The 70242-nt window shown below is 54.0% G+C and overlaps 1 protein-coding gene across 1 annotated transcript; it reads left to right on the forward strand.

The window, feature by feature from the left end:
* Window positions 1-575: 575 nt before the first annotated feature.
* On the forward strand, window positions 576-38542 carry LOC139386310 (collagen alpha-1(III) chain-like). The gene is made up of 24 exons (XM_071131830.1): window positions 576-616; window positions 760-800; window positions 2786-2854; window positions 3033-3153; window positions 4342-4497; window positions 5260-5381; window positions 5869-5989; window positions 6474-6751; window positions 18789-18924; window positions 19047-19197; window positions 19839-19972; window positions 20189-20341; window positions 23872-23991; window positions 24251-24501; window positions 26299-26510; window positions 26741-26935; window positions 27309-27532; window positions 28071-28192; window positions 29045-29166; window positions 30113-30234; window positions 30829-31416; window positions 32205-32358; window positions 32418-32568; window positions 38535-38542. Exons 1-24 carry the CDS (start codon window positions 576-578, stop codon window positions 38540-38542), a joined length of 3792 nt encoding a protein of 1263 aa, XP_070987931.1.
* Window positions 38543-70242: the final 31700 nt, after the last annotated feature.

Genomic DNA, 70242 nt, shown 5'->3' on the forward strand with positions numbered 1-70242 from the left:
ATTTTGCCTTTTGACAAAAATGTATTAACCCTTTTAAAGAGACAAAAACAAATGTTGTGATGTTTAGCTGTTAAACTCGTGAAGGTGGTGGGTCGTAATGTATACAGTGGGACACCAGGAGACTATATAGCAGTCTCATAATGTTGTGACACGGACATACCGGCTTCCTGTTTAATAAACAGGAAGCTGTCGGCTGTCGGCACATTATTTCAGGAAAATTAAATAGCCTGCTTACGGTAAATGACTCTGGTTGGGAGGGGCGGGCAGAAAGGTGTGTGTGTACGTGTGTGTGTGTGTGTGTGTGTGTGTGTGTGTGTGCGCGTGCGTGTGTGTGTGTGCGTGTGTGTACGTGTGTGTGTTTGTGTGTGTGCAGATGGTGATACAGAAGCCCAGATCCCTTCTTCCCCCTCCTCTCTCCCCTCCCTTCTCCTCCCTTCCCCCTCCTCCCTTCTCCTCCCTTCCCCCTCCTCTCTCCCCTCTCCTCCCTTCCCTCTCTTCCCTCCCCCTCCTCTCTCTCTCCTCCCTCCTCCCCTCTCTCCCTGTTTGCCCATTGACATGATAATGGGTACAAATTGATGAAGACATTTCTCTCAGTCTCTGACAAGAGTGTGACACGGTACACAAACACTACACCACCCACTTGCAGACATTAATCTCTCTCCTCCCTCCCTTCTCCATCTCTCCCTGCTGACAACCAGCCAGCACACGGCCTGCTTTAATCAGCTAATTCCCCCTGTCCCTCTGACACTCTCTCCCCAGGCAGGAGAGGCCGGGAGGAGGTGGAAACTCATTGAATACAGGTGACACATTCGTAAATGGCAAAACAGGACCGTCAAAAAATAAATCATAAGAAACAAGGTTTTGATGTGTCTGTCCTATATGTCTAGGAGATCATGTATAATATATTGAATCCTTTTTTGGGGGGCACTATACTACTTCCATACTACATCCATATGGTTTCTACCTGGGTCTCTGGTTATCTTCAGAGCCTCCAGTGACACTTGTTGGGATTTTAGAACATTAGTTTGTATTAGTTCCTATTAGTTTGTATTAGTTCCTGTTAGTTTGTATTAATTCCTATTAGTTTGTATTAGTTCCCATTAGTTTGTATAAGTTCCTATTAGTTTGTATTAGTTCCTATTAGTTTGTATTAGTTCCTATTAGTTTGTATTAGTTCCTGTTAGTTTGTATTAATTCCTATTAGTTTGTATTAGTTCCTATTAGTTTGTATTAGTTCCTATTAGTTTGTATTAGTTCCTATTAGTTTGTATTAATTCCTATTAGTTTGTATTAGTTCCTATTAGTTTGTATTAGTTCCTATTAGTTTGTATTAGTTCCTATTAGTTTGTATTAGTTCCTATTAGTTTGTAGCTCAAACAGTTTGGAAGACTACAGACAGGAGCACATTAGTGGTACCGACTTCAGACGAGTCCTGTGGAGCATGTCAAGGGGATAGAGCAAAACGGAGAACACTGTCGCGTTCGTGAGAGTCTCATTTCCATAGAGTGGATAAAGACCAGATATCTCTACCTCCTTAAAGAACAGATATCTCTACCTCCTTGAAGAACAGATATCGCTACCTCCTTAAAGAACAGCTATCTCTACCTCCTTAAAGAACAGATATCTCTACCGTAAAGAACAGATATCTCAACCATAAAGAACAGATATCTCTACCTCCTTAAAGAACAGATATCTCTACTTCCTTAAAGAACAGATATCTCTACCTCCTTAAAGAACAGCTATCTCTACCCTAAAGAACAGCTATCTCTATCTTAAAGAACATATATCTCTACTGTAAAGAATAGATATCTCTACTTAAACAAATAGATTTAGATGGGGATTTTTGTATTATGTTAATTTGATTGGTGCACTGGTGCGTCAATTGACTCTAATGGCTATTGTGAAGTCCTGATTCACCAATTCGCTCCAATCACAGACCCACAGTTAAATGGGGCGGCAGGTAGCCTAGTGGTTAGAGCGTAGGGCCAGTAATCGAAAGGTAGCTGACAAGGTAAAAAATCTGTCGCCCTGTCCTTGAACAAGGCAGTTATCCCACTGTTCCCCGGTAGGCCGTCATTGTAAATAAGACTTTTTTTCTTACTTGTCTTGCCTAGTTAAATAAACGTTTTAAATAAAACAAAAGCTCATTAGTTATTTCGATGTATAATTAAAAACGAATAACACTTATAAGAACGAAGATAAATAACCACAACCTCTGATACCAGTTAGCGGTAAAATAATTTCCCGACACACAGACTCTCCCAGTCTTCTTCTTACTGGAAGGCCACAATATTTACAATCCGCACGGCATTTATTAGCCATGTTCTTCAAAATCATCAAACAACCGTATTGACGTGAACATTCAAGCAGCGACGCAATGCAGACACTACACACGGTCTCAAAAACATGATCTTTGCGAATAACAAAAAAATGAAATATCTCCTTCCCTTTTATCAATCCTGAAAGGAAGTGAAGTATTGATTGCCAAAGGATGGATCGTTGTTGAGCAGTTCACCTCCTGAGGTGTGCTTTCATTTAAATCACAGGGCTGTAAGATTTATACCTGATTTATAACCTTTAACAAATCGCCTGGGTGTTCATCCCAAATGGCACTCTATTCCCTACATAGTGCACTACTTTAGATCAGGGCCCTATGTCCCCTCACCCTAGATGATGAAAGAAACCCCCAAAAAGCTGTTACAAATCAATATGATCAATTCAATCAGCTGTAAATGTTTCATTATTTTTGTCCTGACGCAGGGGTCTTCAACGTTTTCTTGCACAGGGACCCCAGGCAAACTGGGGACCCAGGAACCCCCTCCAGGCAAACTGGGGACCCAGGGACCCCTCCCAGGCAAACTGGGGACCTAGGGACCCCTCCAAGAAAACTGGGGACCCAGGGACCCCTCCAGGCAAACTGGGGACCCAGGGACCCCTCCCAGGCAAACTGGGGAACCAGGGACCCCTCCCAGGCAAACTGGGGACCCAGGGACCCCTCCAGGCAAACTGGGGACCCAGGGACCCCCTCCCAGGCAAACTGGGGACCCAGGGACTCCCAACAGGCAAACTGGGGACCCAGGGATACCCTCCCAGGAAAACTGGGGACCCAGGGGCCCCCTCCAGGCAAACTGGGGACCCAGGGACCCCCTCCAGGCAAACTGGGGACCCAGGGACCCCCTCCCAGGCAAACTGGCGACCCAGGGATCCCCTCCAGGCAAACTGGGGACCCAGGGACCACCTCCCAGGCAAACTGGGGACACAGGGACCCCCTCCCAGGCAAACTGGGGACACAGGGACCCCCTCCCAGACAAACTGGGGACACAGGGACCCCCTCTAGGCAAACTGGGGACCCAGGGACCCCTCCAGGCAAACTGGGGACCCAGGGACCCCTCCAGGCAAACTGGGGACCCAGGGACCCCTCCTGGCAAACTGGGGACCCAGGGACCCCCTCCCAGGCAAACTGGCGACCCAGGGACCCCTCCCAGGCAAACTGGGGACACAGGGACCCCTCCCAGGCAAACTGGCGACCCAGGGACCCCTCCCAGGCAAACTGGGGACACAGGGACCCCTCCCAGGCAAACTGGGGACACAGGGATCCCCTCCCAGGCAAACTGGGGACACAGGGATCCCCTCCCAGGCAAACTGGGGACACAGGGACCCTCCCCAGGCAAACTGGGGACCCAGGGACCCCTCCAGGCAAACTGGGGACCAAGGGACCCCTCCCAGGCAAACTGGGGACCCAGGGACCCCCTCCAGGCAAACTGGGGACCCGGGGACCCCCTCCCAGGCAAACTGGGGACCCGGGGACCCCCTCCAGGCAAACTGGGGACCCAGGGACCCCCTCCCAGGCAAACTGGGGACCCAGGGATCCCCACCCAGCCAAACTGGGGACCCAGGGACCCCCTCCAGGCAAACTGGCAAACTGGGGACCCAGGGATCCCCTCCCAGGCAAACTGGGGACCCAGGGACCCCCTCCAGGCAAACTGGGGACACAGGGACCCCTCCAGGCAAACTGGGGACTCAGGGACCCCTCCAGGCAAACTGGGGACCCGGGGACCCCCTCCCAGGCAAACTGGCGACCCAGGGACCCCTCCCAGGCAAACTGGGGACACAGGGACCCCCTCCCAGGCAAACTGGGGACACAGGGACCCCTCCCAGGCAAACTGGGGACCCAGGGATCCCCTCCCAGGCAAACTGGGGACCCAGGGACCCCCTCCAGGCAAACTGGGGACCCAGGGACCCCCTCCCAGGCAAACTGGGGACACAGGGACCCCCTCCCAGGCAAACTGGGGACACAGGGACCCCCTCTAGGCAAACTGGGGACTCAGGGACCCCTCCCAGGCAAACTGGGGACCAAGGGACCCCTCCCAGGGGCAAACTGGGGACACAGGGACCCCCTCCCTGGCAAACTGTGGACCCAGGGACACCTCCCAGGCAAACTGGGGACCAAGGGACCCCTCCCAGGGGCAAACTGGGGACACAGGGACCCCCTCCCAGGCAAACTGGGGACACAGGGACCCCCTCCCAGGCAAACTGGGGACACAGGGACCCCCTCCCAGGCAAACTGGGGACCCAGGGACCCCCTCCCAGGCAAACTGGGGACTCAGGGATCCCCTCCCAGGCAATCTGGGGACACAGGGACCCTCCCCAGGCAAACTGGGGACCCAGGGACCCCTCCAGGCAAACTGGGGACCAAGGGACCCCTCCCAGGGGCAAACTGGGGACACAGGGACCCCCTCCCAGGCAAACTGGGGACACAGGGACCCCTCCCAGGCAAACTGGGGACCCAGGGACCCCCTCCAGGCAAACTGGGGTCACAGGGACCCCCTCCCAGACAAACTGGGGACACAGGGACCCCCTCTAGGCAAACTGGGGACCCAGGGACCCCTCCAGGCAAACTGGGGACCCGGGGACCCCCTCCCAGGCAAACTGGGGACCCAGGGACCCCACCCAGGCAAACTGGGGACACAGGGACCCCTTCCAGGGGCAAACTGGGGACACAGGGACCCCTCCCAGGCAAACTGGGGACACAGGGACCCCTCCCAGGCAAACTGGGGACCCAGGGATCCCCTCCCAGGCAAACTGGGGACCCAGGGACCCCCTCCAGGCAAACTGGGGACCCAGGGACCCCCTCCCAGGTAAACTGGGGACACAGGGACCCCCTCCCAGGCAAACTGGGGACACAGGGACCCCCTCTAGGCAAACTGGGGACTCAGGGACCCCTCCAGGCAAACTGGGGACCCGGGGACCCCCTCCCAGGCAAACTGGAGACCCAGGGACCCCTCCCAGGCAAACTGGGGACACAGGGACCCCCTCCATGCAAATTGGGGACCCAGGGATCCCCTCCCAGGCAAACTGGGGACCCAGGGACCCCCTCCCAGGCAAACTGGGGACACAGGGACCCCCTCCAGGCAAACTGGGGACCCAGGGACCCCTCCTTGCAAACTGGGGACCCAGGGACCCCCTCCCAGGCAAACTGGCGACCCAGGGACCCCTCCCAGGCAAACTGGGGACACAGGGACCCCTCCCAGGCAAACTGGCGACCCAGGGATCCCCTCCCAGGCAAACTGGGGACACAGGGTTCCCCTCCCAGGCAAATTGGGGACACAGGGACCCTCCCCAGGCAAACTGGGGACCCAGGGACCCCCTCCCAGGCAAACTGGGGACCCAGGGACCCCCTCTAGGCAAACTGGGGACCCAGGGACCCACCTCCCAGGCAAACTGGGGACACAGGGTTCCCCTCCCAGGCAAACTGGGGACACAGGGACCCTCCCCAGGCAAACTGGGGAACCAGGGACCCCTCCCAGGCAAACTGGGGACCCAGGGACCCCCTCCAGGCAAACTGGGGACCCAGGGACCCCCTCCCAGGCAAACTGGGGACCCAGGGACTCCCAACAGGCAAACTGGGGACCCAGGGATACCCTCCCAGGAAAACTGGGGACCCAGGGGCCCCCTCCAGGCAAACTGGGGACCCAGGGACCCCCTCCAGGCAAACTGGGGACCCAGGGACCCCCTCCCAGGCAAACTGGCGACCCAGGGATCCCCTCCCAGGCAAACTGGGGACCCAGGGACCCCTCCAGGCAAACTGGGGACCCAGGGACCCCCTCCCAGGCAAACTGGGGACACAGGGACCCCCTCCCAGACAAACTGGGGACACAGGGACCCCCTCTAGGCAAACTGGGGACCCAGGGACCCCTCTAGGCAAACTGGGGACCCAGGGACCCTCCCCAGGCAAACTGGGGACCCAGGGACCCCTCCAGGCAAACTGGGGACCAAGGGACCCCTCCCAGGCAAACTGGGGACCCAGGGACCCCCTCCAGGCAAACTGGGGACCCGGGGACCCCCTCCCAGGCAAACTGGGGACCCAGGGACCCCCTCCAGGCAAACTGGGGACCCAGGGACCCCCTCCCAGGCAAACTGGGGACCCAGGGATCCCCTCCCAGGCAAACTGGGGACCCAGGGACCCCCTCCAGGCAAACTGGCAAACTGGGGACCCAGGGATCCCCTCCCAGGCAAACTGGGGACCCTGGGACCCCCTCCAAGCAAACTGGGGACACAGGGACCCCTCCAGGCAAACTGGGGACTCAGGGACCCCTCCAGGCAAACTGGGGACCCGGGGACCCCCTCCCAGGCAAACTGGGGACACAGGGACCCTCCCCAGGCAAACTGGGGAACCAGGGACTCCCAACAGGCAAACTGGGGACCCAGGGGCCCCCTCCAGGCAAACTGGGGACCCAGGGACCCCCTCCAGGCAAACTGGGGACCCAGGGACCCCCTCCCAGGCAAACTGGGGACCCAGGGATCCCCTCCCAGGCAAACTGGGGACCCAGGGACCCCCTCCAGGCAAACTGGGGACACAGGGACCCCCTCTAGGCAAACTGGGGACTCAGGGACCCCTCCCAGGCAAACTGGGGACCAAGGGACCCCTCCCAGGCAAACTGGGGACCCAGGGACACCTCCCAGGCTTTTAGATTAACTAACTTCTTAGTAATGACTCGGGACGTCGGGTTTGATACGAAAGCTTATTTTAGTAAGAATACTTGTTTACGTTACATTTAACAACAATTGTTTTGGTACAGAGCAATGCAGGTAAGATGCTGTTGGAAAGTCAGCCACAATCACTCGCACCTGCACATAATTGGCGCGTTATCACTCATTCCTCTCGCAAGGCATTCTGGGACTTGCAGTCAAAAAGCGTAATTCAACACAACCCAATACAATTACATATGCAAATAAATCTAAAGAAATATCTTTAGATACAGCTCAAAGAATAAACTTAAACATTAACTCTGTAACACATTAAAGTTACAACATCCTCCCCCCCCGATGAACAATTGTGTTCATCTAGATCTCTAGGCAGTATATCAACTGAATAGGTCTCCTCAACAAAGTCCCTGAAGCAGTACGAACTGAACATGATCTAACTAAGCCATCTCGGCCTGGAAACAGTTCCTCAATATTTCCTAGTTTCCAGGTTTGTCTGGGTGTGTTATCTTCTCCAATGAGTACAACGTCACCCGCTTTCAGTGGGGTGGGCTGTGGTGTGTCACAGCGGTGTGCAGACTTTAGATCCAGCAAGTAGTCTCTTCGCCAACTGTTCCAGAAACTGGTCACAAGTCTCTGCCTGTACTTCCATCTGCGTGTCATTTCCCGCTTGTTTAACGTTGGGTGCTGAGTGTCACTTGCTCCAGAATGCATCACCTTCTCATGGTGGTACTGTATCAGCATTTCTGAGTATCTGGACTTATTGGGCAGAACCCATGGGTGCTGCTCTCTGAATGTGAAGTTGGACTGTTGCAGTCTTCCTCCTACACTGAGCAGTTCGTGTTCGTCCAGGAAAGGTTTCAGTTCTCTGATTTTACAGTCATTGTTTAGGCTTTTTCCTGCCTTCAGTAGTTTGATCTCCTGTCCGAAACTCTGTTGTTGTGTTACCTTAATCCAGTACTTTTCTGCATCGAACAGTTCGTCAGCAGTCAGTTCACCTTGCATCTTTATGGTTGTACGAGCATTGGCTATAAATCTCTTTATCCAGGCGGTGACTCTGAACACTCTTTTCAGTTTGCTGTACCTTTCAAGCTCCAACACAGGTTCAGTGCTGTCTGTGCTGTTTGCTGCGAGTTGTACAGTAGCCTGGCAACTGGACTTGAGTTCTATATTCACCTCATCCGGAACCTTGTTATCATCAGTCTCTTCGGACTGATTGGGTGATGTCAGAATTCTGGGTCCATTCCACCATAGCTCGCTCTGTGTCAAGTTTCTAACAGTTTGTCCTCTTGTAGGGAGGTCAGCTGGATTCGTTTTCCCTTCAATATGTGACCATGACTCTGGATTGGTCAAGGACTGGATCTCCGTCACTCTGTTCGCAACAAACTGTTTCCATTTCTGAGCTGAGCTGCAAATCCAATGCAGCACGATCATCGAGTCTGTCCACATGTTAATCTGTTTTTCTTCCATTTTCAGTGTGGTCATCAAGTTGTTTGCTAGTCTCGCTCCAATCACAGCTCCCATGAGCTCCAGGCGTGGCAGCGTCATTTTCTTAAGTGGGGCTACCCTGGACTTGGATGCGACTAGACTTGTTGTTTCCCTGTCTTGTGACTCACCTTGCAAGTAAGCTACTGCACTGTAAGCCCTTTCACTTGCATCACAGAACACGTGTAGTTTCAGGGTGTGGTTATTCTGTGGCCGCATGTCTGTTCTGTACCACCTTGGTATGGTGAGCTGGTGTAACTGGGGTAGTTCTGAACACCACTGTTGCCATTCTCGTGTCAGATCAGGTGGTAATTCTTCGTCCCAGCTGAGTCCCCTCTCCCACATTTCCTGGAACATGCACTTGATCCTGATGGTGAAGGGAGTTAAGAAACCAAGAGGGTCGAAGATACGTGCAGACGACTGCAGAACACTTCTCTTTGTGTTTTCCTTTTGCCTTAGAATGCTCAGTAACGGCCTGAGGTCAAACACAAAGTCATCCGTTTCCGGCCTCCATACTAAACCTAAAACCTTCAGCGCTAATCCTTGTGTTTCTAGCGTCAATGGGTGGTCAGTTGTCGTACTCTCCTCCCATTTTGTTTTCAATTCAGGAGAATTTGTCATCCACTTGCAGAGGTCCATGCCTGCATTCGACAGCATTCGCTTTGCAGTTGTTGTCACAAGGTAAGCCTCTTCAACATTGCGTGAACTTGCAATGAAGTCATCTACGTAGAGTGACTCTCTCAGTATCTCTACAACTTCTGGTTGTTCTGTTTCATATTGTTTCAGGTGCTTCCTGATTGTAGCTGCTAGCAAAAATGGACTTGGGGAAGCTCCAAATACCACTCTTTTCATCCTCAGCACACGCAGCTCCTCTTCATTTTCTCCTCTTGGTGGGCCAGTGAGCCATAGAAATCTCACGGCGTCTCTGTCTCTCTCTGCTAGGGATATCTGCAGGAAAGCTTTCTTGATGTCTGCCATGAATGCGATCTCATGTAGTCTGAACTTTATCAGAACGCTGAGCAGATCCGGATTCAGGTTCGGTCCTGTGAGTAGACAGTCATTGAGAGATGGACAGCCATCTTCATGGGACGAGGCATCAAACACCACTCTCAGTTTTGTTGTCACCTTATCTTCTCGGAGTACTGCATGGTGAGGTAAGTAGTATTTTACGTTGTCTGCACTTGATGCGTTGTCCTTGGGCACGTCCTCTGCCATATCTTGTTGTAAGTAGTCTTCTACTACTTCATTGTATCTGCTGTACAACGTCACATCCTTCTTCAGCCTTTTCTTCAGACATTCAAACCGTTTCTTGGCGATTCTATAGTTGTCTTGGAGTTCTGGCATTTCTCGTTTCCATGGCAACTCCACATGGTATCGCCCATCTTTGAAGGTGGTTGTTTCCTCAAACCTTTGTAGAGCCTCGGTTTCCTCTGGGTTCTGTGTTTTCTCTCTTAGAATACCCAGAGACTCAAGCTCCCAGAATGCATGCAATTGCTTGGAGACTAGTGTGTCTTCATCAAGTGGGATGAACATGCAAGTTGCCTCGGCGACACTTGACATGGACTCGGGTCCCTGCACCGACCATCCAAAGGTGCTCTCTAAAGCAACTAGCGTCTCCGTCAGTCGCTCCACTCTGCCTGATACTATCTGCCAGTAGTAGTCTGCTCCTATCAGGACAGAGAGTTCAGGATCATTGTCATCTCCTGGAAAGTCTGCGAGCTGCAGTCCCCTTTTACTGAGCTCATACTGAATCCGTTCACCAGGAACCTTCATCACAGCTGTGCACACTTGTGGGGTTTCAATTGCCTCTATCTCTATTCTCTGCTGTTTGTCCCAGACATTCTCCAAGATGACTTTCACTGTGTTGCGTTGGGACGTTGCTGGGGCAGAGGAGCCAAACGTGTGAAGAGTGAGTGCCTCTTGTCTGGTTACTGGTAGCTTCAAGCCCTTCACAAGGTTTTCATGTATGAAGCTTCTCTGACTGCCTCCATCTAGTAAGCAACGAGCTATCTTCCTGCCCGATGGGCCTTCTACCCATGCCTTTGCCGTTTGTAGCAACACAGTGTTCTGTCCATCTGGTTTCATCTTCACTGAATGGGGAATAACTGAGGAAACAACAGCATCTACAGAAACAGTAGGGGGTTGCACCTCCCTCCTCTTACTGGTACAAACCGCAATGTGATGTCTGCTTCCACATGTTGCACATGACACATCTTTGACTTTACAGAATTTTGCTATGTGTCTCTGTCCTAAACATACAAAGCATCTTCCCATGTTCTTTAGTTGCACCTCCCTCCTCTTACTGGTACAAACCGCAATGTGATGTCTGCTTCCACATGTTGCACATGACACATCTTTGACTTTACAGAATTTTGCTATGTGTCTCTGTCCTAAACATACAAAGCATCTTCCCATGTTCTTTAGTTTCTCTTTGCGTGTAGCAATATTGTAGTCAGTGCAGTTTTCTGATTTGTGGTCTGCACTGTCACAAAATAGACACGTTTGTTGTTCCTTCTGGCTGGTTGTATGCAGTGCTGCAGCAGAGGGCATGTTGGGTCTTTTTGTTTTCATTTCATTGGAGAAGCATGACTTGTTCCATGGTTTGCTCTCTTTCTGTTGGTTGTATGATCTTGTCATTTGTAGCGCTCTCTCCCTGCTCTGAACCTCTTTCTGTAGGAAACTGATAATCTCAGACACTTTCCATTCATCATCTACTCCCCTCTGACGACTATAGTCAAGAGCTATGTCCTCTGGAATCATCTGCAGTAAGATTGGGAATAGTAGGCTTCCATAGGTTTCTGACATTACACCCAGTGATTCCAGGCTCCTAATCTGAATTTCACATTCATCATATAGCTGCTTCAATGCATTTAGATCAGAGGATTTCTTCACAGGTGTGAGATTCAGCAGCTTTGACATATGAGCACTAATCACAAGATCTTTCCTTCCAAATCTGCTCTTGAGTAGAGTGATTGCATTATCATAGTTACTGTCTGTTAACATCAGTCCTGCTACTGCCTTTGCAGCTGGTCCAGTGAGATATGTTTTCAGATAGGTAAACTTCTCTTTTTTACACAGGGAATCATTGTTGTGAATAGCAGTCTCATATTGGCTCCAAAACTCCTGCCACATACTGACATCTCCATAGAATTTCTCAATAATCAACTTCGGTAGCCTTACTGATTGTCTCTGTGATATGTTTGAGTTAGCGTCACTCACCCAGGCTGGTAGTGGATTGACGTCCTGTTTCTTCGTTATCACTCTTTGTGCACGGCTCTTCAGCATGATAATGCGTTCTTTGTAATCCTCCGTGCATGCAATCTCTGCCTCCAATCCGTCCAATGGCGTTAACTGTTCAATTCCACGATCGAGCTCAAACAAACTGTCCTCCTTAGCGGATAGCAATTCCAACAATGTACTCAAGTGATCGGTATCCGGATTTGACTGGGATATTTCCACGTCAATCTGATTCAAAATCCGCGTTGTTGCGCCTCGAATGGTACCCCGCTTTCGTCTCATTCTTTCTGCTTCATGCCGACGTTCCTCCTCAGCCATTTCAGCCACTTCTTCGTCGCAGCTCATATCCTGGGTTTCGGCACCAAATTTTAGATTAACTAACTTCTTAGTAATGACTCGGGACGTCGGGTTTGATACGAAAGCTTATTTTAGTAAGAATACTTGTTTACGTTACATTTAACAACAATTGTTTTGGTACAGAGCAATGCAGGTAAGATGCTGTTGGAAAGTCAGCCACAATCACTCGCACCTGCACATAATTGGCGCGTTATCACTCATTCCTCTCGCAAGGCATTCTGGGACTTGCAGTCAAAAAGCGTAATTCAACACAACCCAATACAATTACATATGCAAATAAATCTAAATAAATATCTTTAGATACAGCTCAAAGAATAAACTTAAACATTAACTCTGTAACACATTAAAGTTACAACACAGGCAAACTGGGGACCAAGGGACCCCTCCCAGGGGCAAACTGGGGACACAGGGACCCCCTCCCAGGCAAACTGGGGACACAGGGACCCCCTCCCAGGCAAACTGGGAACACAGGGACCCCCTCCCAGGCAAACTGGGGACCCAGGGACCCCCTCCCAGGCAAACTGGGGACTCAGGGATCCCCTCCCAGGCAATCTGGGGACACAGGGACCCTCCCCAGGCAAACTGGGGACCCAGGGACCCCTCCAGGCAAACTGGGGACCAAGGGACCCCTCCCAGGGGCAAACTGGGGACACAGGGACCCCCTCCCAGGCAAACTGGGGACACAGGGACCCCTCCCAGGCAAACTGGGGACCCAGGGACCCCCTCCAGGCAAACTGGGGTCACAGGGACCCCCTCCCAGACAAACTGGGGACACAGGGACCCCCTCTAGGCAAACTGGGGACCCAGGGACCCCTCCAGGCAAACTGGGGACCCGGGGACCCCCTCCCAGGCAAACTGGGGACCCAGGGACCCCTCCCAGGCAAACTGGGGACACAGGGACCCCTTCCAGGGGCAAACTGGGGACACAGGGACCCCTCCCAGGCAAACTGGGGACACAGGGACCCCTCCCAGGCAAACTGGGGACCCAGGGATCCCCTCCCAGGCAAACTGGGGACCCAGGGACCCCCTCCAGGCAAACTGGGGACCCAGGGACCCCCTCCCAGGTAAACTGGGGACACAGGGACCCCCTCCCAGGCAAACTGGGGACACAGGGACCCCCTCTAGGCAAACTGGGGACTCAGGGACCCCTCCAGGCAAACTGGGGACCCGGGGACCCCCTCCCAGGCAAACTGGCGACCCAGGGACCCCTCCCAGGCAAACTGGGGACACAGGGACCCCCTCCATGCAAATTGGGGACCCAGGGATCCCCTCCCAGGCAAACTGGGGACCCAGGGACCCCCTCCCAGGCAAACTGGGGACACAGGGACCCCCTCAAGGCAAACTGGGGACCCAGGGACCCCTCCTTGCAAACTGGGGACCCAGGGACCCCCTCCCAGGCAAACTGGCGACCCAGGGACCCCTCCCAGGCAAACTGGGGACACAGGGACCCCTCCCAGGCAAACTGGCGACCCAGGGATCCCCTCCCAGGCAAACTGGGGACACAGGGTTCCCCTCCCAGGCAAACTGGGGACACAGGGACCCTCCCCAGGCAAACTGGGGACCCAGGGACCCCTCCAGGCAAACTGGGGACCCAGGGACCCCCTCCCAGGCAAACTGGGGACACAGGGACCCCTCCCAGGCAAACTGGGGACACAGGGACCCCCTCTAGGCAAACTGGGGACCCAGGGACCCCCTCCCAGGCAAACTGGGGACCCAGGGATCCCCTCCCAGGCAAACTGGGGACCCAGGGACCCCTCCAGGCAAACTGGCGACCCAGGGATCCCCTCCCAGACAAACTGGGGAACAAGGGATCCCCTCCAGGCAAACTGGCGACCCAGTGATCCCCTCCAGGCAAACTGGGGACCCAGGGATCCCCTCCCAGGCAAACTGGGGACTCAGGGATCCCCTCCCAGGCAAACTGGGGACCCAGGGACCCTCCCCAGGCAAACTGGGGACTCAAGGACCCCTCCCAGGCAAACTGGGGACCAAGGGACCCCTCCCAGGGGCAAACTGGGGACACAGGGACCCCCTCCCAGGCAAACTGGGGACCCAGGGACCCCTCCCAGGCAAACTGGGGACCAAGGGACCCCTCCCAGGGGCAAACTGGGGACACAGGGACCCCCTCCCAGGCAAACTGGGGACACAGGGACCCCCTCCCAGGCTAACTGGGGACACAGGGACCCCCTCCCAGGCAAACTGGGGACACAGGCACCCTCCCCAGGCAAACTGGGGACCCAGGGACCCCCTCCAGGCAAACTGGGGACCCAGGGACCCCCTCCCAGGCAAACTGGGGACACAGGGACCCCTCGCAGGCAAACTGGGGACCAAGGGACCCCCTCCCAGGCAAACTGGGGACACAGGGACCCCTCCCAGGCAAACTGGGGACCCAGGGATCCCCTCCAGGCAAACTGGGGTCACAGGGACCCCCTCCCAGACAAACTGGGGACACAGGGACCCCCTCTAGGCAAACTGGGGACCCAGGGACCCCTCCAGGCAAACTGGGGACCCGGGGACCCCCTCCCAAGCAAACTGGGGACCCAGGGACCCCCTCCCAGGCAAACTGGCGACCCAGGGACCCCTCCCAGGCAAACTGGGGACACAGGGACCCCTCCCAGGCAAACTGGCGACCCAGGGATCCCCTCCCAGGCAAACTGGGGACACAGGGTTCCCCTCCCAGGCAAACTGGGGACACAGGGACCCTCCCCAGGCAAACTGGGGACCCAGGGACCCCCTCCAGGCAAACTGGGGACCCAGGGACCCCCTCCCAGGCAAACTGGGGACACAGGGACCCCTCCCAGGCAAACTGGGGACACAGGGACCCCCTCTAGGCAAACTGGGGACCCAGGGAACCCCTCCCAGGCAAACTGGGGACCCAGGGATCCCCTCCCAGGCAAACTGGGGACCCAGGGACCCCTCCAGGCAAACTGGCGACCCAGGGATCCCCTCCCAGACAAACTGGGGAACAAGGGATCCCCTCCAGGCAAACTGGCGACCCAGTGATCCCCTCCAGGCAAACTGGGGACCCAGGGATCCCCTCCCAGGCAAACTGGGGACTCAGGGATCCCCTCCCAGGCAAACTGGGGACCCAGGGACCCTCCCCAGGCAAACTGGGGACTCAAGGACCCCTCCCAGGCAAACTGGGGACAAAGGGACCCCTCCCAGGGGCAAACTGGGGACACAGGGACCCCCTCCCAGGCAAACTGGGGACCCAGGGACCCCTCCCAGGCAAACTGGGGACCAAGGGACCCCTCCCAGGGGCAAACTGGGGACACAGGGACCCCCTCCCAGGCAAACTGGGGACACAGGGACCCCCTCCCAGGCAAACTGGGGACACAGGGACCCCCTCCCAGGCAAACTGGGGACACAGGCACCCTCCCCAGGCAAACTGGGGACCCAGGGACCCCCTCCAGGCAAACTGGGGACCCAGGGACCCCCTCCCAGGCAAACTGGGGACACAGGGACCCCTCCCAGGCAAACTGGGGACACAGGGACCCCCTCTAGGCAAACTGGGGACCCAGGGACCCCCTCCCAGGCAAACTGGGGACCCAGGGATCCCCTCCCAGGCAAACTGGGGACCCAGGGACCCCTCCAGGCAAACTGGCGACCCAGGGATCCCCTCCCAGACAAACTGGGGAACAAGGGATCCCCTCCAGGCAAACTGGCGACCCAGTGATCCCCTCCAGGCAAACTGGGGACCCAGGGATCCCCTCCCAGGCAAACTGGGGACTGAGGGATCCCCTCCCAGGCAAACTGGGGACCCAGGGACCCTCCCCAGGCAAACTGGGGACTCAAGGACCCCTCCCAGGCAAACTGGGGACCAAGGGACCCCTCCCAGGGGCAAACTGGGGACACAGGGACCCCCTCCCAGGCAAACTGGGGACCCAGGGACCCCTCCCAGGCAAACTGGGGACCAAGGGACCCCTCCCAGGGGCAAACTGGGGACACAGGGACCCCCTCCCAGGCAAACTGGGGACACAGGGACCCCCTCCCAGGCAAACTGGGGACACAGGGACCCCCTCCCAGGCAAACTGGGGACACAGGCACCCTCCCCAGGCAAACTGGGGACCCAGGGACCCCCTCCAGGCAAACTGGGGACCCAGGGACCCCCTCCCAGGCAAACTGGGGACACAGGGACCCCTCCCAGGCAAACTGGGGACCAAGGGACCCCCTCCCAGGCAAACTGGGGACACAGGGACCCCTCCCAGGCAAACTGGGGACCCAGGGACCCCCTCCAGGCAAACTGGGGTCACAGGGACCCCCTCCCAGACAAACTGGGGACACAGGGACCCCCTCTAGGCAAACTGGGGACCCAGGGACCCCTCCCAGGCAAACTGGGGACACAGGGACCCCTCCAGGCAAACTGGGGACTCAGGGACCCCTCAAGGCAAACTGGGGACCCGGGGACCCCCTCCCAGGCAAACTGGTGACCCAGGGACCCCTCCCAGGCAAACTGGGGACACAGGGACCCCCTCCCAGGCAAACTGGGGACACAGGGACCCCTCCCAGGCAAACTGGGGACCCAGGGATCCCCTCCCAGGCAAACTGGGGACCCAGGGACCCCCTCCAGGCAAACTGGGGACCCAGGGACCCCCTCCCAGGCAAACTGGGGACACAGGGACCCCCTCCCAGGCAAACTGGGGACACAGGGACCCCCTCTAGGCAAACTGGGGACTCAAGGACCCCTCCCAGGCAACCTGGGGACCAAGGGACCCCTCCCAGGGGCAAACTGGGGACACAGGGACCCCCTCCCAGGCAAACTGGGGACCCAGGGACCCCTCCCAGGCAAACTGGGGACCAAGGGACCCCTCCCAGGGGCAAACTGGGGACACAGGGACCCCCTCCCAGGCAAACTGGGGACACAGGGACCCCCTCCCAGGCAAACTGGGGACACAGGGACCCCCTCCCAGGCAAACTGGGGACGAAGGGACCCTCCCCAGGCAAACTGGGGACACAGGGACCCCCTCTAGGCAAACTGGGGACCCAGGGACCCCCTCCCAGGCAAACTGGGGACCCAGGGATCCCCTCCCAGGCAAACTGGGGACCCAGGGACCCCTCCAGGCAAACTGGCGACCCAGGGATCCCCTCCCAGACAAACTGGGGAACAAGGGATCCCCTCCAGGCAAACTGGCAACCCAGTGATCCCCTCCAGGCAAACTGGGGACCCAGGGATCCCCTCCCAGGCAAACTGGGGACTCAGGGATCCCCTCCCAGGCAAACTGGGGACCCAGGGACCCTCCCCAGGCAAACTGGGGACTCAAGGACCCCTCCCAGGCAAACTGGGGACCAAGGGACCCCTCCCAGGGGCAAACTGGGGACACAGGGACCCCCTCCCAGGCAAACTGGGGACCCAGGGACCCCTCCCAGGCAAACTGGGGACCAAGGGACCCCTCCCAGGGGCAAACTGGGGACACAGGGACCCCCTCCCAGGCAAACTGGGGACACAGGGACCCCCTCCCAGGCAAACTGGGGACACAGGGACCCCCTCCCAGGCAAACTGGGGACACAGGCACCCTCCCCAGGCAAACTGGGGACCCAGGGACCCCCTCCAGGCAAACTGGGGACCCAGGGACCCCCTCCCAGGCAAACTGGGGACACAGGGACCCCTCCCAGGCAAACTGGGGACCAAGGGACCCCCTCCCAGGCAAACTGGGGACACAGGGACCCCTCCCAGGCAAACTGGGGACCCAGGGATCCCCTCCAGGCAAACTGGGGTCACAGGGACCCCCTCCCAGACAAACTGGGGACACAGGGACCCCCTCTAGGCAAACTGGGGACCCAGGGACCCCTCCAGGCAAACTGGGGACCCGGGGACCCCCTCCCAGGCAAACTGGGGACCCAGGGACCCCCTCCCAGGCAAACTGGCGACCCAGGGACCCCTCCCAGGCAAACTGGGGACACAGGGACTCCTCCCAGGCAAACTGGCGACCCAGGGATCCCCTCCCAGGCAAACTGGGGACACAGGGTTCCCCTCCCAGGCAAACTGGGGACACAGGGACCCTCCCCAGGCAAACTGGGGACCCAGGGACCCCCTCCAGGCAAACTGGGGACCCAGGGACCCCCTCCCAGGCAAACTGGGGACACAGGGACCCCTCCCAGGCAAACTGGGGACACAGGGACCCCCTCTAGGCAAACTGGCGACCCAGGGATCCCCTCCCAGGCAAACTGGGGACACAGGGTTCCCCTCCCAGGCAAACTGGGGACACAGGGACCCCTCCCAGGCAAACTGGGGACACAGGGACCCCCTCTAGGCAAACTGGGGACCCAGGGACCCCCTCCCAGGCAAACTGGGGACCCAGGGATCCCCTCCCAGGCAAACTGGGGACCCAGGGACCCCTCCAGGCAAACTGGCGACCCAGGGATCCCCTCCCAGACAAACTGGGGAACAAGGGATCCCCTCCAGGCAAACTGGCGACCCAGTGATCCCCTCCAGGCAAACTGGGGACCCAGGGATCCCCTCCCAGGCAAACTGGGGACTCAGGGATCCCCTCCCAGGCAAACTGGGGACCCAGGGACACTCCCCAGGCAAACTGGGGACTCAAGGACCCCTCCCAGGCAAACTGGGGACCAAGGGACCCCTCCCAGGGGCAAACTGGGGACACAGGGACCCCCTCCCAGGCAAACTGGGGACACAGGGACCCCTCCCAGGCAAACTGGGGACCAAGGGACCCCTCCCAGGGGCAAACTGGGGACACAGGGACCCCCTCCCATGCAAACTGGGGACACAGGGACCCCCTCCCAGGCAAACTGGGGACACAGGGACCCCCTCCCAGGCAAACTGGGGACTCAGGCACCCTCCCCAGGCAAACTGGGGACCCAGGGACCCCCTCCAGGCAAACTGGGGACCCAGGGACCCCCTCCCAGGCAAACTGGGGACACAGGGACCCCTCCCAGGCAAACTGGGGACACAGGGACCCCCTCTAGGCAAACTGGGGACCCAGGGACCCCCTCCCAGGCAAACTGGGGACCCAGGGATCCCCTCCCAGGCAAACTGGGGACCCAGGGACCCCTCCAGGCAAACTGGCGACCCAGGGATCCCCTCCCAGACAAACTGGGGAACAAGGGATCCCCTCCAGGCAAACTGGCGACCCAGTGATCCCCTCCAGGCAAACTGGGGACCCAGGGATCCCCTCCCAGGCAAACTGGGGACTCAGGGATCCCCTCCCAGGCAAACTGGGGACCCAGGGACCCTCCCCAGGCAAACTGGGGACACAAGGACCCCTCCCAGGCAAACTGGGGACCAAGGGACCCCTCCCAGGGGCAAACTGGGGACACAGGGACCCCCTCCCAGGCAAACTGGGGACCCAGGGACCCCTCCCAGGCAAACTGGGGACCAAGGGACCCCTCCCAGGGGCAAACTGGGGACACAGGGACCCCCTCCCAGGCAAACTGGGGACACAGGGACCCCCTCCCAGGCAAACTGGGGACACAGGGACCCCCTCCCAGGCAAACTGGGGACACAGGCACCCTCCCCAGGCAAACTGGGGACCCAGGGACCCCCTCCAGGCAAACTGGGGACCCAGGGACCCCCTCCCAGGCAAACTGGGGACACAGGGACCCCTCCCAGGCAAACTGGCGACCAAGGGACCCCCTCCCAGGCAAACTGGGGACACAGGGACCCCTCCCAGGCAAACTGGGGACCCAGGGACCCCCTCCAGGCAAACTGGGGTCACAGGGACCCCCTCCCAGACAAACTGGGGACACAGGGACCCCCTCTAGGCAAACTGGGGACCCAGGGACCCCTCCAGGCAAACTGGGGACCCGGGGACCCCCTCCAGGGACCCCTCCCAGGCAAACTGGGGACACAGGGACCCCTCCAGGCAAACTCTGGACTCAGTGATCCCCTCCAGGCAAACTGGGGACCCAGGGATCCCCTCCCAGGCAAACTGGGGACTCAGGGATCCCCTCCCAGGCAAACTGGGGACCCAGGGACCCTCCCCAGGCAAACTGGGGACTCAAGGACCCCTCCCAGGCAAACTGGGGACCAAGGGACCCCTCCCAGGGGCAAACTGGGGACAGAGGGACCCCCTCCCAGGCAAACTGGGGACCCAGGGACCCCTCCCAGGCAAACTGGGGACCAAGGGACCCCTCCCAGGGGCAAACTGGGGACACAGGGACCCCCTCCCAGGCAAACTGGGGACACAGGGACCCCCTCCCAGGCAAACTGGGGACACAGGGACCCCCTCCCAGGCAAACTGGGGGCACAGGCACCCTCCCCAGGCAAACTGGGGACCCAGGGACCCCCTCCAGGCAAACTGGGGACCCAGGGACCCCCTCCCAGGCAAACTGGGGACACAGGGACCCCTCCCAGGCAAACTGGGGACCAAGGGACCCCCTCCCAGGCAAACTGGGGACACAGGGACCCCTCCCAGGCAAACTGGGGATCCAGGGACCCCCTCCAGGCAAACTGGGGTCACAGGGACCCCCTCCCAGACAAACTGGGGACACAGGGACCCCCTCTAGGCAAACTGGGGACCCAGGGACCCCTCCAGGCAAACTGGGGACCCGGGGACCCCCTCCAGGGACCCCTCCCAGGCAAACTGGGGACACAGGGACCCCTCCAGGCAAACTGGGGACTCAGGGACCCCTCAAGGCAAACTGGGGACCCGGGGACCCCCTCCCAGGCAAACTGGTGACCCAGGGACCCCTCCCAGGCAAACTGGGGACACAGGGACCCCCTCCCAGGCAAACTGGGGACACAGGGACCCCTCCCAGGCAAACTGGGGACCCACGGATCCCCTCCCAGGCAAACTGGGGACCCAGGGACCCCCTCCAGGCAAACTGGGGACCCAGGGACCCCCTCCCAGGCAAACTGGGGACACAGGGACCCCCTCCCAGGCAAACTGGGGACACAGGGACCCCCTCTAGGCAAACTGGGGACTCAAGGACCCCTCCCAGGCAAACTGGGGACAAAGGGACCCTCCCCAGGCAAACTGGGGACCCAGGGACCCCCTCCAGGCAAACTGGGGACCCAGGGACCCCCTCCCAGGCAAACTGGGGACACAGGGACCCCCTCCCAGGCAAACTGGGGACACAGGGACCCCCTCTAGGCAAACTGGGGACTCAGGGACCCCTCCAGGCAAACTGGGGACCCGGGGACCCCCTCCCAGGCAAACTGGCGACCCAGGGACCCCTCCCAGGCAAACTGGGGACCCAGGACCCCCTCCAGGCAAATTGGGGACCCAGGGATCCCCTCCCAGGCAAAATGGGGACCCAGGGACCCCCTCCCAGGCAAACTGGGGACACAGGGACCCCCTCCAGGCAAACTGGGGACCCAGGGACCCCTCCTTGCAAACTGGGGACCCAGGGACCCCCTCCCAGGCAAACTGGGGACCCAGGGACCCCCTCCAGGCAAACTGGGGACACAGGGACCCCCTCTAGGCAAACTGGGGACCCAGGGACCCCTCCAGGCAAACTGGGGACCCGGGGACCCCCTCCCAGGCAAACTGGGGACCCAGGGACCCCTCCCAGGCAAACTGGGGACACAGGGACCCCTTCCAGGGGCAAACTGGGGACACAGGGACCCCCTCCCAGGCAAACTGGGGACACAGGGACCCCTCCCAGGCAAACTGGGGACCCAGGGATCCCCTCCCAGGCAAACTGGGGACCCAGGGACCCCCTCCAGGCAAACTGGGGACCCAGGGACCCCCTCCCAGGCAAACTGGGGACACAGGGACCCCCTCCCAGGCAAACTGGGGACACAGGGACCCCTCCCAGGCAAACTGGGGACCCAGGACCCCCTCCAGGCAAATTGGGGACCCAGGGATCCCCTCCCAGGCAAAATGGGGACCCAGGGACCCCCTCCCAGGCAAACTGGGGACACAGGGACCCCCTCCAGGCAAACTGGGGACCCAGGGACACCTCCTTGCAAACTGGGGACCCAGGGACCCCCTCCCAGGCAAACTGGCGACCCAGGGACCCCTCCCAGGCAAACTGGGGACACAGGGACCCCTCCCAGGCAAACTGGCGACCCAGGGATCCCCTCCCAGGCAAACTGGGGACACAGGGTTCCCCTCCCAGGCAAACTGGGGACACAGGGACCCCCTCCCAGGCAAACTGGGGACACAGGGACCCCCTCTAGGCAAACTGGGGACTCAGGGACCCCTCCAGGCAAACTGGGGACCCGGGGACCCCCTCCCAGGCAAACTGGCGACCCAGGGACCCCTCCCAGGCAAACTGGGGACCCAGGACCCCCTCCAGGCAAATTGGGGACCCAGGGATCCCCTTCCAGGCAAAATGGGGACCCAAGGACCCCCTCCCAGGCAAACTGGGGACACAGGGACCCCCTCCAGGCAAACTGGGGACCCAGGGACCCCTCCTTGCAAACTGGGGACCCAGGGACCCCCTCCCAGGCAAACTGGCGACCCAGGGACCCCTCCCAGGCAAACTGGGGACACAGGGACCCCTCCCAGGCAAACTGGCGACCCAGGGATCCCCTCCCAGGCAAACTGGGGACACAGGGTTCCCCTCCCAGGCAAACTGGGGACACAGGGACCCTCCCCAGGCAAACTGGGGACACAGGGACCCCTCCCAGGCAAACTGGGGACCCAGGGACCCCCTCCCAGGCAAACTGGGGATACAGGGACCCCTCCCAGGCAAACTGGGGACCCAGGGATCCCCTCCCAGGCAAACTGGGGACCCAGGGACCCCCTCCAGGCAAACTGGGGACCCAGGGACCCCCTCCCAGGCAAACTGGGGACACAGGGACCCCCTCCCAGGCAAACTGGGGACACAGGGACCCCCTCTAGGCAAACTGGGGACCCAGGGACCCCCTCCCAGGCAAACTGGGGACCCAGGGATCCCCTCCCAGGCAAACTGGGGACCCAGGGACCCCTCCAGGCAAACTGGGGACCCAGGGACCCCTCCCAGGCAAACTGGCGACCCAGGGACCCCTCCTTGCAAACTGGGGACACAGGGACCCCTCCCAGGCAAACTGGCGACCCAGGGATCCCCTCCCAGGCAAACTGGGGACTCAGGGTTCCCCTCCCAGGCAAACTGGGGACCCAGGGACCCTCCCCAGGCAAACTGGGGACACAGGGACCCCTCCCAGACAAACTGGGGACCCAGGGACCCCCTCCCAGGCAAACTGGGGACACAGGGACCCCCTCCCAGGCAAACTGGGGACACAGGGACCCCTCCAGGCAAACTGGGGACTCAGGGACACCTCCAGGCAAACTGGGGACCCGGGGAGCCCCTCCCAGGCAAACTGGCGACCCAGGGACCCCTCCCAGGCAAACTGGGGACACAGGGACCCCCTCCCAGGCAAACTGGGGACACAGGGACCCCTCCCAGGCAAACTGGGGACCCAGGGATCCCCTCCCAGGCAAACTGGGGACCCAGGGACCCCCTCCAGGCAAACTGGGGACCCGGGGACCCCCTCCCAGGCAAACTGGGGACCCAGGGACCCCTCCCAGGCAAACTGGGGACACAGGGACCCCTTCCAGGGGCAAACTGGGGACACAGGGACCCCCTCCCAGGCAAACTGGGGACACAGGGACCCCCTCTAGGCAAACTGGGGACCCAGGGACCCCCTCCCAGGCAAACTGGGGACCCAGGGATCCCCTCCCAGGCAAACTGGGGACCCAGGGACCCCTCCAGGCAAACTGGGGACCCAGGGACCCCCTCCCAGGCAAACTGGCGACCCAGTGATCCCCTCCAGGCAAACTGGCGACCCAGGGATCCCCTCCCAGGCAAACTGGGGACTCAGGGATCCCCTCTAGGCAAACTGGGGACACAGGGACCCCTCCCAGGCAAACTGGGGACACAGGGACCCCCTCTAGGCAAACTGGGGACCCAGGGACCCCCTCCCAGGCAAACTGGGGACACAGGGATCCCCTCCCAGGCAAACTGGGGACACAGGGACCCTCCCCAGGCAAACTTTGGACCCAGGGACCCCTCCAGGCAAACTGGGGACCAAGGGACCCCTCCCAGGCAAACTGGGGACCCAGGGACCCCCTCCAGGCAAACTGGGGACCCAGGGACCCCCTCCCAGGCAAACTGGGGACACAGGGACCCCCTCCCAGGCAAACTGGGGACACAGGGACCCCCTCTAGGCAAACTGGGGACTCAGGGACCCCTCTAGGCAAACTGGGGACACGGGGACCCCCTCCCAGGCAAACTGGGGACCCAGGGACCCCCTCCCAGGCAAACTGGGGTCCCAGGGACCCCTCCAGGCAAACTGGGGACCCAGGGACCCCTCCTGGCAAACTGGGGACCCAGGGACCCCCAGTGACAAACTGGCAAACTGGGGACCCCAGGCAAACTGGGGACACAGGGACCCCCTCCCAGACAAACTGGGGACACAGGGACCCCCTCTAGGCAAACTGGGGACACAGGGACCCCCTCCCAGGCAAACTGGGGACACAGGGACCACCTCCAGGCAAATTGGGGACCCAGGGACCCCCTCCCAGGCAAACTGGGGACCCAGGGACCCCCTCTCAGGCAAACTGGGGACCCGGGGACCCCCTCCAGGCAAACTGGGGACCCAGGGATCCCCTCCCAGGCAAACTGGGGACCCAGGGACCCCCTCCAGGCAAATTGGGGACCCAGGGACCCCCTCCCAGGCAAACTGGGGACCCAGGGACCCCCTCCAGGCAAACTGGGGACCCAGGGACCCCTCCTTGCAAACTGGGGACACAGGGACCCCTCCCAGGCAAACTGGCGACCCAGGGATCCCCTCCCAGGCAAACTGGGGACACAGGGTTCCCCTCCCAGGCAAACTGGGGACACAGGGACCCTCCCCAGGCAAACTGGGGACACAGGGACCCCTCCCAGACAAACTGGGGACCCAGGGACCCCCTCCCAGGCAAACTGGGGACACAGGGACCCCCTCCCAGGCAAACTGGGGACACAGGGACCCCTCCAGGCAAACTGGGGACTCAGGGACCCCTCCAGGCAAACTGGGGACCCGGGGACCCCCTCCCAGGCAAACTGGCGACCCAGGGACCCCTTCCAGGCAAACTGGGGACACAGGGACCCCCTCCCAGGCAAACTGGGGACACAGGGACCCCTCCCAGGCAAACTGGGGACCCAGGGATCCCCTCCCAGGCAAACTGGGGACCCAGGGACCCCCTCCAGGCAAACTGGGGACCCAGGGACCCCCCCCCAGGCAAACTGGGGACACAGGGACCCCCTCCCAGGCAAACTGGGGACACAGGGACCCCCTCTAGGCAAACTGGGGACTCAAGGACCCCTCCCAGGCAAACTGGGGACCAAGGTACCCCTCCCAGGGGCAAACTGGGGACAGAGGGACCCCCTCCCAGGCAAACTGGGGACCCAGGGACCCCTCCCAGGCAAACTGGGGACCAAGGGACCCCTCCCAGGGGCAAACTGGGGACACAGGGACCCCCTCCCAGGCAAACTGGGGACACAGGGACCCCCTCCCAGGCAAACTGGGGACACAGGGACCCTCCCCAGGCAAACTGGGGACCCAGGGACCCCCTCCAGGCAAACTGGGGACCCAGGGACCCCCTCCCAGGCAAACTGGGGACACAGGGACCCCTCACAGGCAAACTGGGGACCAAGGGACCCCCTCCCAGGCAAACTGGGGACACAGGGACCCCTCCCAGGCAAACTGGGGACCCAGGGACCCCCTCCAGGCAAACTGGGGTCACAGGGACCCCCTCCCAGACAAACTGGGGACACAGGGACCCCTCCCAGGCAAACTGGCGACCCAGGGATCCCCTCCCAGGCAAACTGGGGACACAGGGTTCCCCTCCCAGGCAAACTGGGGACACAGGGACCCTCCCCAGGCAAACTGGGGACCCAGGGACCCCTCCCAAACAAACTGGGGACCCAGGGACCCCCTCCCAGGCAAACTGGGGACACAGGGACCCCTCCCAGGCAAACTGGGGACCCAGGGATCCCCTCCCAGGCAAACTGGGGACCCAGGGACCCCCTCCCAGGCAAACTGGGGACACAGGGACCCCCTCCCAGGCAAACTGGGGACACAGGGACCCCTCTAGGCAAACTGGGGACCCAGGGACCCCCTCCCAGGCAAACTGGGGACCCAGGGATCCCCTCCCAGGCAAACTGGGGACCCAGGGACCCCTCCAGGCAAACTGGGGACCCAGGGACCCCCTCCCAGGCAAACTGGCGACCCAGTGATCCCCTCCAGGCAAACTGGCGACCCAGGGATCCCCTCCCAGGCAAACTGGGGACTCAGGGATCCCCTCTAGGCAAACTGGGGACACAGGGACCCCTCCCAGGCAAACTGGGGACCCAGGGACCCCCTCCCAGGCAAACTGGGGACACAGGGATCCCCTCCCAGGCAAACTGGGGACACAGGGACCCTCCCCAGGCAAACTTTGGACCCAGGGACCCCTCCAGGCAAACTGGGGACCAAGGGACCCCTCCCAGGCAAACTGGGGACCCAGGGACCCCCTCCAGGCAAATTGGGGATCCAGGGACCCCCTCCCAGGCAAACTGGGGACACAGGGACCCGCTCCCAGGCAAACTGGGGACACAGGGACCCCCTCTAGGCAAACTGGGGACTCAGGGACCCCTCTAGGCAAACTGGGGACACGGGGACCCCCTCCCAGGCAAACTGGGGACCCAGGGACCCCCTCCCAGGCAAACTGGCGACCCAGGGATCCCCTCCCAGGCAAACTGGGGACCCAGGGACCCCTCCCAGGCAAACTGGGGACCCAGGGACCCCCTCCCAGGCAAACTGGGGACACAGGGATCCCCTCCCAGGCAAACTGGGGACACAGGGACCCTCCCCAGGCAAACTTTGGACCCAGGGACCCCTCCAGGCAAACTGGGGACCAAGGGACCCCTCCCAGGCAAACTGGGGACCCAGGGACCCCCTCCAGGCAAATTGGGGATCCAGGGACCCCCTCCCAGGCAAACTGGGGACACAGGGACCCGCTCCCAGGCAAACTGGGGACACAGGGACCCCCTCTAGGCAAACTGGGGACTCAGGGACCCCTCTAGGCAAACTGGGGACACGGGGACCCCCTCCCAGGCAAACTGGGGACCCAGGGACCCCCTCCCAGGCAAACTGGCGACCCAGGGATCCCCTCCCAGGCAAACTGGGGACCCAGGGACCCCTCCAGGCAAACTGGGGACCCAGGGACCCCTCCTGGCAAACTGGGGACCCAGGGACCCCCAGTGGCAAACTGGCAAACTGGGGACCCCAGGCAAACTGGGGACACAGGGACCCCCTCCCAGACAAACTGGGGACACAGGGACCCCCTCTAGGCAAACTGGGGACACAGGGACCCCTCCCAGGCAAACTGGGGACCCAGGGACCCCCTCCAGGCAAACTGGGGACACAGGGATCCCCTCCCAGGCAAACTGGGGACACAGGGACCCTCCCCAGGCAAACTTTGGACCCAGGGACCCCTCCAGGCAAACTGGGGACCAAGGGACCCCTCCCAGGCAAACTGGGGACCCAGGGACCCCCTCCAGGCAAATTGGGGATCCAGGGACCCCCTCCCAGGCAAACTGGGGACACAGGGACCCCCTCTAGGCAAACTGGGGACTCAGGGACCCCTCTAGGCAAACTGGGGACACGGGGACCCCCTCCCAGGCAAACTGGGGACCCAGGGACCCCCTCCCAGGCAAACTGGCGACCCAGGGATCCCCTCCCAGGCAAACTGGGGACCCAGGGACCCCTCCAGGCAAACTGGGGACCCAGGGACCCCTCCTGGCAAACTGGGGACCCAGGGACCCCCAGTGGCAAACTGGCAAACTGGGGACCCCAGGCAAACTGGGGACACAGGGACCCCCTCCCAGACAAACTGGGGACACAGGGACCCCCTCTAGGCAAACTGGGGACACAGGGACCCCTCCCAGGCAAACTGGCGACCCAGGGATCCCCTCCCAGGCAAACTGGGGACACAGGGATCCCCTCCCAGGCAAACTGGGGACACAGGGACCCTCCCCAGGCAAACTGGGGACCCAGGGACCCCTCCAGGCAAACTGGGGATCAAGGGACCCCTCCCAGGCAAACTGGGGACCCAGGGACCCCCTCCAGGCAAACTGGGGACCCGGGGATCCCCTCTCAGGCAAACTGGGGACCCGGGGACCCCCTCCAGGCAAACTGGTGACCCAGGGACAACCTCCCAGGCAAACTGGGGACCCAGGGATCCCCTCCCAGGCAAACTGGGTACCCAGGGACCCCCTCCAGGCAAACTGGGGACACAGGGACGCCCTCCAGGCAAACTGTCGACCCAGGGACCCCCTCCCAGGCAAACTGGGGACCCAGGGACCCCCTCCAGGCAAACTGGGGACACAGGGACGCCCTCCAGGCAAACTGGCGACCCAGGGACCCCCTCCTAGGCAAACTGGGGAACCAGGGACCCCTCCCAGGCAAACTGGGGACCCAGGGACCCCTCCCAGGGGCAAACTGGGGACACAGGGACCCCCTCCCAGGCAAACTGGGGACACAGGGACCCCTTCCAGGCAAACTGGGGAAACAGGGACCCCTCCCAGGCAAACTGGGGACCCAGGGACCCCCTCCAGGCAAACTGGGGACACAGGGATGCCCTCCCAGGCAAACTGGGGAACCAGGGATCCCCTCCAGGCAAACTGGGGACCCAGGGACCCCTTCCAGGCAAACTGGGGACCCAGGGACCCCTCCCAGGGGCAAACTGGGGACACAGGGACCCCTCCCAGGCAAACTGGGGACACAGGGACCCCTCCCAGGCATACTGGGGACCCATGGATCCCCTCCCAGGCAAACTGGGGACACAGGGACCCCCTCCCAGACAAACTGGGGACACAGGGACCCCCTCTAGGCAAACTGGGGACACAGGGACCCCTCCCAGGCAAACTGGCGACCCAGGGATCCCCTCCCAGGCAAACTGGGGACACAGGGATCCCCTCCCAGGCAAACTGGGGACACAGGGACCCTCCCCAGGCAAACTGGGGACCCAGGGACCCCTCCAGGCAAACTGGGGATCAAGGGACCCCTCCCAGGCAAACTGGGGACCCAGGGACCCCCTCCAGGCAAACTGGGGACCCGGGGATCCCCTCTCAGGCAAACTGGGGACCCGGGGACCCCCTCCAGGCAAACTGGTGACCCAGGGACAACCTCCCAGGCAAACTGGGGACCCAGGGATCCCCTCCCAGGCAAACTGGGGACCCAGGGACCCCCTCCAGGCAAACTGGGGACACAGGGACGCCCTCCAGGCAAACTGTCGACCCAGGGACCCCCTCCCAGGCAAACTGGGGACCCAGGGACCCCCTCCAGGCAAACTGGGGACACAGGGACGCCCTCCAGGCAAACTGGCGACCCAGGGACCCCCTCCTAGGCAAACTGGGGAACCAGGGACCCCTCCCAGGCAAACTGGGGACCCAGGGACCCCTCCCAGGGGCAAACTGGGGACACAGGGACCCCCTCCCAGGCAAACTGGGGACACAGGGACCCCTTCCAGGCAAACTGGGGAAACAGGGACCCCTCCCAGGCAAACTGGGGACCCAGGGACCCCCTCCAGGCAAACTGGGGACACAGGGATGCCCTCCCAGGCAAACTGGGGAACCAGGGATCCCCTCCAGGCAAACTGGGGACCCAGGGACCCCTTCCAGGCAAACTGGGGACCCAGGGACCCCTCCCAGGGGCAAACTGGGCACACAGGGACCCCTCCCAGGCAAACTGGGGACACAGGGACCCCTCCCAGGCATACTGGGGACCCATGGATCCCCTCCCAGGCAAACTGGGGACCCAGGAACCCCCTCCAGGCAAACTGGGGACCCAGGGACCCCTCCCACGGGCAAACTGGGGACACAGGGACCCCTCCCAGGCAAACTGGGGACCCAGGGATTCCCTCCCAGGCAAACTGGGGACCCAGGGACCCCCTCCAGGCAAACTGGGGACCCAGGGACCCCCTCCCAGGCAAACTGGGGACCCAGGGATCCCCTCCCAGGCAAACTGGGGACCCAGGGACCCCTCCAGGCAAACTGGGGACCCAGGGACCCCCTCCCAGGCAAACTGGGGAACCAGGGATCCCCTCCCAGGCAAACTGGGGACCCAGGGACCCCCTCCATGCAAACTGGGGACCCAGGGACCCACTCTAGGCAAACTGGGGACCCAGGGACCCCCTCCCAGGCAAACTGGGGATCCAGGGATCCCCTCCCAGGCAAACTGGGGACCCAGGGACCCCTACAGTCCAACTGGGGACCCAGGGACCCCCTCCCAGGCAAACTGGCGACCCAGGGATCCCCTCCCAGGCAACCTGTGGACCCAGGGACCCCTCCCAGGCAAACTGGGGACCCAGGGACCCCTCCTAGGCAAACTGGGGACCCAGGGACCACTCCCAGGCAAACTGGGGACCCAGGGACCACTCCCAGGCAAACTGGGGACCCAGGGACCCCCTCCAGGCAAACTGGGGACACAGGGACGCCCTCCAGGCAAACTGTCGACCCAGGGACCCCCTCCCAGGCAAACTGGTGACCCAGGGACCCCTCTCAGGCAAACTGGGGACCCAGGGACCCCTTCCAGGCAAACTGGCGACCCAGGGATCCCCCCCAGGCAAACTGGGGACCAAGGGACCCCTCCCAGGCAAACTGGGGACCCAGGGACCCCTCCCAGGGGCAAACTGGGGACACAGGGATCCCCTCCCAGGCAAACTGGGGACACAGGGACCCCCTCCAGGCAAACTGGGGACCCAGGGACCCCTCCCAGGCAAACTGGTGACCCAGGGACCCCTCTCAGGCAAACTGGGGACCCAGGGACCCCCTCCAGGCAAACTGGGGACCCAGGGACCCCTCCCAGGGGCAAACTGGGGACACAGGGATCCCCTCCCAGGCAAACTGGGGACACAGGGACCCCCTCCAGGCAAACTGGGGACCCAGGGACCCCTCCGAGGCAAACTGGCGACCCAGGGATCCCCTCTTAGGCAAACTGGCAACCCAGGACCCTGCCCAGGCATACTGGCGACCCAGGGACCCCCTCCCAGGCAAACTGGGGACCCAGGGACCCGCTCCAGGCAAACTGGGGACCCAGGGACCCACTCTAGGCAAACTGGGGACCCAGGGACCCCCTCCCAGGCAAACGGGGGATCCAGGGATCCCCTCCCAGGCAAACTGGGGACCCAGGGACCCCTACAGTCCAACTGGGGACCCAGGGACCCCCTCCCAGGCAAACTGGCGACCCAGGGATCCCCTCCCAGGCAAACTGGGGAACAAGGGATCCCCTCCAGGCATCCTGGGGACTCAGGGATCCCCTCCCAGGCAAACTGGGGACCCAGGGATCCCCTCCAGGCAAACTGGCGACCCAGGGACCCTCTCCAGGCAAACTGGGGACCCAGGGACCCCTGCCAGGCAAACTGGAGACCTAGGGACCCCTCCCAGGAAAACTGGGGACCCAGGGACCCCTCCCAGGCAAACTGGGGACCCAGGGACCCCTCTCAGGCAAACTGGGGACCCAGGGACCCCCTCCAGGCAAACTGGCGACCCAGGGATCCCCCCAGGCAAACTGGGGACCAAGGGACCCCTCCCAGGCAAACTGGGGACCCAGGGACCCCTCCCAGGGGCAAACTGGGGACACAGGGATCCCCTCCCAGGCAAACTGGGGACACAGGGACCCACTCCAGGCAAACTGGGGACCCAGGGACCCCTCCAGGCAAACTGGCGACCCAGGACCCTGCCCAGGCAAACTGGCGACCCAGGGACCCCCTCCCAGGCAAACTGGGGACCCAGGGACCCCTCCCAGGGGCAAACTGGGGACACAGGGATCCCCTCCCAGGCAAACTGGGGACACAGGGACCCCTCCAGAAAAACTGGGGACACAGGGACCCCTCCCAGGCAAACTGGCGACCCAGGGATCCCCCTCCAGGCAAACTGGTGACTCAGGGTACCCCTCCAGGCAAACTGGCGACCCAGGGATCACCTCCCAGGCAAACTGGCGACCCAGGACCCTGCCCAGGCAAACTGGCGACCCAGGGACTCCCTCCCAGGCAAACTGGCGACCCAGGGATCCCCTCCCAGGCAAACTGGGGACTCAGGGATCCCCTCCCAGGCAAACTGGGGACCCAGGGACCCTCCCCAGGCAAACTGGGGACCCAGGGACCCCTCCAGGCAAACTGGGGACCCAGGGACCCCCTCCCAGGCGACCCAGGGACCCAGGGATCCCCTCCCAGGCAAACTGGGGACCCAGGGACCCCCTCCAGGCAAACTGGGGACCCAGGGATCCCCCCCAGGCAAACTGGGGACCAAGGGACCCCTCCCAGGCAAACTGGGGACCCAGGGACCCCTCCCAGGGGCAAACTGGGGAACAAGGGATCCCCTGCAGGCAAACTGGGGACCCAGGGACCCCCTCCCAGGCAAACTGGGGACCCAGGGATCCCCTCCCAGGCAAACTGGGGACCCAGGGACCCCCTCCAGGCAAACTGGGGACCCAGGGACCCCTCCAGGCAAACTGGGGACCCAGGGACCCCCTCCCAGGCAAACTGGCGACCCAGGGATCCCCTCCCAGGCAACCTGGGATCCAGGGATCCCCACCAGGCAAACTGGGGACCCAGGGATCCCCTCCAGGCAAACTGGCGACCCAGGGACCCTGCCCAGGCAAACTGGCGACCCAGGGATCCCCTCCCAGGCAATCTGGCGACCCAGGGACCCCCCTCCCCTCCTTGACAAACTGGCGACCCAGGGACCCCCCCCCCCCCAGGCAAACTGGCGACCCAGGGACCCCCTCCCAGGCAAACTGGCGACCCAGGGATCCCCTCCAGGCAAACTGGCGACCCAGGGATCCCCTCCCAGGCAAACTGGCGACCCAGGGACCCTGCCCAGGCAAACTGGCGACCCAGGGATCCCCTCCCAGGCAAACTGGCGACCCAGGGACCCCCTCCCAGGCAATCTGGTGACCCAGGGATCCCCTCCCAGGCAAACTGGCGACCCAGGGATCCCCTCCCAGGCAAACTGGCGACCCAGGGATGCCCTCCCAGGCAAACTGGCGACCCAGGGAACCCCTCCCAGGCAAACTGGCGACCCAGGGACCCCTCCCAGGCAAACTGTCGACCCAGGGACCCCCCTCCCAGGCAAACTGGCGACCCAGGGACCCCTCCATCCTGTTGCCATGTCTTATTAGGTGAAGGATAATGGAGAAGTAATCACTGTTTAAAAAATGTATAGATTTGGTAGATAAAGATATTTTCACCTTCCCACAGTTACATCTATTCACTCCGGTGTTTAATTGCTACATTGTAATTATTTCACCACCATGGCCTATTTATTTCCTTTACCTCCCTTATCTCACCTCATTTGCACACGTTGTATATAGACTTGTTTATTCTGTATTATTGACTGTATGTTTGTTTTACTCCATGTGTAACTCTGTGTTGTTGTTTGTGTCGCACTGATATGCTTTATCTTTGCCAGGTCGCAGTTGTAAATTGGAATTTGTTCTCAACTTGCCTACCTGGTTAAATAAAGGTGTTCTCAACTAGCCTACCTGGTTAAATAAAAAGGGAAATAAAAATAAATAATAATAATAGTTGGAACATAGGCTTTTGTCACATCTTCTTCTGCTCTTCCCCTCCGAGAATACAACGTCGCCAGAATACTCTCCACCGGTCCTAGGATTCAACATTAAGCACACCTGTTAATCTTTATGATTCACACCAGTTAATCTTTATGATTCACACCTGTTAATCATTATGATTCACACCGGTATACAGTACCAGTCAACAGTTTGGACACACCTACTAATTTCAGGGTTTTTCTTTATTTTTACTATTTTCTACATTGTATAATAATAGTGAAGACATCAAAACTATGAAATAACACATATGGAATCATGTAGTATCAAAAAAAGTATTAAACAAATCAAAATATATGTTACATTTGAGATTCTTCAAAATAGCCCACCCTTTGCCTTGATGACAGCTTTGCACACTCTTGGCATTCTCTCAACCAGCTTCAAAAGGTGGAATGCATTTCAATTAACAGGTGTGCCTTGTTAAAAGTTCATTTGTGGAATTTCTCTCCTTCTTAATGCGTTTGAGACAATCAGTTATGTTCTGACAAGGTAGGGGTGGTAAACAGAAAACAGCCCTATTTGGTAAAGAGCAAGTCCATATTATGGCAAGAACAGCTCAAATAAGCAAAGAGAAACGACAGTCCATCATTACTTTAAGACAAGAAGGTCAGTCAATAAGGAACATTTCAAGAACTTTGAAAGTTTCTTCAAGTGCAGTCGCAAAAACCATCAAGCGCTACGATGAAACTGGCTCTCATGAGGACCGCCACAGGAAAGGAAGACCCAGAGTTACCTCTGCTGCAGAGGATAAGTTCATTAGAGTTACCAGCCTTAGAAATCGGCAATTAACTGCACTTCAAATTGCATCTCACAGAGATCAAGTAACAGACACATTTCAACATCAACTGTTCAGAGGAGAGTGCGTGAATCAAGCTTTCATGATTGAATTGCTGCATAGAAACCACTACTAAAGGACGCCAATAATAAGAAGAGACTTGCACTGGCTTCCTGTCAAAGCAAGGGCTGATTTCAAGGTTTTACTGCTAACCTACAAAGCATTACATGGGCTTGCTCCTACCTATCTCTCTGATTTGGTCCTGCCGTACATACCTATACGGTCACAAGACGCAGGCCTCCTAATTGTCCCTAGAATTTCTAAGCAAACAGCTGGAGGCAGGGCTTTTCCTATAGAGCTCCATTTTTATGGAACGGTCTGCATACCTATGTCAGAGACGCAAACTCGGTCTCAACCTTTAAGTCTTTACTGAAGACTCATCTCTTCAGTGGGTCATATGATTGAGTGTAGTCTCCAGTATTTATGCTGCAGTAGTTTATGTGTCGGGGGGCTAGGGTCAGTTTGTTATATCTGGAGTACTTCTCCTGTCCTATTCGGTGTCCTGTGTGAATTTAAGTGTGCTCTCTATAATTCTCTCTTTCTCTCTTTCTTTCTCTCTCTCGGAGGACCTGAGCCTTAGGACCATGCCCCAGGACTACCTGACATGATGACTCCTTGCTGTCCCCAGTCCACCTGGCCGTGCTGCTGCTCCAGTTTCAACTGTTCTGCCTTATTATTATTCGACCATGCTGGTAATTTATGAACATTTGAACATCTTGGCCATGTTATGTTATAATCTCCACCCGGCACAGCCAGAAGAGGACTGGCCACCCCACATAGCCTGGTTCCTCTCTAGGTTTCTTCCTAGGTTTTGGCCTTTCTAGGGAGTTTTTCCTAGCCACCGTGCTTCTACACCTGCATTGCTTGCTGTTTGGGGTTTTAGGCTGGGTTTCTGTACAGCACTTTGAGATATCAGCTGATGTACGAAGGGCTATATAAATACATTTGATTTGATTTGATTTGACTTGCTTGGGCTAAGAAACATGAGCAAATCTCCATCCAACCTCACTGAGCTCGAGCTGTTTTGCAAGGAGGAATGGGAATTAATGTCAGTCTCTCGATGTGCAAAACTGATAGAGACATACCCCAAGCGACTTACAGCTGTAATCGCAGCAAAAGGTGGCGCTACAAAGTATTAACTTAAGGGGGCTGAATAATTTTGCACGCCCAATTTTTCAGTTTTTGATTTGTTAAAAAAGTTTGAAATATCCAATAAATGTCGTTCCACTTCATGATTGTGTCCCACTTGTTGTTGATTCTTCACAAAAAAATACAGTTTTATATCTTTATGTTTGAAGCCTGAAATGTGGCAAAAGTTCGCAAAGTTCAAGGGGGCCGAATACTTTCGCAAGGCACTGTAAAAGGGCTGTTTCAGCATTGGCTAAGCATGACTGGACGGAAAAAATATATATTTTAATTACGGGGTGTAATGAACCACTATGTTCATCGATAATCAGTCATATTGGAGACATATCAGTGAGGTAATTATTATTATTTTTTTAATGTTATTTTTTTAAAATGTTTTTTTGTTTGTTTTTGTATTAGTATTAAATACGTCTCTGTCAATAGGCAGAATATCCCGTTTTCCTTCTTTTGAAGGATCAGTGTGTCACGCCCCGGACCTTAGATATCTCTGTTGTTCTATGTATTTTGGTTAGGTCAGGGTGTGACTAGGGTAGGTACTCTAGTTGTTGTATGTCTAGGGGTTTTTGTATGTCTATGTTGGCCTGATATGGTTCCCAATCAGAGACAGCTGTTTATTCGTTGTCTCTGATTGAGGATCATATTTAGGTAGCCATTTTTTCCCCATTGTTAGTTGTGGGATCTTGTCTATGTTCAGTTGCCGGTCAGCACTAGTTTTGTATAGCTTCACGTTTCGTTTGGTTGTTTTTTTGTTCATTCATTAAAAAGAGAACGTATGCATACCACTCTGCGCCTTGGTCCGATCCTTATGACGAACGTGACACAGTGTTCGTTTTTTTGTTTCCAAATTGTTTTCAAATGATATATTGTGGTAATAGAGTTTCAGCCTGTTCTAAATGTAAAAAATAAAACATATTTAACTTGTTCACCCCTTGGCAGGTGAAAGATGAGGGAAAGTGGCAGGTTGGGCAGTAATGATCTCCTTTCCCTTCGCCAGGAGCTATTTGTAAAGTCTATGAAGTAGGCCTATCACTGGTCTGTGGGAACTGGAACAGCTGGGAGATGGAAGATAGCCACACAAAGTGCCTGAATACACATCATTACCTGGCCATTTACAGGAATTAGAGCAGGTGTTGTGGTAGTTCGGGTTGACAGAACTGATGAAGTGAGGCTATCTTCACTAAGGCGTGATAAGGAATTTGGTGACACATCAACCGATCCCCAAACAAAGGGATTTCATGAAATGTAGCCTTCAAAAGGTTTCTGGTATTTCAATGATCCCTGATCATCCCAGATGTAGCGTGGTCCTTCGTACCTTCATTCATAGTTAGATGATGCCATCTTAGTTAGATGATGCCATCTTAGTTAGATGATGCCATCTTAGTTAGATGATGCCACCTTAGTTAGATGATGCCATCTTAGTTAGATGATGCCATCATAGTTAGATGATGCCATCTTAGTTAGATGATGCCATCATAGTTAGATGATGCCATCATAGTTAGATGATGCCATCTTAGTTACATGATGCCATCATAGTTAGATGATGCCATCATAGTTAGATGATGCCATCTTAGTTAGATGATGCCATCATAGTTAGATGATGCCATCTTAGTTAGATGATGCCATCTTAGTTAGATGATGCCATCATAGTTAGATGATGCCATCTTAGTTAGATGATGCCATCTTAGTTAGATGATGCCATCATAGTTAGATGATGCCATCATAGTTAGATGATGCCATCATAGTTAGATGATGCCATCTTAGTTACATGATGCCATCATAGTTAGATGATGCCATCTTAGTTAGATGATGCCATCTTAGTTAGATGATGCCATCATAGTTAGACGATGCCATCATAGTTAGACGATGCCATCTTAGTTAGACGATGCCATCTTAGTTAGATGATGCCATCATAGTTAGATGATGCCATCTTAGTTAGATGATGCCATCTTAGTTAGATGATGCCACCTTAGTTAGATGATGCCATCTTAGTTAGATGATGCCATCTTAGTTAGATGATGCCATCATAGTTAGATGATGCCATCTTAGTTAGATGATGCCATCATAGTTAGATGATGCCATCATAGTTAGATGATGCCATCTTAGTTACATGATGCCATCATAGTTAGATGATGCCATCATAGTTAGATGATGCCATCTTAGTTAGATGATGCCATCATAGTTAGATGATGCCATCTTAGTTAGATGATGCCATCTTAGTTAGATGATGCCATCATAGTTAGATGATGCCATCTTAGTTAGATGATGCCATCTTAGTTAGATGATGCCATCATAGTTAGATGATGCCATCATAGTTAGATGATGCCATCATAGTTAGATGATGCCATCTTAGTTACATGATGCCATCATAGTTAGATGATGCCATCTTAGTTAGATGATGCCATCTTAGTTAGATGATGCCATCATAGTTAGACGATGCCATCATAGTTAGACGATGCCATCTTAGTTAGACGATGCCATCTTAGTTAGATGATGCCATCATAGTTAGATGATGCCATCATAGTTAGATGATGCCATCTTAGTTAGATGATGCCATCTTAGTTCGATGATGCCATCGTAGTTAGATGATGCCATTTTAGTTAGATGATGCCATCTTAGTTAGATGATGCCATCTTAGTTAGATGATGCAATTTTAGTTAGATGATGCCATCTTAGTTAGATGATGCCATTTTAGTTAGATGATGCCATCTTAGTTAGATGATGCCATCTTAGTTAGATGATGCCATCTTAGTTAGATGATGCCAAAACACAGTCAGTTTAACCCTTGTCCTGTCTGTTGTTCCTCCTGGGGGGTTATCTTGTTAGAAGCTCATTTAAAAAGGTTGTCCAACCAAGCCTGTATTATCTGCCTGGTTAGGCAGCAGCAGCATGCTGATGGACTGAACTGCACCACAGTGGGACATCTGTTGACTTTTACATAAAAAAGGAAATAGCCATCTTCATTTGTCACCATTTTGTTTTTTGGGAGGCTGTTCCTTGTGACCCTCTTCGTAGTCTCTTGAGACAGACTGTTAACATACTGTACAAGTCAGATTAAACCCCTCCAAATCAAGTAGCTGGTCAATGGGTACAGAAGACGTGGTTCTGTAATGTAAGATTCCATGGCATAGAAAACAAAATGGAAAAGTCTGTGAATATTCCAGCTCCCAGCAATGTGTGTGATCTTGGCAGCTGTAACTCCTGTCCTGTTTCTGTGTGGGATTAACTGGTTCCTGTGTGGGATTAACTGGTTCCTGTGTGAGATTAACTGGTTCCTGTGTGGGATTAACTGGTTATTGTGTGGGATTAACTGGTTTCTGTGTGGGATTATCTGGTTTCTGTGTGGGATTAACTGGTTCCTGTGTGGGATTAACTGGTTCCTGTGTGGGATTAACTGGTTCCTGTGTGGGATTAACTGGTTCTTGTGTGGGATTAACTGGTTTCTGTGTGGGATTAACTGGTTCCTGTGTGGGATTAACTGGTTTCTGTGTGGGATTAACTGGTTTTTGTGAGGGATTAACTGGTTCTTGTGTGGGATTAACTGGTTTCTGTGTGGGACTATCTGGTTTCTGTGTGGGATTAACTAGTTTCTGTGTGGGATTAACTAGTTTCTGTGTGGGATTAACTAGTTTCTGTGTGGGATTATCTGGTTTCTGTGTGGGATTAACTAGTTTCTGTGTGGGATTAACTAGTTTCTGTGTGGGATTAACTAGTTTCTGTGTGGGATTATCTGGTTTCTGTGTGGGATTAACTAGTTTCTGTGTGGGATTATCTGGTTTCTGTGTGGGACTAACTGGTTCCTGTGTGGGATTAACTAGTTTCTGTGTGGGATTAACTAGTTCCTGTGTGGGACTAACTAGTTCCTGTGTGGGATTAACTAGTTTCTGTAATGGTTTTCTTCTGTTGAAGGAGAGGCGGACCAAAACGCAGCGTGGTTATTTTGATACATCTTTAATAAAGATGAAAATAGAACAATATACAAAAACAAGAACCGTGAAAAACCAAAAACAGCCCTCTCTGGTGTAACAAACACAAAGACAGGAACAATCACCCACAAAACCCAACACAAAACAGGCTACCTAAATGTGGCTTCCAATCAGAGACAATGACTAACACCTGCCTCTGATTGAGAACCATATCAGGCCCAAACACAGAAACAGACAAACAAGACATCCAACATAGAATGCCCACTCAGATCACACCCTGACCAAACAAAACATAGAACATACAAAGCAAACTATGGTCAGGGTGTGACAGTTCCTGTGTGGGACTAACTTGTTCCTGTGTGGCACTAACTGGTTCCTGTGTGGGACTAACTGGTTCCTGTGTGGGACTAACTGGTTCCTGTGTGGGTTTAACTGGTTCCTGTGTGGGACTAACTAGTTCCTGTGTGGGACTAACTGGTTCCTGTGTGGGATTAACTGGTTCCTGTGTGGGACTAACTAGTTCCTGTGTGGGACTAACTGGTTCCTGTGTGGGTTTAACTTGTTCCTGTGTGGGACTAACTAGTTCCTGTGTGGGACTAACTAGTTCCTGTGTGGGACTAACTAGTTCCTGTGTGAGATTAACTGGTTCCTGTGTAGGATTAACTGGTTCCTGTGTGGGACTAACTAGTTCCTGTGTGGGACTAACTGGTTCCTGTGTGGGACTAACTAGTTCCTGTGTGGGACTAACTAGTTCCTGTGTGGGATTAATTGGTTCCTGTGTGGGACTAACTAGTTCCTGTGTGGGACTAACTGTTTCTGCCTGTGGTGTCTGTTCCGCCATAAATCCTCCATCTTAATCAAAGACCCCTCCCCTCCTTCCCCATTAATACCTGCTGCTGATACACAATGAACCTAATGGAGATAGTTACCCTCATAATGTTCCATTGTTACCACTCCTGTTAGGCTGACTGGAGGCAGAGGCAGCTGGTGGAGGGAGGGGAGGGGATGGGAGGGGAGGGGAGGGTTTGGGAAGGGAAGGGGAGAGGAGGGGAGGGAAGGGAAGGGAAGGGAAGGGAAGGGAAGAGGAGAGGAGAGGAGAGGAGAGGAGAGGAGAGGAGAGGAGAGGAGAGGAGAGGAGAGGAGAGGAGAGGAGAGGGGGGAGAGGAGAGGAGAGGAGAGGAGAGGAGAGGAGAGGAGAGGAGAGGAGAGGAGAGGAGAGGAGAGGAGAGGAGAGGAGAGGAGAGGAGAGGAGAGGAGGGAGCAGGAGGGGAGGAGGGGGGAGAGAGAGAGAGGGGTAAATCAGAGAGAAGGAGGTGGATTCTAATCAGTGAATGAAATGTCATGCTCGGCACGGGACAGAAGATAAATGATCCGTTGACAGCCCCCACCCTCTCAGCCTGTCAGAACCCTTGACAAAACAGCCAATTAACGGATTGCTAATTTCGCCGTTAGCCCCTCGGGTCGTCTTGTCCTGGCTCCGACCTACCACTTCCTAAATAAGCTGCCGTTTTGTTTTGTTTAGGAGGTGTCAGGGGGTGTCAGAGTGCTACTCAGAGGGGGGCACACCTACACTTACACAGGAAGCTGCAGAAGACAATATTTCTTGTTTGAGAACATTTGGTCGGATCCCAAAAAATTTAAAAGAAGAGAGTCTCCAATCCTAACTTTAGTTTAGAGTGGCAGCCAATTGAGCTGTTTTTAAAAAAAAACGATTTTCTCTATCCTTAATGTTGATCTGCCGTAGTGCTGAGTCACGGTGCTGACATGCCACACCACCAAGTCCTTGAGAAATATATAGTCCTAAAGCCTAATGTCATTTCGTAGAGCAGAATGTTTGAACAGTAGAGAGGCCCTGTGTTTGTACCCTGACCTTGGTTTGAAACACACAGGTCATTTAAAATACTCCAGACAGGTCCTCCGTTTCCCAGAGCAGGGCGTTCGGGAGCACTCAGGAGATTAGCATGTCAGCTTTACATGCAACAGTAAACTACCAACCTGGTTCTAACAGTTAACCCCGTCACCTCTCCCAGGAATGTATTATCCTGGCCACAGATAGAAGAAGGTGATTCTAAATAACGACGAGCAGGAAAGAAAACTTTCATAGAAACATGTTTAGTATGGTAATTTATGTTGCGACAACGCAGGGTGCAGCTCTGTTGAGCTACATATGCATCTGCAAATAGAAGGTTTTATAACCAACACTTGGGAGGCTCAAGATGAGCAATATTACTCCAATAATCTATCAAGGATGACAACTCCTAATGGGATGACAACTCCTAATGGGATGACAACTCCTAATGAGATGACAACTCCTAATGGGATGACAACTCCTAATGGGATGACAACTCCTAATGGGATGACAACTCCAAATGGGATGACAACTCCTAATGGGATGACAACTCCTAATGGGATGACAACTCCTAATGGGATGACAACTCCTAATGGGATGACAACTCCTAATGGGATGAAAACTCCTAATGGGATGACAACTCCTAATGAGATGACAACTCCTAATGGGATGACAACTCCTAATGGGATGACAACTCCTAATGAGATGACAACTCCTAATGGGATGAAAACTCCTAATGGGATGACAACTCCTAATGGGATGACAACTCCTAATGGGATGACAACTCCTAATGAGATGACAACTCCTAATGGGATGAAAACTCCTAATGGGATGACAACTCCTAATGGGATGACAACTCCTAATGGGATGACAACTCCTAATGGGATGACAACTCCTAATGAGATGACAACTCCTAATGAGATGACAACTCCTAATGGGATGACAACTCCTAATGAGATGACAACTCCTAATGAGATGACAACTCCTAATGAGATGACAACTCCTAATGGGATGACAACTCCTAATGGGATGACAACTCCTAATGGGATGACAACTCCTAATGGGAGGACAACTCCTAATGGGATGAAAACTCCTAATGGGATGACAACTCCTAATGAGATGACAACTCCTAATGGGATGACAACTCCTAATGGGATGACAACTCCTAATTGGATGACAACTCCTAATGAGATGACAACTCCTAATGGGATGAAAAGTCCTACTTTTTAATTTTTTTTTATTTTATTTAACTAAACAAGTCAGTTAAGAACAAATTCTTATTACAATGACAGCCTACCCCCAGCCAACTGTGTGCTGCCCTATGAGACTCCCAATCACAGCTGGATGTGAAGCAGCCTGGATTTGAACCAGGTACTGCTGTGACGCCTCTTGTACTGAGGTGCAGTGTCTTAGACCACTGAGCCACTCGGAAGCATGTGACAGGACAAATATAAGGTTGAAGATTGTCACCTGTTTGGAGCATTTGGGAGACCGTTTATGAGAGAGTAGAAATGTAATTATACTGGAATGTGTTTAAAGGACAAGAAGGAGGAGGAGGAGGAGAGAGAGGAGGAGGAGGAGAGAGAGGAGGACGAGAGAGAGGAGGAGGAGAGAGAGGAGAAGGAGGAGGAGAGAGAGGAGAAGGAGGAGGAGAGAGAGGAGGAGAGAGAGGAGGAGGAGAGAGAGGAGAAGGAGGAGGAGAGAGGAGGAGGAGAGAGAGGAGAAGGAGGAGGAGAGAGAGGAGGAGGAGAGAGAAGGAGGAGGAGAGAGGGGAGAAGGAGGAGGAGAAAGAGGAGGAGAGAGAGGAGGAGAGAGAGGAGGAGGAGAGAGAGGAGGAGAAGGAGGAGGAGAGAGGAGAAGGAGGAAGAGAGAGAGGAGGAGGAGGAGGAGAGAGAGGAGGAGAGAGAGGAGGAGGAGAGAGAGGAGGAGAAGGAGGAGGAGAGAGGAGAAGGAGGAAGAGAGAGAGGAGGAGGAGGAGAGAGAAGGAGGAGGAGAGAGAGAAGGAGGAGGAGAGAGAGGAGGAGGAGAGAGGAGGAGGAGGAGGAGGAGGAGGAGAGAGGAGAAGGAGGAGGAGAGAGGAGAAGGAGGAGGAGAGAGAAGGAGGAGAGAGAGAAGGAGGAGGAGAGAGAGGAGGAGGAGAGAGGAGGAGGAGGAGGAGGAGAGGGAGAAAAGAGGGGGATTGCATCCTAAATGGCACCCTATTCCCTATATAGGGCCATTTGGGATGTGCCCTGGGAGGGTTGGGGTTCAGTGGGTGATACTAATGAATGATTTCCTCTCATTCTGTCCATCACAGAGGAGAGAAACACCTGATTAAAAAACAGCCAGTTCTATTGGTGGGTGTGTCAGCTCGTTAGCTAGCAGAGCAGAAGGCCTGGAGTGAACACACAGAAGCTAATTGAACTGGCAACTTTAATGTCCTGTCTCTCTGCTGCAGGGAGGAGAGCAGAGACACAGAGAATGATGATTAAAACCCTGGGTTTTATAACTACTGGAAGTGTCTGGGAGGATGAACAGGAGCTATGATTAGATCAGGAACAAGTTATCAATCACACACGTTCACATCTGTCAGCCTATCCTGGACTAGCGAGAGCAGGCTGTTAATTGGGTCCTGTCGACAGGAAGGCTATAATCTTTTAACATTTTGTGATGTTCTGTCATGTTGGTGTTTTTATGTTATTGATAAAACACGGTACTCATTGTTTGTTTTAACATGTTAATGATTTTAGAAGGGTGCACAACCTGGACATGCAATCATGATGTACACGATATTGCCAAAGTAAAGGAAACATAAAGGGTTTTAGTGGTTAGAGGAGGCAGGTAGTCTAGTGGTTAGAGGAGGCAGGTAACCTAGTGGTTAGAGGAGGCAGGTAGTCTAGTGGTTAGAGGAGACAGGTAGTCTAGTGGTTAGAGGAGGCAGGTAGTCTAGTGGTTAGAGGAGGCAGGTAGTCTAGTGGTTAGAGGAGACAGGTAGTCTAGTGGTTAGAGGAGGCAGGTAGTCTAGTGGTTAGAGGAGGCAGGTAGTCTAGTGGTTAGAGGCAGGTAGCCTAGTGGTTAGAGGAGGCAGGTAACCTAGTGGTTAGAGGAGGCAGGTAGTCTAGTGGTTAGAGGCAGGTAACCTAGTGGTTAGAGGAGGCAGGTAACCTAGTGGTTAGAGGAGGCAGGTAGTCTAGTGGTTAGAGGAGGCAGGTAGTCTAGTGGTTAGAGGAGGCAGGTAGCCTAGTGGTTAGAGGAGGCAGGTAACCTAGTGGTTAGAGGAGACAGGTAGTCTAGTGGTTAGAGAGGCAGGTAGTCTAGTGGTTAGAGGAGACAGGTAGTCTAGTAGTTAGAGGAGACAGGTAGTCTAGTGGATAGAGGAGACAGGTAGTCTAGTGGTTAGAGGAGACAGGTAGTCTAGTGGTTAGAGAGGCAGGTAGTCTAGTGGTTAGAGGAGACAGGTAGTCTAGTGGTTAGAGAAGGCAGGTAGTCTAGTGGTTAGAGGAGACAGGTAGTCTAGTGGTTAGAGGAGACAGGTAGTCTAGTAGTTAGAGGAGACAGGTAGTCTAGTGGTTAGAGGAGACAGGTAGTCTAGTAGTTAGAGGAGACAGGTAGTCTAGTGGTTAGAGGAGACAGGTAGTCTAGTAGTTAGAGGAGGCAGGTAGTCTAGTGGTTAGAGGAGGCAGGTAGTCTAGTGGTTAGAGAGGCAGGTAGTCTAGTGGTTAGAGGAGACAGGTAGTCTAGTGGTTAGAGAAGGCAGGTAGTCTAGTGGTTAGAGGAGACAAGTAGTCTCATGGTTAGAGGAGGCAGGTAGTCTAGTGGTTAGAGGAGGCAGGTAGTCTAGTGGTTAGAGGAGGCAGGTAGTCTAGTGGTTAGAGGAGGCAGGTAGTCTAGTGGTTAGAGGAGGCAGGTAGCCTAGTGGTTAGAGGAGGCAGGTAACCTAGTGGTTAGAGGAGACAGGTAGTCTAGTGGTTAGAGAGGCAGGTAGTCTAGTGGTTAGAGGAGACAGGTAGTCTAGTAGTTAGAGGAGACAGGTAGTCTAGTGGATAGAGGAGACAGGTAGTCTAGTGGTTAGAGGAGACAGGTAGTCTAGTGGTTAGAGAGGCAGGTAGTCTAGTGGTTAGAGGAGACAGGTAGTCTAGTGGTTAGAGAAGGCAGGTAGTCTAGTGGTTAGAGGAGACAAGTAGTCTAGTAGTTAGAGGAGACAGGTAGTCTAGTGGTTAGAGGAGACAGGTAGTCTAGTAGTTAGAGGAGACAGGTAGTCTAGTGGTTAGAGGAGACAGGTAGTCTAGTGGTTAGAGGAGACAAGTAGTCTCATGGTTAGAGGAGGCAGGTAGTCTAGTGGTTAGAGGAGGCAGGTAGTCTAGTGGTTAGAGGAGGCAGGTAGTCTAGTGGTTAGAGGAGGCAGGTAGTCTAGTGGTTAGAGGAGGCAGGTAGCCTAGTGGTTAGAGGAGGCAGGTAGCCTAGTGGTTAGAGGAGGCAGGTAGCCTAGTGGTTAGAGAGGCAGGTAGCCTAGTGGTTAGAGGAGGCAGGTAGCCTAGTGGTTAGAGGAGGCAGGTAATCTAGTGGTTAGAGGAGGCAGGTATCCTAGTGGTTAGAGGAGGCAGGTAGTCTAGTGGTTAGAGGAGACAGGTAGTCTAGTGGTTAGAGGAGGCAGGTAGTCTAGTGGTTAGAGGAGGCAGGTAACCTAGTGGTTAGAGGAGACAGGTAACCTAGTGGTTAGAGGAGGCAGGTAGTCTAGTGGTTAGAGAGGCAGGTAGTCTAGTGGTTAGAGGAGACAGGTAGTCTAGTGGTTAGAGAAGGCAGGTAGTCTAGTGGTTAGAGGAGACAAGTAGTCTAGTAGTTAGAGGAGACAGGTAGTCTAGTGGTTAGAGGAGACAGGTAGTCTAGTAGTTAGAGGAGACAGGTAGTCTAGTGGTTAGAGGAGACAGGTAGTCTAGTAGTTAGAGGAGACAGGTAGTCTAGTGGTTAGAGGAGGCAGGTAGTCTAGTGGTTAGAGAGGCAGGTAGTCTAGTGGTTAGAGGAGACAGGTAGTCTAGTGGTTAGAGAAGGCAGGTAGTCTAGTGGTTAGAGGAGACAAGTAGTCTCATGGTTAGAGGAGGCAGGTAGTCTAGTGGTTAGAGGAGGCAGGTAGTCTAGTGGTTAGAGGAGGCAGGTAGTCTAGTGGTTAGAGGAGGCAGGTAGTCTAGTGGTTAGAGGAGGCAGGTAGCCTAGTGGTTAGAGGAGGCAGGTAACCTAGTGGTTAGAGGAGACAGGTAGTCTAGTGGTTAGAGAGGCAGGTAGTCTAGTGGTTAGAGGAGACAGGTAGTCTAGTAGTTAGAGGAGACAGGTAGTCTAGTGGATAGAGGAGACAGGTAGTCTAGTGGTTAGAGGAGACAGGTAGTCTAGTGGTTAGAGAGGCAGGTAGTCTAGTGGTTAGAGGAGACAGGTAGTCTAGTGGTTAGAGAAGGCAGGTAGTCTAGTGGTTAGAGGAGACAAGTAGTCTAGTAGTTAGAGGAGACAGGTAGTCTAGTGGTTAGAGGAGACAGGTAGTCTAGTAGTTAGAGGAGACAGGTAGTCTAGTGGTTAGAGGAGACAGGTAGTCTAGTAGTTAGAGGAGACAGGTAGTCTAGTGGTTAGAGGAGGCAGGTAGTCTAGTGGTTAGAGAGGCAGGTAGTCTAGTGGTTAGAGGAGACAGGTAGTCTAGTGGTTAGAGAAGGCAGGTAGTCTAGTGGTTAGAGGAGACAAGTAGTCTCATGGTTAGAGGAGGCAGGTAGTCTAGTGGTTAGAGGAGGCAGGTAGTCTAGTGGTTAGAGGAGGCAGGTAGTCTAGTGGTTAGAGGAGGCAGGTAGTCTAGTGGTTAGAGGAGGCAGGTAGCCTAGTGGTTAGAGGAGGCAGGTAGCCTAGTGGTTAGAGGAGGCAGGTAGCCTAGTGGTTAGAGAGGCAGGTAGCCTAGTGGTTAGAGGAGGCAGGTAGCCTAGTGGTTAGAGGAGGCAGGTAATCTAGTGGTTAGAGGAGGCAGGTATCCTAGTGGTTAGAGGAGGCAGGTAGTCGAGTGGTTAGAGGAGACAGGTAGTCTAGTGGTTAGAGGAGGCAGGTAGTCTAGTGGTTAGAGGAGGCAGGTAACCTAGTGGTTAGAGGAGACAGGTAACCTAGTGGTTAGAGGAGGCAGGTAGTCTAGTGGTTAGAGGAGGCAGGTAGTCTAGTGGTTAGAGGAAGCAGGTAGTCTAGTGGTTAGAGGAGACAGATAGTCTAGTGGTTAGAGGAGGCAGGTAGTCTAGTGGTTAGAGGAGAGAGGTAGTCTAGTGGTTAGAGGAGGCAGGTAGTCTAGTGGTTAGAGGAGGCAGGTAGTCTAGTGGTTAGAGGAGACAGGTAGTCTAGTGGTTAGAGGAGGCAGGAAGTCTAGTGGTTAGAGGAGACAGGTAGTATGTAGTCTAGTGGTTAGAGGAGGCAGGTAGTCTAGTGGTTAGAGGAGGCAGGTAGTCTAGTGGTTAGAGGAGACAGGTAGTCTAGTGGTTAGATGAGGCAGGTAGTCTAGTGGTTAGAGGAGGCAGGTAGTCTAGTGGTTAGAGGAGGCAGGTAGTCTAGTGGTTAGAGGAGGCAGGTAGTCTAGTGGTTAGAGGAGGCAGGTAGTCTAGTGGTTAGAGGAGGCAGGTAGTCTAGTGGTTAGAGGAGACAGGTAGTCTAGTGGTTAGAGGAGGCAGGTAGTCTAGTGGTTAGAGGAGACAGGTAGTCTAGTGGTTAGAGGAGGCAGGTAGTCTAGTGGTTAGAGGAGGCAGGTAGTCTAGTGGTTAGAGGAGACAGGTAGCCTAGTGGTTAGAGGAGGCAGGTAACCTAGTGGTTAGAGGAGACAGGTAGTCTAGTGGTTAGAGAGGCAGGTAGTCTAGTGGTTAGAGGAGACAGGTAGTCTAGTAGTTAGAGGAGACAGGTAGTCTAGTGGATAGAGGAGACAGGTAGTCTAGTGGTTAGAGGAGACAGGTAGTCTAGTGGTTAGAGGAGGCAGGTAGTCTAGTGGTTAGAGGAGGCAGGTAGTCTAGTGGTTAGAGGAGACAGGTAGTCTAGTGGTTAGAGGAGGCAGGTAGTCTAGTGGTTAGAGGAGACAGGAAGTCTAGTGGTTAGAGGAGGCAGGTAGTCTAGTGGTTAGAGGAGGCAGGTAGTCTAGAGGTTAGAGGAGACAGGTAGTCTAGTGGTTAGAGGAGGCAGGTAGTCTAGTGGTTAGAGGAGACAGGTAGTCTAGTGGTTAGAAGAGGCAGGTAGCCTAGTGGTTAGAGGAGGCAGGTAGCCTAGTGGTTAGAGGAGACAGGTAGTCTAGTGGTGAGAGGAGGCAGGTAGTCTAGTGGTTAGAGGAGACAGGTAGTCTAGTGGTTAGAAGAGGCAGGTAGCCTAGTGGTTAGAGGAGACAGGTAACCTAGTGGTTAGAGGAGACAGGTAGTCTAGTGGTTAGAGGAGACAGGTAGTCTAGTGGTTAGAGGAGGCAGGTAGCCTAGTGGTTAGAGGAGGCAGGTAGTCTAGTGGTTAGAGGAGGCAGGTAGCCTAGTGGTTAGAGGAGGCAGGTAACCTAGTGGTTAGAGGGGGCAGGTAATCTAGTGGTTAGAGGAGGCAGGTAGTCTAGTGGTTAGAGGAGGCAGGTAACCTAGTGGTTAGAGGAGGCAGGTAGCCTAGTGGTTAGAGGAGGCAGGTAACCTAGTGGTTAGAGGAGGCAGGTAACCTAGTGGTTAGAGGAGGCAGGTAACCTAGTGGTTAGAGGAGGCAGGTAGCCTAGTGGTTAGAGGAGGCAGGTAGCCTAGTGGTTAGAGGAGGCAGGTAACCTAGTGGTTAGAGAGGCAGGTAGTCTAGTGGTTAGAGGAGGCAGGTAACCTAGTGGTTAGAGGAGACAGGTAGTATAGTGGTTAGAGGAGGCAGGTAGTCTAGTGGTTAGAGGAGACAGGTAACCTAGTGGTTGGAGAGGCAGGTAACCTAGTGTTTAGAGGGGACAGGTAGTCTAGTGGTTAGAGGAGACAGGTAGTCTAGTGGTTAGAGGAGGCAGGTAGTCTAGTGGTTAGAGGAGGCAGGTAACCTAGCGGTTAGAGAGGCAGGTAACCTAGTGTTTAGAGGAGACAGGTAGTCTAGTGGTTAGAGGAGACAGGTAGTCTAGTGGTTAGAGGAGGCAGGTAACCTATTGGTTAGAGCATTGGGCCAGTAACCTACTGGTTGCTGGATCGAATCCCCGAGCTGACAAGGTATGATATGGGTAGGCAGGTAGAGGAGGCAGGTAGTCTAGTGGTTAGAGGAGGCAGGAAGCCTAGTGGTTAGAGGAGACAGGTAGCCTAGTGGTTCGAGGAGGCAGGTAACCTAGTGGTTAGAGGAGGCAGGTAACCTAGTGGTTAGAGGAGACAGGTAGTCTAGTGGTTAGAGGAGGCAGGGAACCTAGTGGTTAAAGAGGCAGGTAGTCTAGTGGTTAGAGGAGACAGGTAACCTAGTGGTTAGAGAGGCAGGTAGTCTAGTGGTTAGAGGAGGCAGGTAACCTAGTGGTTAGAGAGGCAGGTAGTCTAGTGGTTAGAGGAGGCAGGTAACCTAGTGGTTAGACAGGCAGGTAGTCTAGTGGTTAGAGGAGGCAGGTAACCTAGTGGTTAGAGAGGCAGGTAGTCTAGTGGTTAGAGGAGGCAGGTAACCTATCGGTTAGAGAGGCAGGTAGTCTAGTGGTTAGAGGAGGCAGGTAACCTAGTGGTTAAAGAGGCAGGTAGTCTAGTGGTTAGAGGAGGCAGGTAACCTAGTGGTTAGAGAGGCAGGTAGCCTAGTGGTTAGAGAGGCAGGTAACCTAGTGGTTAGAGGAGGCAGGTAACAAAGTGGTTAGAGGAGACAGGTAGTCTAGTGGTTAGAGGAGGCAGGTAGCCTAGTGGTTAGAGGAGGCAGGTAACCTAGTGGTTAGAGGAGGCAGGTAGTCTAGTGGTGAGAGGAGGCAGGTAGTCTAGTGGTTAGAGGAGACAGGTAGTCTAGTGGTTAGAAGAGGCAGGTAGCCTAGTGGTTAGAGGAGACAGGTAACCTCGTGGTTAGAGGAGACAGGTAGTCTAGTGGTTAGAGGAGACAGGTAGTCTAGTGGTTAGAGGAGGCAGGTAGCCTAGTGGTTAGAGGAGGCAGGTAGTCTAGTGGTTAGAGGAGGCAGGTAGCCTAGTGGTTAGAGGAGGCAGGTAACCTAGTGGTTAGAGGGGGCAGGTAACCTAGTGGTTAGAGGAGGCAGGTAGTCTAGTGGTTAGAGGAGGCAGGTAACCTAGTGGTTAGAGGAGGCAGGTATTCTAGTGGTTAGAGGAGGCAGGTAGCCTAGTGGTTAGAGGAGGCAGGTAACCTAGTGGTTAGAGGAGACAGGTGGTCTAGTGGTTAGAGAGGCAGGTAGTCTAGTGGTTAGAGGAGACAGGTAGTCTAGTAGTTAGAGGAGACAGGTAGTCTAGTGGATAGAGGAGACAGGTAGTCTAGTGGTTAGAGGAGACAGGTAGTCTAGTGGTTAGAGAGGCAGGTAGTCTAGTGGTTAGAGGAGACAGGTAGTCTAGTGGTTAGAGAAGGCAGGTAGTCTAGTGGTTAGAGGAGACAAGTAGTCTAGTAGTTAGAGGAGACAGGTAGTCTAGTGGTTAGAGGAGACAGGTAGTCTAGTAGTTAGAGGAGACAGGTAGTCTAGTGGTTAGAGGAGACAGGTAGTCTAGTAGTTAGAGGAGACAGGTAGTCTAGTGGTTAGAGGAGGCAGGTAGTCTAGTGGTTAGAGAGGCAGGTAGTCTAGTGGTTAGAGGAGACAGGTAGTCTAGTGGTTAGAGAAGGCAGGTAGTCTAGTGGTTAGAGGAGACAAGTAGTCTCATGGTTAGAGGAGGCAGGTAGTCTAGCGGTTAGAGGAGGCAGGTAGTCTAGTGGTTAGAGGAGGCAGGTAGTCTAGTGGTTAGAGGAGACAGGTAGTCTAGTGGTTAGAGGAGACAGGTAGTCTAGTGGTTAGAAGAGGCAGGTAACCTAGTGGTTAGAGGAGGCAGGTAGCCTAGTGGTTAGAGGAGACAGGTAGTCTAGTGGTGAGAGGAGGCAGGTAGTCTAGTGGTTAGAGGAGACAGGTAGTCTAGTGGTTAGAAGAGGCAGGTAGCCTAGTGGTTAGAGGAGACAGGTAACCTAGTGGTTAGAGGAGACAGGTAGTCTAGTGGTTAGAGGAGACAGGTAGTCTAGTGGTTAGAGGAGGCAGGTAGCCTAGTGGTTAGAGGAGGCAGGTAGTCTAGTGGTTAGAGGAGGCAGGTAGCCTAGTGGTTAGAGGAGGCAGGTAACCTAGTGGTTAGAGGGGGCAGGTAATCTAGTGGTTAGAGGAGGCAGGTAGTCTAGTGGTTAGAGGAGGCAGGTAACCTAGTGGTTAGAGGAGGCAGGTAGCCTAGTGGTTAGAGGAGGCAGGTAACCTAGTGGTTAGAGGAGGCAGGTAACCTAGTGGTTAGAGGAGGCAGGTAACCTAGTGGTTAGAGGAGGCAGGTAGCCTAGTGGTTAGAGGAGGCAGGTAGCCTAGTGGTTAGAGGAGGCAGGTAACCTAGTGGTTAGAGAGGCAGGTAGTCTAGTGGTTAGAGGAGGCAGGTAACCTAGTGGTTAGAGGAGACAGGTAGTATAGTGGTTAGAGGAGACAGGTGGTCTAGTGGTTAGAGGAGGCAGGTATTCTAGTGGTTAGAGGAGGCAGGTAACCTAGCGGTTAGAGAGGCAGGTAACCTAGTGTTTAGAGGAGACAGGTAGTCTAGTGGTTAGAGGAGACAGGTAGTCTAGTGGTTAGAGGAGGCAGGTAACCTATTGGTTAGAGCATTGGGCCAGTAACCTACTGGTTGCTGGATCGAATCCCCGAGCTGACAAGGTATGATATGGGTAGGCAGGTAGAGGAGGCAGGTAGTCTAGTGGTTAGAGGAGGCAGGTAGCCTAGTGGTTAGAGGAGACAGGTAGCCTAGTGGTTCGAGGAGGCAGGTAACCTAGTGGTTAGAGGAGGCAGGTAACCTAGTGGTTAGAGGAGACAGGTAGTCTAGTGGTTAGAGGAGGCAGGGAACCTAGTGGTTAAAGAGGCAGGTAGTCTAGTGGTTAGAGGAGACAGGTAACCTAGTGGTTAGAGAGGCAGGTAGTCTAGTGGTTAGAGGAGGCAGGTAACCTAGTGGTTAGAGAGGCAGGTAGTCTAGTGGTTAGAGGAGGCAGGTAACCTAGTGGTTAGACAGGCAGGTAGTCTAGTGGTTAGAGGAGGCAGGTAACCTAGTGGTTAGAGAGGCAGGTAGTCTAGTGGTTAGAGGAGGCAGGTAACCTATCGGTTAGAGAGGCAGGTAGTCTAGTGGTTAGAGGAGGCAGGTAACCTAGTGGTTAAAGAGGCAGGTAGTCTAGTGGTTAGAGGAGGCAGGTATCCTAGTGGTTAGAGAGGCAGGTAGCCTAGTGGTTAGAGAGGCAGGTAACCTAGTGGTTAGAGGAGGCAGGTAACAAAGTGGTTAGAGGAGACAGGTAGTCTAGTGGTTAGAGGAGGCAGGTAGCCTAGTGGTTAGAGGAGGCAGGTAACCTAGTGGTTAGAGGAGGCAGGTAGTCTAGTGGTGAGAGGAGGCAGGTAGTCTAGTGGTTAGAGGAGACAGGTAGTCTAGTGGTTAGAAGAGGCAGGTAGCCTAGTGGTTAGAGGAGACAGGTAACCTAGTGGTTAGAGGAGACAGGTAGTCTAGTGGTTAGAGGAGACAGGTAGTCTAGTGGTTAGAGGAGGCAGGTAGCCTAGTGGTTAGAGGAGGCAGGTAGTCTAGTGGTTAGAGGAGGCAGGTAGCCTAGTGGTTAGAGGAGGCAGGTAACCTAGTGGTTAGAGGGGGCAGGTAACCTAGTGGTTAGAGGAGGCAGGTAGTCTAGTGGTTAGAGGAGGCAGGTAACCTAGTGGTTAGAGGAGGCAGGTATTCTAGTGGTTAGAGGAGGCAGGTAGCCTAGTGGTTAGAGGAGGCAGGTAACCTAGTGGTTAGAGGAGACAGGTGGTCTAGTGGTTTGAGAGGCAGGTAGTCTAGTGGTTAGAGGAGACAGGTAGTCTAGTAGTTAGAGGAGACAGGTAGTCTAGTGGATAGAGGAGACAGGTAGTCTAGTGGTTAGAGGAGACAGGTAGTCTAGTGGTTAGAGAGGCAGGTAGTCTAGTGGTTAGAGGAGACAGGTAGTCTAGTGGTTAGAGAAGGCAGGTAGTCTAGTGTTTAGAGGAGACAAGTAGTCTAGTAGTTAGAGGAGACAGGTAGTCTAGTAGTTAGAGGAGACAGGTAGTCTAGTGGTTAGAGGAGACAGGTAGTCTAGTAGTTAGAGGAGACAGGTAGTCTAGTGGTTAGAGGAGGCAGGTAGTCTAGTGGTTAGAGAGGCAGGTAGTCTAGTGGTTAGAGGAGACAGGTAGTCTAGTGGTTAGAGAAGGCAGGTAGTCTAGTGGTTAGAGGAGACAAGTAGTCTCATGGTTAGAGGAGGCAGGTAGTCTAGCGGTTAGAGGAGGCAGGTAGTCTAGTGGTTAGAGGAGGCAGGTAGTCTAGTGGTTAGAGGAGGCAGGTAGTCTAGTGGTTAGAGGAGGCAGGTAGCCTAGTGGTTAGAGGAGGCAGGTAGCCTAGTGGTTAGAGGAGGCAGGTAGCCTAGTGGTTAGAGAGGCAGGTAGCCTAGTGGTTAGAGGAGGCAGGTAGCCTAGTGGTTAGAGGAGGCAGGTAATCTAGTGGTTAGAGGAGGCAGGTATCCTAGTGGTTAGAGGAGGCAGGTAACCTAGTGGTTAGAGGAGACAGGTAGTCTAGTGGTTAGAGGAGGCAGGTAGTCTAGTGGTTAGAGGAGGCAGGTAACCTAGTGGTTAGAGGAGACAGGTAACCTAGTGGTTAGAGGAGGCAGGTAGTCTAGTGTTTAGAGGAGGCAGGTAGTCTAGTGGTTAGAGGAGGCAGGTAGTCTAGTGGTTAGAGGAGACAGATAGTCTAGTGGTTAGAGGAGGCAGGTAGTCTAGTGGTTAGAGGAGAGAGGTAGTCTAGTGGTTAGAGGAGGCAGGTAGTCTAGTGGTTAGAGGAGGCAGGTAGTCTAGTGGTTAGAGGAGACAGGTAGTCTAGTGGTTAGAGGAGGCAGGAAGTCTAGTGGTTAGAGGAGACAGGTAGTATGTAGTCTAGTGGTTAGAGGAGGCAGGTAGTCTAGTGGTTAGAGGAGGCAGGTAGTCTAGTGGTTAGAGGAGACAGGTAGTCTAGTGGTTAGAGGAGGCAGGTAGTCTAGTGGTTAGAGGAGGCAGGTAGTCTAGTGGTTAGAGGAGGCAGGTAGTCTAGTGGTTAGAGGAGGCAGGTAGTCTAGTGGTTAGAGGAGGCAGGTAGTCTAGTGGTTAGAGGAGGCAGGTAGTCTAGTGGTTAGAGGAGACAGGTAGTCTAGTGGTTAGAGGAGGCAGGTAGTCTAGTGGTTAGAGGAGACAGGTAGTCTAGTGGTTAGAGGAGGCAGGTAGTCTAGTGGTTAGAGGAGGCAGGTAGTCTAGTGGTTAGAGGAGACAGGTAGTCTAGTGGTTAGAGGAGGCAGGTAGTCTAGTGGTTAGAGGAGGCAGGTAGTCTAGTGGTTAGAGGAGGCAGGTAGTCTAGTGGTTAGAGTAGGCAGGTAGTCTAGTGGTTAGAGGAGACAGGTAGTCTAGTGGTTAGAGGAGGCAGGTAGTTTAGTGGTTAGAGGAGGCAGGTAGTCTAGTGGTTAGAGGAGGCAGGTAGTCTAGTGGTTAGAGGAGGCAGGTAGTCTAGTGGTTAGAGGAGACAGGTAGTCTAGTGGTTAGAGGAGGCAGGTAGTCTAGTGGTTAGAGGAGACAGGAAGTCTAGTGATTAGAGGAGGCAGGTAGTCTAGTGGTTAGAGGAGGCAGGTAGTCTAGAGGTTAGAGGAGACAGGTAGTCTAGTGGTTAGAGGAGGCAGGTAGTCTAGTGGTTAGAGGAGACAGGTAGTCTAGTGGTTAGAAGAGGCAGGTAACCTAGTGGTTAGAGGAGGCAGGTAGCCTAGTGGTTAGAGGAGACAGGTAGTCTAGTGGTGAGAGGAGGCAGGTAGTCTAGTGGTTAGAGGAGACAGGTAGTCTAGTGGTTAGAAGAGGCAGGTAGCCTAGTGGTTAGAGGAGACAGGTAACCTAGTGGTTAGAGGAGACAGGTAGTCTAGTGGTTAGAGGAGACAGGTAGTCTAGTGGTTAGAGGAGGCAGGTAGCCTAGTGGTTAGAGGAGGCAGGTAGTCTAGTGGTTAGAGGAGGCAGGTAGCCTAGTGGTTAGAGGAGGCAGGTAACCTAGTGGTTAGAGGGGGCAGGTAATCTAGTGGTTAGAGGAGGCAGGTAGTCTAGTGGTTAGAGGAGGCAGGTAACCTAGTGGTTAGAGGAGGCAGGTAGCCTAGTGGTTAGAGGAGGCAGGTAACCTAGTGGTTAGAGGAGGCAGGTAACCTAGTGGTTAGAGGAGGCAGGTAACCTAGTGGTTAGAGGAGGCAGGTAGCCTAGTGGTTAGAGGAGGCAGGTAGCCTAGTGGTTAGAGGAGGCAGGTAACCTAGTGGTTAGAGAGGCAGGTAGTCTAGTGGTTAGAGGAGGCAGGTAACCTAGTGGTTAGAGGAGACAGGTAGTATAGTGGTTAGAGGAGGCAGGTAGTCTAGTGGTTAGAGGAGACAGGTAACCTAGTGGTTGGAGAGGCAGGTAACCTAGTGTTTAGAGGGGACAGGTAGTCTAGTGGTTAGAGGAGACAGGTAGTCTAGTGGTTAGAGGAGGCAGGTAGTCTAGTGGTTAGAGGAGGCAGGTAACCTAGCGGTTAGAGAGGCAGGTAACCTAGTGTTTAGAGGAGACAGGTAGTCTAGTGGTTAGAGGAGACAGGTAGTCTAGTGGTTAGAGGAGGCAGGTAACCTATTGGTTAGAGCATTGGGCCAGTAACCTTCTGGTTGCTGGATCGAATCCCCGAGCTGACAAGGTATGATATGGGTAGGCAGGTAGAGGAGGCAGGTAGTCTAGTGGTTAGAGGAGGCAGGTAGCCTAGTGGTTAGAGGAGACAGGTAGCCTAGTGGTTAGAGGAGGCAGGTAACCTAGTGGTTAGAGGAGGCAGGTAACCTAGTGGTTAGAGGAGACAGGTAGTCTAGTGGTTAGAGGAGGCAGGGAACCTAGTAGTTAAAGAGGCAGGTAGTCTAGTGGTTAGAGGAGACAGGTAACCTAGTGGTTAGAGAGGCAGGTAGTCTAGTGGTTAGAGGAGGCAGGTAACCTAGTGGTTAGAGAGGCAGGTAGTCTAGTGGTTAGAGGAGGCAGGTAACCTAGTGGTTAGACAGGCAGGTAGTCTAGTGGTTAGAGGAGGCAGGTAACCTAGTGGTTAGAGAGGCAGGTAGTCTAGTGGTTAGAGGAGGCAGGTAACCTATCGGTTAGAGAGGCAGGTAATCTAGTGGTTAGAGGAGGCAGGTAACCTAGTGGTTAAAGAGGCAGGTAGTCTAGTGGTTAGAGGAGGCAGGTAACCTAGTGGTTAGAGAGGCAGGTAGCCTAGTGGTTAGAGAGGCAGGTAACCTAGTGGTTAGAGGAGGCAGGTAACAAAGTGGTTAGAGGAGACAGGTAGTCTAGTGGTTAGAGGAGGCAGGTAGCCTAGTGGTTAGAGGAGGCAGGTAACCTAGTGGTTAGAGGAGGCAGGTAGTCTAGTGGTGAGAGGAGGCAGGTAGTCTAGTGGTTAGAGGAGACAGGTAGTCTAGTGGTTAGAAGAGGCAGGTAGCCTAGTGGTTAGAGGAGACAGGTAACCTAGTGGTTAGAGGAGACAGGTAGTCTAGTGGTTAGAGGAGACAGGTAGTCTAGTGGTTAGAGGAGGCAGGTAGCCTAGTGGTTAGAGGAGGCAGGTAGTCTAGTGGTTAGAGGAGGCAGGTAGCCTAGTGGTTAGAGGAGGCAGGTAACCTAGTGGTTAGAGGGGGCAGGTAACCTAGTGGTTAGAGGAGGCAGGTAGTCTATTGGTTAGAGGAGGCAGGTAACCTAGTTGTTAGAGGAGGCAGGTAGCCTAGTGGTTAGAGGAGGCAGGTAACCTAGTGGTTAGAGGAGGCAGGTAGCCTAGTGGTTAGAGGAGGCAGGTAACCTAGTGGTTAGAGGAGGCAGGTAACCTAGTGGTTAGAGAGGCAGGTAGTCTAGTGGTTAGAGGAGGCAGGTAACCTAGTGGTTAGACAGGCAGGTAGTCTAGTGGTTAGAGGAGGCAGGTAACCTAGTGGTTAGAGAGGCAGGTAGTCTAGTGGTTAGAGGAGGCAGGTAACCTATCAGTTAGAGAGGCAGGTAGTCTAGTGGTTAGAGGAGGCAGGTAACCTAGTGGTTAAAGAGGCAGGTAGTCTAGTGGTTACAGGAGGCAGGTAACCTAGTGGTTAGAGAGGCAGGTAGCCTAGTGGTTAGAGAGGCAGGTAACCTAGTGGTTAGAGGAGGCAGGTAACCTAGTGGTTAGAGGAGACAGGTAGTCTAGTGGTTAGAGGAGGCAGGTAGCCTAGTGGTTAGAGGAGGCAGGTAGCCTAGTGGTTAGAGGAGGCAGGTAACCTAGTGGTTAGAGGAGGCAGGTAACCTAGTGGTTAGAGGAGGCAGGTAAGCTAGTGGTTAGAGGAGGGAGGTAACCTAGTGGTTAGAGAGGCAGGTAGTCTGGTGGTTAGAGGAGGCAGGTAACCTAGTGGTTAGAGGAGGCAGGTAACCTAGTGGTTAGAGGAGGCAGGTAAGCTAGTGGTTAGAGGAGGGAGGTAACCTAGTGGTTAGAGAGGCAGGTAGTCTGGTGGTTAGAGGAGGCAGGTAACCTAGTGGTTAGAGAGGCAGGTAGCCTAGTGGTTAGAGGAGGCAGATAGTCTAGTGGTTAGAGGAGGCAGGTAGTCTAGTGGTTAGAGGAGGCAGGTAACCTAGTGGTTAGAGGAGGCAGGTAGCCTAGTGGTTAGAGGAGACAGGTAACCTAGTGGTTAGAGGAGGCAGGTAGTCTAGTGGTTAGAGGAGACAGGTAACCTAGTGGTTAGAGGAGACAGGTAACCTAGTGGTTAGAGGAGGCAGGTAGCCTAGTGGTTAGAGGAGGCAGGTAGTCTAGTGGTTAGAGGAGGCAGGTAACCTAGTGGTTAGAGGAGGCAGGTAACCTAGTGGTTAGAGGAGACAGGTAGTCTAGTGGTTAGAGGAGACATGTAGTCTAGTGGTTAGAGGAGGCAGGTAGTCTAGTGGTTAGAGGAGGCAGGTAGTCTTGTGGTTAGAGGAGGCTGGTAGACTAGTGGTTAGAGGAGGCAGGTAGCCTAGTGGTTAGAGGAGGCAGGTAGTCTAGTGGTTAGAGGATGCAGGTAACCTAGTGGTTAGAGGAGACAGGTAACCTAGTGGTTAGAGGAGGCAGGTAGTCTAGTGGTTAGAGGAGACAGGTAGTCTAGTGGTTAGAGGAGGCAGGTAGTCTAGTGGTTAGAGGAGACAGGTAGTCTAGTGGTTAGAAGAGGCAGGTAGCCTAGTGGTTAGAGGAGACAGTTAACCTAGTGGTTAGAGGAGACAGGTAGTCTAGTGGTTAGAGGAGACAGGTAGTCTAGTGGTTAGAGGAGGCAGGTATCCTAGTGGTTAGAGGAGGCAGGTAACCTAGTGGTTAGAGGAGGCAGGTAGCCTAGTGGTTAGAGGAGGCAGGTAACCTAGTGGTTAGAGGAGGCAGGTAACCTAGTGGTTAGAGGAGGCAGGTAACCTAGTGGTTAGAGGAGGCAGGTAGCCTAGTGGTTAGAGGAGGCAGGTAACCTAGTGGTTAGAGGAGGCAGGTAACCTAGTGGTTAGAGGAGGCAGGTAGCCTAGTGGTTAGAGGAGGCTGGTAGCCTAGTGTTTAGAGGAGTCAGGTAACCTAGTGGTTAGAGAGGCAGGTAGTCTAGTGGTTAGAGGAGGCAGGTAACCTAGTGGTTAGAGGAGACAGGTAGTCTAGTGGTTAGAGGAGACAGGTAACATAGTGGTTAGAGAGGCAGGTAACCTAGTGTTTAGAGGAGACAGGTAGTCTAGTGGTTAGAGGAGGCAGGTAGTCTAGTGGTTAGAGGAGGCAGGTAACCAAGTGGTTAGAGGAGACAGGTAACCTATTGGTTAGAGCATTGGGCCAGTAACCTACTGGTTGCTGGATCGAATCCCAGAGCTGACAAGGTATGATATGGGTATGCAGGTAGAGGAGGCAGGTAGTCTAGTGGTTAGAGGAGGCAGGTAGCCTAGTGGTTAGATGAGACAGGTAGTCTAGTGGTTAGAGGAGACAGGTAGTCTAGTGGTTAGAGGAGGCAGGTATCCTAGTGGTTAGAGGAGGCAGGTAACCTAGTGGTTAGAGGAGGCAGGTAGCCTAGTGGTTAGAGGAGGCAGGTAACCTAGTGGTTAGAGGAGGCAGGTAACCTAGTGGTTAGAGGAGGCAGGTAACCTAGTGGTTAGAGGAGGCAGGTAGCCTAGTGGTTAGAGGAGGCAGGTAACCTAGTGGTTAGAGGAGGCAGGTAACCTAGTGATTAGAGGAGGCAGGTAACCTAGTGGTTAGAGGAGGCAGGTAGCCTAGTGGTTAGAGGAGGCTGGTAGCCTAGTGTTTAGAGGAGTCAGGTAACCTAGTGGTTAGAGAGGCAGGTAGTCTAGTGGTTAGAGGAGGCAGGTAACCTAGTGGTTAGAGGAGACAGGTAGTCTAGTGGTTAGAGGAGGCAGGTAGTCTAGTGGTTAGAGGAGACAGGTAACATAGTGGTTAGAGAGGCAGGTAACCTAGTGTTTAGAGGAGACAGGTAGTCTAGTGGTTAGAGGAGGCGGGTAGTCTAGTGGTTAGAGGAGGCAGGTAACCAAGTGGTTAGAGCATTGGGCCAGTAACCTACTGGTTGCTGGATCGAATCCCAGAGCTGACAAGGTATGATATGGGTAGGCAGGTAGAGGAGGCAGGTAGTCTAGTGGTTAGAGGAGGCAGGTAGCCTAGTGGTTAGATGAGACAGGTAGCCTAGTGGTTAGAGGAGGCAGGTAACCTAGTGGTTAGAGGAGGCAGGTAACCTAGTGGTTAGAGGAGACAGGTAACCTAGTGGTTAGAGGAGGCAGGTAGTCTAGTGGTTAGAGGAGACAGGTAGTCTAGTGGTTAGAGGAGGCAGGTAGTCTAGTGGTTAGAGGAGACAGGTAGTCTAGTGGTTAGAAGAGGCAGGTAGCCTAGTGGTTAGAGGAGACAGTTAACCTAGTGGTTAGAGGAGACAGGTAGTCTAGTGGTTAGAGGAGACAGGTAGTCTAGTGGTTAGAGGAGGCAGGTATCCTAGTGGTTAGAGGAGGCAGGTAACCTAGTGGTTAGAGGAGGCAGGTAGCCTAGTGGTTAGAGGAGGCAGGTAACCTAGTGGTTAGAGGAGGCAGGTAACCTAGTGGTTAGAGGAGGCAGGTAACCTAGTGGTTAGAGGAGGCAGGTAGCCTAGTGGTTAGAGGAGGCAGGTAACCTAGTGGTTAGAGGAGGCAGGTAACCTAGTGGTTAGAGGAGGCAGGTAGCCTAGTGGTTAGAGGAGGCTGGTAGCCTAGTGTTTAGAGGAGTCAGGTAACCTAGTGGTTAGAGAGGCAGGTAGTCTAGTGGTTAGAGGAGGCAGGTAACCTAGTGGTTAGAGGAGACAGGTAGTCTAGTGGTTAGAGGAGACAGGTAACATAGTGGTTAGAGAGGCAGGTAACCTAGTGTTTAGAGGAGACAGGTAGTCTAGTGGTTAGAGGAGGCAGGTAGTCTAGTGGTTAGAGGAGGCAGGTAACCAAGTGGTTAGAGGAGACAGGTAACCTATTGGTTAGAGCATTGGGCCAGTAACCTACTGGTTGCTGGATCGAATCCCAGAGCTGACAAGGTATGATATGGGTATGCAGGTAGAGGAGGCAGGTAGTCTAGTGGTTAGAGGAGGCAGGTAGCCTAGTGGTTAGATGAGACAGGTAGTCTAGTGGTTAGAGGAGACAGGTAGTCTAGTGGTTAGAGGAGGCAGGTATCCTAGTGGTTAGAGGAGGCAGGTAACCTAGTGGTTAGAGGAGGCAGGTAGCCTAGTGGTTAGAGGAGGCAGGTAACCTAGTGGTTAGAGGAGGCAGGTAACCTAGTGGTTAGAGGAGGCAGGTAACCTAGTGGTTAGAGGAGGCAGGTAGCCTAGTGGTTAGAGGAGGCAGGTAACCTAGTGGTTAGAGGAGGCAGGTAACCTAGTGATTAGAGGAGGCAGGTAACCTAGTGGTTAGAGGAGGCAGGTAGCCTAGTGGTTAGAGGAGGCTGGTAGCCTAGTGTTTAGAGGAGTCAGGTAACCTAGTGGTTAGAGAGGCAGGTAGTCTAGTGGTTAGAGGAGGCAGGTAACCTAGTGGTTAGAGGAGACAGGTAGTCTAGTGGTTAGAGGAGGCAGGTAGTCTAGTGGTTAGAGGAGACAGGTAACATAGTGGTTAGAGAGGCAGGTAACCTAGTGTTTAGAGGAGACAGGTAGTCTAGTGGTTAGAGGAGGCGGGTAGTCTAGTGGTTAGAGGAGGCAGGTAACCAAGTGGTTAGAGCATTGGGCCAGTAACCTACTGGTTGCTGGATCGAATCCCAGAGCTGACAAGGTATGATATGGGTAGGCAGGTAGAGGAGGCAGGTAGTCTAGTGGTTAGAGGAGGCAGGTAGCCTAGTGGTTAGATGAGACAGGTAGCCTAGTGGTTAGAGGAGGCAGGTAACCTAGTGGTTAGAGGAGGCAGGTAACCTAGTGGTTAGAGGAGACAGGTAGTCTAGTGGTTAGAGCAGGCAGGTAACCTAGTGGTTAGAGAGGCAGGTAGTCTAGTGGTTAGAGGAGACAGGTAACCTAGTGGTTAGAGAGGCAGGTAGTCTAGTGGTTAGAGGAGGCAGGTAACCTAGTGGTTAGAGGAGGCAGGTAGTCTAGTGGTTAGAGGAGGCAGGTAACCTAGTGGTTAGAGAGGCAGGTAGTCTAGTGGTTAGAGGAGGCAGGTAACCTAGTGGTTAGAGAGGCAGGTAGTCTAGTGGTTAGAGGAGGCAGGTAACCTAGTGGTTAGAGGAGGCAGGTAGTCTAGTGGTTAGAGGAGGCAGGTAACCTAGTGGTTAGAGAGGCAGGTAGTCTAGTGGTTAGAGGAGGCAGGTAACCTAGTGGTTAGAGAGGCAGGTAGTCTAGTGGTTAGAGGAGGCAGGTAACCTAGTGGTTAGAGAGACAGGTAGCCTAGTGGTTAGAGAGGCAGGTAACCTAGTGGTTAGAGGAGGCAGGTAACCTAGTGGTTAGAGGAGACAGGTAGTCTAGTGGTTAGAGGAGGCAGGTAGCCTAGTGGTTAGAGGAGGCAGGTAGCCTAGTGGTTAGAGGATGCAGGTAACCTAGTGGTTAGAGGAGGCAGGTAACCTAGTGGTTAGAGGAGGCAGGTAACCTAGTGGTTAGACAGGCAGGTAGTCTAGTGGTTAGAGGATGCAGGTAGTCTAGTGGTTAGAGGAGGCAGGTTTTTATTTTATTTTTATGTTATTTCACCTTTATTTAACCAGGTAGGCTAGTTGAGAACAAGTTCTCATTTGCAACTGCGACCTGGCCAAGATAAAGCATAGCAGTATGAGCAGACAACACAGAGTTACACATGGAGTAAACAATTAACAAGTCAATAACACAGTAGAAAACAAAGGGGGAGTCTATATACAATGTGTGCAAAAGGCATGAGGAGGTAGGTGAATAATTACAATTTTGCAGATTAACACTGGAGTGATAAATGATCAGATGGTCATGTACAGGTAGAGATATTGGTGTGCAAAAGAGCAGAAAAGTAAATAAATAAGAACAGTATGGGGATGAGGTAGGTGAAAATGGGTGGGCTATTTACCAATAGACTATGTACAGCTGCAGCGATCGGTTAGCTGCTCAGATAGCTGATGTTTGAAGTTGGTGAGGGAGATAAAAGTCTCCAACTTCAGCAATTTTTGCAATTCGTTCCAGTCACAGGCAGCAGAGTACTGGAACGAAAGGCGGCCAAATGAGGTGTTGGCTTTAGGGATGATCAGTGAGATACACCTGCTGGAGCGCGTGCTACGTATGGGTGTTGCCATCGTGACCAGTGAGCTGAGATAAGGCGGAGCTTTACCTAGCATGGACTTGTAGATGACCTGGAGCCAGTGGGTCTGGCGACGAATATGTAGCGAGGGCCAGCTGACTAGAGCATACAAGTCGCAGTGGTGGGTGGTATAAGGTGCTTTAGTGACAAAACGGATGGCACTGTGATAGACTGCATCCAGTTTGCTGAGTAGAGTGTTGGAAGCCATTTTGTAGATGACATCGCCAAAGTCGAGGATCGGTAGGATAGTCAGTTTTACTATGTTAAGCTTGGCGGCGTGAGTGAAGGAGGCTTTGTTGCGGAATAGAAAGCCGACTCTTGATTTGATTTTCGATTGGAGATGTTTGATATGAGTCTGGAAGGAGAGTTTGCAGTCTAGCCAGACACCTAGGTACTTATAGATGTCCACATATTCTAGGTCGGAACCATCCAGGGTGGTGATGCTAGGCGGGCATGCGGGTGCAGGCAGCGATCGGTTGAAAAGCATGCATTTGGTTTTACTAGCGTTTAAGAGCAGTTGGAGGCCACGGAAGGAGTGTTGTATGGCATTGAAGCTTGCTTGGAGGTTAGATAGCACAGTGTCCAATGACGGGCCGAAAGTATATAGAATGGTGTCGTCTGCGTAGAGGTGGATCAGGGAATCGTCCGCAGCAAGAGCAACATCATTGATGTATACAGAGAAAAGAGTCGGCCCGAGAATTGAACCCTGTGGCACCCCCATAGAGACTGCCAGAGGACCGGACAGCATGCCCTCCGATTTGACACACTGAACTCTGTCTGCAAAGTAATTGGTGAACCAGGCAAGGCAGTCATCCGAAAAACCGAGGCTACTGAGTCTGCCGATAAGAATATGGTGATTGACAGAGTCGAAAGCTTTGGCAAGGTCGATGAAGACGGCTGCACAGTACTGTCTTTTATCGATGGCGGTTATGATATCGTTTAGTACCTTGAGTGTGGCTGAGGTGCACCCGTGACCGGCTCGGAAACCAGATTGCACAGCGGAGAAGGTACAGTGGGATTCGAGATGGTCAGTGACCTGTTTGTTGACTTGGCTTTCGAAGACCTTAGATAGGCAGGGCAGGATGGATATAGGTCTGTAACAGTTTGGGTCCAGGGTGTCTCCCCCTTTGAAGAGGGGGATGACTGCGGCAGCTTTCCAATCCTTGGGGATCTCAGACGATATGAAAGAGAGGTTGAACAGGCTGGTAATAGGGGTTGCGACAATGGTGGCGGATAGTTTCAGAAATAGAGGGTCCAGATTGTCAAGCCCAGCTGATTTGTACGGGTCCAGGTTTTGCAGCTCTTTCTGAACATCTGCTATCTGGATTTGGGTAAAGGAGAACCTGGAGAGGCTTGGGCGAGGAGCAGCGGGGGGGGCGGGGCTGTTGGCCGAGGTTGAAGTAGCCAGGCGGAAGGCATGGCCAGCCGTTGAGAAATGCTTATTGAAGTTTTCGATAATCATGGATTTATCGGTGGTGACCGTGTTACCTAGCCTCAGTGCAGTGGGCAGCTGGGAGGAGGTGCTCTTGTTCACCATTGACTTCACAGTGTCCCAGAACTTTTTGGAGTTGGAGCTACAGGATGCAAACTTCTGCCTGAAGAAGCTGGCCTTAGCTTTCCTGACTGACTGCGTGTATTGGTTCCGGACTTCCCTGAACAGTTGCATATCACGGGGACTATTCGATGCTATTGCAGTCCGCCACAGGATGTTTTTGTGCTGGTCGAGGGCAGTCAGGTCTGGGGTGAACCAAGGGCTGTATCTGTTCTTAGTTCTGCATTTTTTGAACGGAGCATGCTTATCTAAAATGGTGAGGAAGTTACTTTTAAAGAATGACCAGGCATCCTCAACTGACGGGATGAGGTCAATGTCCTTCCAGGATACCCGGGCCAGGTCGATTAGAAAGGCCTGCTCACAGAAGTGTTTTAGGGAGCGTTTGACAGTGATGAGGGGTGGTCGTTTGACTGCGGCTCCGTAGCGGATACAGGCAATGAGGCAGTGATCGCTGAGATCCTGGTTGAAGACAGCGGAGGTGTATTTGGAGGGCCAGTTGGTCAGGATGACGTCTATGAGGGTGCCCTTGTTTACAGAGTTAGGGTTGTACCTGGTGGGTTCCTTGATGATTTGTGTGAGATTGAGGGCATCTAGCTTAGATTGTAGGACTGCCGGGGTGTTAAGCATATCCCAGTTTAGGTCACCTAACAGAACAAACTCTGAAGCTAGATGGGGGGCGATCAATTCACAAATGGTGTCCAGGGCACAGCTGGGAGCTGAGGGAGGTCGGTAGCAGGCGGCAACAGTGAGAGACTTATTTCTGGAGAGAGTAATTTTCAAAATTAGTAGTTCGAACTGTTTGGGTATGGACCTGGAAAGTATGACATTACTTTGCAGGCTATCTCTGCAGTAGATTGCAACTCCTCCCCCTTTGGTAGTTCTATCTTGACGGAAGATGTTATAGTTGGGTATGGAAATCTCTGAATTTTTGGTGGCCTTCCTGAGCCAGGATTCAGACACAGCAAGGACATCAGGGTTAGCAGAGTGTGCTAAAGCAGTGAGTAAAACAAACTTAGGGAGGAGGCTTCTGATGTTGACATGCATGAAACCAAGGCTTTTTCGATCACAGAAGTCAACAAATGAGGGTGCCTGGGGACATGCAGGGCCTGGGTTTACCTCCACATCACCCGCGGAACAGAGAAGGAGTAGTATGAGAGTGCGGCTAAAGGCTATCAAAACTGGTCGCCTAGAGCGTTGGGGACAGAGAATAAGAGGAGCAGGTTTCTGGGCATGGTAGAATATATTCAGGGCATAATGCGCAGACAGGGGTATGGTGGGGTGCGGGTACAGCGGAGGTAAGCCCAGGCACTGGGTGATGATGAGAGAGGTTGTATCTATGGACATGCTGGTTGTAATGGGTGAGGTCACCGCATGTGTGGGAGGTGGGACAAAGGAGTTATCAGGGGTATGAAGAGTGGAACTAGGGGCTCCATTGTGAACTAATGGTGGTTAAAGAGGCAGGTAGTCTAGTGGTTAGAGGAGGCAGGTAACCTAGTGGTTAGAGAGGCAGGTAGCCTAGTGGTTAGAGAGGCAGGTAACCTAGTGGTTAGAGGAGGCAGGTAGCCTAGTGGTTAGAGGAGACAGGTAGTCTAGTGGTTAGAGGAGACAGGTAACCTAGTGGTTAGAGAGGCAGGTAGCCTAGTGGTTAGAGAGGCAGGTAGCCTAGTGGTTAGAGAGGCAGGTAACCTAGTGGTTAGAGGAGGCAGATAGCATAGTGGTTAGAGAGGCAGGTAGCCTAGTGGTTAGAGAGGCAGGTAGCCTAGTGGTTAGAGAGGCAGGTAACCTAGTGGTTAGAGGTGGCAGATAGCATAGTGGTTAGAGAGGCAGGTAGTCTAGTGGTTAAAGGAGAGCATTGGGCCAGTAACCTGCTGGATCGAATCCCCGAGCTGACAAGGTGAAAATCTGTCATTCTGCACCTGATCAAGGCAGTTAACCCATTGTTTCCCAGTAGGCTGTCATTGTAAATAAGAGTTTGTTCTTAACAGACTTGCCTAGTTAAATAAATGTTAAAATGTAAATTCCATGATTTGTTGTTGATGGTGATGGAAAACACTGTCTCAGGAGCCACTCCAGAATATTCCATAAGTGTTCCATCAGGTTGAGATCTGGTGACTGACTGACTGGCACAGACACACACACACACACACACACACACACAGACACAGACACACACAATCCCCCAATGCTCCTTTCAGACCTGTCTGACTGAGGTCTTCTATCCCCGGCAGCCTATATAACGGGTAACTGGGCCTGTTATATACATGACCCTTAAAGTCTGACTGAGGTCTTCTATCCCCGGCAGCCTATATAACGGGCAACTGGGCCTGTTATATACATGACCCTTAGTATCATGTTTTAATTAGCTTAGGAACCACACCTGTGTGGAAGCACCGGCTTTCCAATATACGTTGTATCCCTCAAGGGTTTCCATTATTTTGGCAGTTACCTTCATCATCCCCGTTTTGTTTGTTACACACAGAGTACGTGCTTGGAATAGTCGTGAGTTGATCAACCGACTGATCCAACAGAGTACGTGCTTGGAATAGTTGTGAGTTGATCAACCGACTGATCCAACAGAGTACGTGATTGGAATAGTCGTGAGTTGTTCAACCGACTGATCCAACAGAGTACGTGCTTGGAATAGTCGTGAGTTGATCAACCGACTGATCCAACAGAGTACGTGCTTGGAATAGTCGTGAGTTGATCAACCGACTGATCCAACAGAGTACGTGCTTGGAATAGTCGTGAGTTGATCAACCGACTGATCCAACAGAGTACGTGCTTGGAATAGTCGTGAGTTGTTCAACCGACTGATCCAACAGAGTACGTGCTTGGAATAGTCGTGAGTTGATCAACCGACTGATCCAACAGAGTACGTGCTTGGAATAGTCGTGAGTTGATCAACCGACTGATCCAACAGAGTACGTGCTTGGAATAGTCGTGAGTGGATCAACCGACTGATCCAACAGAGTACGTGCTTGGAATAGTCGTGAGTGGATCAACCGACTGATCCAACAGAGTACGTGCTTGGAATAGTCGTGAGTGGATCAACCGACTGATCCAGATATAAAGTTAAGACGTAAAGCAGAGCTCGTGAAAATACATCCCACCCACGATGCACTGGGAGTGACTATAGCCCAGCCATGTCATCCCTGGGCCTAGAGCAACAGATGTTTGAGACAGTTCTCCAGCTCCCCCCCCCCCCCCCCCCCCCCCCCCCCCCCCCATCGACCTCCCCTTCTCCCCTCTCATTGTCGACCGTGCGTAACGTGTGTCTGTTTGTGGTACCACCTCATTCACAGAGATTGTATCCGGGGCAGTAATTATTGGCTAACACTCCCCTCTACACCCTTCCAGCACCTCGGCATTGTGTTGACGTCTCAACTACGGCGGCCATCGTTAATCAAGCCATTTAGGACGGAGATGAACCCCAGAGACCCTGGACCGCCTCTCCGCCCACTGCTGGTTAATTAGGAAATGTTCAACCCTCCTGCTCAGTCAGAGAGACACAGCAAAAGAGAACACAGACAGGATGAAAAAAACACTTGTTTTCTCATAATATCTGTTGAGTTTTGGATGGACACACTATAGACCTAGACCCCATCCAGCATTACAATGTAGTTATCTATAGACCTAGACCCCATCCAGAATTACAATGTAGTTATCTATAGACCTAGACAATGTAGTTATCTATAGACCTAGACAATGTAGTTATCTATAGACCTAGACAATGTAGTTATCTATAGACCTAGACAATGTAGTTATCTATAGACCTAGACCCCATCCAGCATTACAATGTAGTTATCTATAGACCCCATCCAGAATTACAATGTAGTTATCTATAGACCTAGACCCCATCCAGAATTACAATGTAGTTATCTATAGACCTAGACCCCATCCAGAATTACAATGCAGTTATCTATATACCTAGACCCCATCCAGAATTACAATGTAGTTATCTATAGACCTAGACAATGTAGTTATCTATAGACCTAGACAATGTAGTTATCTATAGACCTAGACCCCATCCAGAATTACAATGTAGTTATCTATAAACCCCATCCAGAATTACAATGTAGTTATCTATAAACCCCATCCGGAATTACAATGTAGTTATCTATAGACCCCATCCAGCATTACACTGTAGTTATCTATAGACCTGTCTTACTTAATTTAATGTAGATTCATGAAATTCAGTACTGTAAATCATTTCTACTTGTAATCGAGTGTAATCGATCTAGGTTTTGACTATCTAGTGTCGTGTCTGTGTTCAACCCCCCCCCCGCGGTGTAATACAGAAGCCAGACCGTAGCGGCACGGACATCCCCTCAACCCCTGTGTCACATTTACGTATGAATAGCTGAGGGCTGAACAGCTCTTTTACGGCCCGGGGTAAAGCCTCTTACCACGGCTGCTCCCCTCATCCAGGACAGTGTCTGCAGCGAGTCCTCTCTCTCTAGGACTTGTTGAGCATCTGTTCACTACTCCTTTAGGTGATCTCTACTGAGGAGTGATCTCTACTGAGGAGTGATCTATACTGAGTAATCTCTACTGAGGAGTGATCTCTACAGAGGAGTGATCTATACTGAGTGATCTCTACAGAGGAGTGATCTCTACAGAGGAGTGATCTCTACAGAGTGATCTCTACTGAGGAGTGATCTCTACAGAGGAGTGATCTCTACTGAGGAGTGATGTCTACAAATCAAATCAAATTGTATTTGTCACATACACATGGTTAGCAGATGTTAATGCGAGTGTAGCGAAATGCTTGTGCTTCTAGTTCCGACAATGCAGTAATAACCAACGAGTAATCTAACCTAACAATTCCACAACTACTACCTTATACACATAAGTGTAAAGGGATAAAGAATATGTACATAAAGATATATGAGATATATGAGTGTATGATATATGAGTGATGATAGAGAACGGCATAGGCAAGATGCAGTAGATGGTATAGAGTACAGTATATACAGTGCCTTGCGAAAGTATTCGGCCCCCTTGAACTTTGCGACCCTTTGCCACATTTCAGTCTTCAAACATAAGGATATAAAACTGTATTTTTTTGTGAAGAATCAACAACAAGTGGGACACAATCATGAAGTGGAACGACATTTATTGGATATTTCAAACTTTTTTAACAAATCAAAAACTGAAAAATTGGGCGTGCAAAATTATTCAGCCCCCTTAAGTTAATACTTTGTAGCGCCACCTTTTGCTGCGATTACAGCTGTAAGTCGCTTGGGGTATGTCTCTATCAGTTTTGCACATCGAGAGACTGACATTTTTTCCCATTCCTCCTTGCAAAACAGCTCGAGCTCAGTGAGGTTGGATGGAGAGCATTTGTGAACAGCAGTTTTCAGTTCTTTCCACAGATTCTCGATTGGATTCAGGTCTGGACTTTGACTTGGCCATTCTAACACCTGGATATGTTTATTTTTGAACCATTCCATTGTAGATTTTGCTTTATGTTTTGGATCATTGTCTTGTTGGAAGACAAATCTCCGTCCCAGTCTCAGGTCTTTTGCAGACTCCATCAGGTT

The sequence above is a fragment of the Oncorhynchus clarkii genome, chromosome 3 (genome assembly GCF_045791955.1).
Source record: "Oncorhynchus clarkii lewisi isolate Uvic-CL-2024 chromosome 3, UVic_Ocla_1.0, whole genome shotgun sequence".
In the NCBI taxonomy this organism is placed as follows: domain Eukaryota; kingdom Metazoa; phylum Chordata; class Actinopteri; order Salmoniformes; family Salmonidae; genus Oncorhynchus; species Oncorhynchus clarkii.

Bases quoted from the DNA above. Each gene is read 5' to 3' on its own strand.
- LOC139386310 (XM_071131830.1), top strand. From the start codon at position 576: ATGAAGACATTTCTCTCAGTCTCTGACAAGAGTGTGACACG. The intron at 4,498-5,259 runs GCAAACTGGGGA...ACCCCCTCCCAG, and splicing joins ACACAGGGACCCCCTCCCAG to GCAAACTGGAGACCCAGGGA. The intron at 6,752-18,788 runs GCAAACTGGGGA...CTGGGGACACAG, and splicing joins GACCCAGGGACCCCCTCCAG to GGACCCCCTCCCAGGCAAAC.